Raw genomic sequence first — 61,904 nt, 5'->3', positions numbered from 1 at the left:
TGGTCTTGGTTTTTTTAAAGTGTCCTTCGCATATTGTGCGCAGGTATTGATCCCGTCGCCATAGAAATGCTTACGGTCGAAGCCATTGGGGCAGAAGCTGCGAAGGAGCGGACTCTTCTTGAGTCCCAGCTGTGGGGGCACCCATAACAACCGGGTTTTTGCATTTTTTGAGATCAAGGCTCCCCAGCGCGCGGCCGACGCTCGGCTTGCTGAGGCTGAGGAGAAGAAAAAGGCGAAGGTGGAGCCTTCAGGTGCTGCGGGGGGCAAACGCAAGAAGTCCAAGTGCGGCAGCAGCACTGGGGCCCTGGAGAATAAAAAACGCAAGAACGAAGGTGGGGGAACACTTGCTAAGAAGCATTCCCACCTCCTCGATACTGTCCTCGCGCCACCAACGACGCCGTCACCTCTTCGCAGCAAGGGGGGATCTGAGGACAAAGTGGAGCAATCAAGTGGAGACAGTGCGGCAGCGCCGCGAAGCCCCGCTGCTCCGATTGTAGCCGCCCCAGAGCGGGCGATGCCCGCCTTCTCCGTACAATCAGCGAGCCAGAGACGGAGAGTGACGACGACAATGCCCCGAAGACCCATGCTGCTTCCGGCTCGGCTACGGAGGCTGAGGAACGCACCGAGAAAACGGCGTCGTCATCTTCGGGTGGGGAAGAGAAGGAGGAGGTTGTTGATGCCGTGGAGTCCGATGCGGCTGCGAAGGGGAAGCAGATTGCATCTGAAGTCAACTTAGACGATTCGGACTCCTCGGACAACAGCACGTACTTGATCAGTCAGTCTGTCCCTTCAGAAATCGCGGAGGCCCTCGGGATGAAACACGCGAAATTGATTGGCGGTCAAGTTATTGGGAAAATTCGCTTCGAGAGCGGGCAGCACGAGCGGGACTATCTTTCCGAAGCTTATGGCTCGTTTTGCTTCCCGCTCATGGAGCGAAGGCTCATGCTGACTGGTGCCAAGAACATTCTGCAGTGTGCCGAGGACCTTGCCCTAAAATCCTATGTTGCGGCAAGATGCGCCAGCCGTTTGCTGGATGCGGAGCATGATCAACCTCTCCGCATTGCCAGTCTGGAACAGAAGGCCCGTGGCCTGGAGGAGGAGAAGGTTTTGCTGGAAGCTGAACTGGCGACTGCATGCGCCAATGAGGAGGCGGAGCTGCAGGCAGCCCGCCTCGAAGTCAAGAATGCCAAAGCTGAGGCAGCTGAGCTCCGCCGGTCGCAAGAAATGAAGGCTACCGAGCTGAAGGATGCGGAGTGTCGGGAGCAGGCCGCTACGCAGGCGGTCAATGCCTATCGCGAAGCCGTTCGTGCTGGTGCTAAGCCCCTTCAACGCGACATTGTCGCCTTCCTGGAGACCTGTTGGCGCTCCTTAAGTATCCATTTTATCCCCTGTTTAACTTTGATAATGGCATGAATTTAATATCAGAATCACTAACCATCTTAACCTCGGCCCAATTATTGGTCGTTTTCACGTTTGCACATATATTTTGGAGGTACTTCATTTTTGCAGGTTTTTGACCAATTTTGGAGCATGAAATGGCGAGGCCCACGATAACGCGATGACACGAAGAAAGACAAAGGCCAAAGTCCGAACAAAGGATCGAAGGCCATGATGATTAGAGGCCCGTTCATGGACATCCACCCTCCAATGAAGCCCAAAAGACAAAGCCCACAAGAAAAGATCAAGATACTTCAGGGCTAAGCAAAGCAAAGAGATATTTAAGGAAGGATTTTCCATCCTATCCTTCTCCTTGAAGAAATCTCGAAGATAACGACGTCTAATGGGGTGCAATCGTGAAAGACATAAACTCTAGAAGATTCCAGGAGACTTGGGGGAAAAATATGAACACGAGCCGGCGAAGGAAAGAGCCAGGCCGGCCGGCCTAGGCTCATTGGGCCGGCCGGCCCAACTTTTTTTTAGGTCGGTTAGACCTCCCCTTTGACCGAGGGTTCCCTGAGGCTATTTAAAGACCCATCCCCAAGGTTCACGCAGAGATCAATTCGGGAGACGACGCCAAGGAGCAGAGAAGATAGAGGGACGCCTCTCGGAGAGCCGAGGGTCGTGCTAGTTGTCTAGGGTTCGCCCTAGCCGACGTGGGAACCTTGCAAGGAAGACCACGTCGGAGTTCTGGAGCTAGGATCATCAAGATCAAGGTAGGGCCCCTGTTGTGATCTTGTGATGTACTATCATTCATGGTGAAGTTATTTGTGATTCCGAATGTTTAGCGACCATGTTCTCTCTTTCGATTTCGTTCTTTTCTTTGGGTTTGCTTCATCCTAGATCTATTATCGAGATAGATCGCTTAGCATGATCTTGTAGTCATGGTGGCTAGAGGTTCATGGCGGAACTACCAAAGGGGGTTCGACTTGCTTCAGGGTATTTCGTTCAAAAGGGGGGCGTCGTGACAGGCCGTCTCCACAGAGTAGGCGGAGTATCGAGGGATCGGATTGGAGATTTTGGGTTTAAAGAGGCATTTCATTAAGATTCACATCTATCTTACTTCACTACATCTAGCTAGAACTACAACATATGCATGATCTAGGTGATCTAGATTGGTTATCTCTAACTTTCTCTTGCTACCTTCATTGTTTGTCGTGTTTTTAGTAGATTAGATTTCGTTTTACACCACATCAACACAAAGGAATTTCTATGTTAGTAAATTGTTTCTTGTCTCTTTGGTTCCGTGGATTGATAAACCTTGGGGGAATACTCTGAGGGAAAAGCTATACGAAACCGTGCGCTTGCGGTATATAAATCGGGGGCGCTAAGCAGCGTCAACCAGACCCTGAGCCTTTCACCCCTGATCTTTCTCCGACAGCTAATTCCATTTCGATTTCTGAGCTGTTCCGATGGCTTCGCGCCTGTGTTTCCATGGCCACCTGCGGTAATCGCGCGATGGTGGACTTAGCGCCGCGGTGGTAGTACGGTCTCTTAGCGTTGCGGTCTGCAAAATGCTCCCTGAAGGCAGTGGCGCCAAAGCTTCTCGGACGAAGACCCAGCTGCGCACAATGAGGGATTCAAATTTTGTGTGGCCTTCGCCAGAGGAAGTTCATCCCGAGGCTTTGCCTGCCCTTCCCAAGAATATTGCGAAGAACTTCACCACAAGCTTTTTTAAGACTCACTGGAAGGATCTTGTCCGGGGCGAAGCCAAACGACTTCGGAGACTGGTAAGATTGCAACCTTTTCATGAAGTGCTGATTTGCTTTGATCTGGAGCTAACTTAGATTTTTCCTCAGCTTCAAGACAACGTAGAAGCCTTCGCGCGAGCCTTTTTGGGCCCTGCCAATGCTGGGAATCTTCGCGGGGCTTCGACAAGTGGCGCTGGGGCGGCTGTCGAGGGCGAAGATGAACGCGATGATCCCCCTAGAGATGATGTAAATGCCGCCGAAGATTAATTTGTGGATGTAGTTTTTATTAAGGAACAAATATTTTTGTAAGAAAATAATACCTTCGGTGTCTGTGCAGGACCCTGTGCTGGAACCTGCATGGGTCACCGAAGGTACTCTGCCTTTATGGATGCGGTTTGGTTCATTTCATGTTGCTGGTCAAGCATGGGCCAAGTATCATTATGAGCATCCCTGGGGTTCTTTTGCGAAGTGGTTGGAACGTTTGGAACGAAGATACAATAGGGATAATGCGGAGTCCAAAAAATTCTGGGCTGAGTTTTCGTGTGATCCGGAAAAACAGGTGAAGATTCTTGTCGATAGGACCCTTCGTCGAGAGACGAAGCGTATTTTAGATACGGATCGCCCCTACACGCCCGTGAGGGGTCTTCTTGAACCTAAGCCCGAGCCTGTCGACGAAGTTTCTGACGTTGGGAGCTTTGCATACCGTCTTTGAGGGGACATTGTGTCCGAGTGAGACTTACATGGAGCTTCGCTCGTTTTCAGGCCTTGGGTTCGAAGCATATTTGCGGAAGACGGCCGAAGAAATAATTGACTGTGCGGTCCACGTGGTCATCGAAGATGTAGAACGCTGTTTTTTTGAGGAGGAGACGTCGAATGTGACTATGTAAATGAATTTATGGGCGAAGCCCCTTTTGTAATCGTAACTATAAATGTAAAATTTTGTTGTTCGATTGGAAAGTGAGTCCCTTCGAGGACAATGTTGAGTTTATAAGCGAAGCGCCACCCCCACCCCCTTCGTTGTGCTTGGAGGGTGATACTTTCTAATGTGTATTTGGGGTCTTCGGCTGCGCGAAGATTCCACCCCTCCATTTCGAAGTGCCGCCCCCTCCTTTTTCTGTTGAGAAGGGCGTTTGGTTGTTCATACGTATATGTTTTTGCGGAGCTCCACCCCCCTTTGTTTATTTAGGCGGCACACGACTGCGAGGACGCAACTCGTTTGTTTTTGCGAAGTGCCGCCCCCCCCTTTTGCGTTATTGCAGGAGTGAAGTAAACTCTTGTTGTGGGTGCTTCGGGACTTATTTTCCGAAGGGTCTTTTATGAGGGTGACCTCCGGCAATTTTGCTCACTTAGGTGATCCTAGTCTTCGGCTTCTGCACGGTAGTGCTTTTCGTGCCCTCGGTGCTTTGGCGCAGAGGGACTCTGTTGGGGGCCTTCGGCTCTTTAGCACATGTAGGCTAGCCCAGTGCCTTCGGCTTTCGCGCAATAGGTCTTTTCCATGCCCTTGGCGCTTTGGCGCGGAGGGACTTTCCGATGCCTTCCGCACTTTGCGCGGGAGGTCTTTTCCATGCCCTCGGCGCTTCGGCGCGGAGGAGCTTTCCGTTGCCTTCGGCTCTCTGCACGGAAGGTCTTTTCCATGCCCTCGGCGCTTTGGCGCGGAGGGACTTTCAATGCCTTCGGCACTTCTGCGCGGAAGGTCTTTTCCTTGCCCTCGGTGCTTCGGCGCGGAGGGACTTTTGATGCCTTCGGCGCTCTACGCGGAAGGTCTTTTCCAACTGGAAAAAATAAGAACTGAGGACCAAGGGTGCTACGGGCCATTAAGATCCGCGAGGCCTGGGCTCATTTCTAGAAGTGTTTGCCATGCATAACGCACCGATGACTCCCCCCTTCGTCGCGACGAAGGGGGAAAGATGCTTCGGTGTCTCCTCACAAGCTAACTTTGGGGACCTTGTTTATATCTCACAAGGGGTTACACAGGGTTGCCGCCTCGTTAGAAACCTCACACCTTTGGCAATCATAGCGACTGCGCGAAGGCTTCCCCTGTGAGGAAAAGAGTACGGGCCCTCGAATACATTGTTCAAACTAAATGTAAGAATTTTACAATTTATTACAAAAATGAAAACAATGTGAAACTAGACATAGTAGCGCTGGAGCATGTCTTTGTTCCAGGAGTAAGGCTCTTCGACTCCTTCGAGTGTGCGAAGCCTGCAGGCCTCGGGTCTTGCCATCGAAGTGACCAGGAATGGTCCTTCCCACTTGATGTGCATTTTCTCTTGTTGCTTGCTCTTCGGGATGTGTCGAAGGATGAGATCGCCCTCTTTGATTTGCCGAGGTCTCACCTTCTTGTTGCGCCACCTTCGGATTTCCTCCTGGTATCTGCCAAGGTTGATTGCCGCTTGGGTCTTGATAGCTTCGAATGTGACGATTGTTGGCTTAATGTCTTCGTCGGATGATTCGGTCCTATATGACCCATGGCGAAGTTCTTCTGGAGTCATGGCCTCTTCGCCATAGAGGAGCTTGAAGGGTGTGAATTTTGTGGCCCTTGACTCCGTTGTGTTATGAGACCAGATTACTTTTGTCAGCTTATCAACCCACTTGCCCTTCGGATGCTCTGTGATGTTCTTTTTGATCCCTGTAAAGATAATTCCATTTGCCCTTTCAACTGCCCCATTTGACTGCGGGTGGTACACTGAGGCGAAGCACAGCTTGGTGCCCAAATGCTGACAGAACTCTCTGAATGTTGTGCAGTCAAATTGTTTGCCATTGTCTATAGTATCTTCTTTGGGTACGCCGAAGCGGCATACAATGTTCTGCCAGAAGAATTTCTGCAATGTGGCAGCCATGATGTCGCGAAGAGCCTTGGCTTCGATCCACTTTGAGAAGTATTCTACAGCGACTGCTGCATACTTGAAGTTGCCTGGAGCTATTGGCAAGGGTCCCACAATATCGATGCCCCATCATGCGAGGGGCCAGACTGGGGGTATGAGGTGGACTTCTTCGGGTGGGAATTTGCTGTAATGGGCATGCTTCTGGCAATTTGGGCAAGTGCGCACGATTTCATGGGCGTCTGCCACTACCGAAGGCCAATAGAACCCTTCGCGGAAAGCTTTTCCCACCAGAGCCCTCGTTCCGATGTGCGAAGAGCACATTCTTGTGTGAATTTCTTGCAGTAGATGTCTGCCTTCGACTTGTGAAATAAATTTTAGCAACGGAGCACAGACACCTCCTCGATACAGTGTGTCATTGACTAGTGAATAGCTTCGTGCCTGAAGGGCAAGTTGTTTTTCCTCTTTTTCGTCCTCAGGTACAAAATGTCCCCGAAGGTAAGCCATGATTTTGGACCTCCAGTCTTCGCTTGAAATAGCATTGACAAACTTTGCTGGTTCTTCAGCGCAATTTACGGAACCACTCTTGATTGTTTCAAATAATACATCCGGAGGTAACGGGTCATTCTCTGCTGCTGCCTTTGCCAAGACGTCTGCCTGCTTGTTCTGAATTCTGGGAAAGCTTCGCACGCTCAAACCCAAGAAATATTTCTCCATGCTGCGGACAGCTGCTAGATAATTTGCTAGTTCTGGTTTGAGTGCTCTGTAAGTCTTGCCGATATGGTTGGTGATGAGTTCGGAGTCAGACCTAATGGATAGCTTCCTCGCACCAAGAGCTCGTGCCTTGCGAAGGCCTAGAAGCAAGCCTTCATATTCTGCCACATTATTTGTGCATCCTGGAAAATCCAGCCTAGCTGCGTATTTAAGCTGTGTCCCCGAAGGTGTTGTTAGGATTGCCGAAGCGCCTGAGCCGTTCTTGCAATACGCCCCATCACATTCCAGTTGCCAGATTGCTTCGATGACTGGAGGGTTTTGTGAAGGCGCTGTTGCTGTCCAATCAGCGACGAAGTCTGCCAATACTTGGGACTTGATTGCGCTTCGTGGGACAAAATCGATGGTGTGCGATGCCAACAGCGTTGCCCATTTTCCGATTCTACCCGAAGCTTCTCTATTCTCGAACATGTCCCGAAGGGGGAAATATGTTGGGACTTTGATCTTGAAACTCTGGAAATAATGGTGAAGCTTCCTGGCTGCCATTACCACTGCATATGCCATCTTCTCCATTTCAAAATACAGCAACTTCGATCCATTCAAGGCTTTGGATACGAAGTAGATTGGTAGCTGCTTCAAGGTGCCTTCGACCGTTATCTCTTCGACTAATGCCGCGCTCACCGCAGAGCTTGAAGTTGCAATATATAGCAAGAGCTCTGCTCCAGGCGAAGGGCTTGTCATTACGGCCAAATTTTCCAAATACTTCTTCAGATCTTCGAAGGCTTTGTCTTGCTCACGACCCCAGTGAAAATTTTCTTAGCCCTTCAATACCTTGAAAAAAGGGAGTGGCTTCTCTGCGGACCGCGAAATGAATCTATTCAGCGAAGCCAGGCGGCCTGTTAACTTCTGTACTTCTTGGTCAAGGGCGGTCGCATTCTCCTGATGGCTTCGATCTTTATTGGATTTGCTTCAATTCCCCTCTCAGTAATAATGCATCCTAGGAGCTTTCCTCTTCTAACCCCGAAGACACGCTTTTCTGGGTTCAGTTTGAGCCCATGTTTGCGAAGGTTGGCGAAGGTTTCTCGAAGGTCCGCGATGTGATCTTCGCGTTTCTTACTTCGCACGACGACATCGTCGACGTACGCAGAGATATTCCTGTCCTGCTGTGTATCGAGTACAGCTGCGACAGTTCTGTTGAACGTGCATCCTGCGTTGCGAAGCCCCTCAGGCATTCTTGCATAGCAGTAAGTGCCGAAGGGAGTGGTAAAGCTGGTCTTCTCCTCATCTGATGTAACACCCGATTTATAAAAGAACATAAACCGAGCAATCATATACGTGCCAGCATCAAGTCACACGTATATACAACAGAATGAACAGTATATCATAGCACATATCACTTAAAAAGATATAATAAAGCGAGTACGAATGTTATTTATTACATGAATGACAAAATGTCTGATACAGCGGAAGCGTAAAAACATATACGAAAAACTCTCGGAAGCTGGGCGCCACAGGGACGTCGACTAGGAGACGAACGCCTAGAAGTCCTCGTACTCCTGGTAGCTCCGGGTGAACTCCTCCGCGTCGCCGGGAACTGAGCAGCAGTAGGGTGTCCCAAAAAGAACAAGAGGAAAAGAGTAGAGTAGGCAAGAGTGAGTACACAACTTGTATTCAACAAGTATAACACAAACTATGAGGCTCTAAGGTTGGCTGACTCACTGCATTAGCTTTTAATCTTGGCAAAATTTTATTAAAGCTATTTACTACAAGTTGATGAATTACCATACCCCAGTTACATAGTAAATTTCAAAATTATAAACTTACTACAATATTTTGGGATCCGAAACAGTTTTAATTCAGAAACTTTTCAACTATAAAGTTATAGATCGCATCGAGGGCTACAATTTTGATATAAAGTTTGTCTTCATTTGAGTTTATATCTAAGTTACGAATTATTTTTTGATATAGAGTTTTTAGATCGTATTGTTGTAACACCCCAGGTGTTAATCACCTGTCATTAAGTTTAATCATGGGATTAACATGATCGTTAGCATTAAACCTGCATGAATAAAACCACAGTATAAGTTTTTCTAGCGTTTTCGTGTTGGTGTTGAGAAAATTGTTTTAACATGTTTTCTGATAGGGGTTAGAGCCATTTAGGAAATCAAATAGAGTTTAAAATGCGTAAACATGGAGCGAATTTAAATTCAAAAAGATATAGTTGTAAATACCAAGTAACTCAATTTGGATAGTTGAATAAGAAATCGAATCAGATTCCAGGTAAACATCTAAACACATGAAATGATGAGCTTTAGAGTGGTTAAATTTTTTTGTTTCCGTTCCCAGATAATAAAAGTTTGAGTTCGCAAAAATTGGGACAAATATTACCAAAGTTTGAGTTTGCATCGGCCCGGACGGTCCGACCGGTCTAGCCGACCGGTCCGACCGGTTAAACCTATATGATTTGGTTGGTCCCACAATCATTAAAAACAAGAAGCATTATATATCTCTCTCTCCCCCTCACCGTCACTCTCTCTCCCTCACTCTCCCTCACGAGCTCTCACTCTCTCTCCCTCACTCTCCCTCACGAGCTCTCTCTCCCACCCAAACCCTAGACTTCAAATCCCTCATCCCAAATCAATCTCAAGGCCATGGGAGCTTCAAATCCGCGTGGAGGACCATCTTCTCCACGTATTCCTCCCTAGGGAGCCTTGCATTGGATTCCAAGTTCTTCGCGGGGAGAAGGCTCATCCAAGGTATATAAAGTTTGTTTCGGCCCGATCTCTTTTTCTAGGATGATTGGAGTGATTTCCTTTGGTCAATCATCTCCATAGGAGTTATTGAACTAGAGCCTAGAAGGGTTGTAGATTTGGTGGGTGATTTTCGCCGCACACACGCCGCCGTTCCCCTCAGGTTCGGATTATCCGGCCTAGTACCGGATCATCCGACCCAACCCTCTTTTTGTACACGAAAATCACTCCAGAAATGCTCAAGTCTGGATCATCCGGCCTAGGGTCGGATCATCCAAAACTTACCAGTGGCAAAAAGGACTGTTTGGCCGGATCATCCGGCATAGGGTCGGATCATCTGATCAGCACAGTCCTTCAGTGCTTGTAAAATACGCAGAAAATTACAAAAAAATAGGAAAAATGTAAAATTAGTTTTGTTAGCTTCGTATTTTCATGCTCTATAGGATAGAACTATAAAATGTGTTATTTGACAAATTTTACTATGTAGTTTTAATTATATTAGATAAAATGCCCTTATAGCTTGTTAAATACATAATTGGGGTTAGGAAAGTGCTAAAAATATAAAACCAGTTGGGTTAACTTTGTTAGACTCGTGTAAAGTTTAACTAACCTCTGCTTATGTAGTTGTTCATGTTTAGGTAATATCGACCTTGTGCTTGTGTTGCTCCACTTTTTACCGCATTGTCCATACATTCATACATATGCATCGTTGCACCTCATTTAGGTACGCTAGATGTACACGTGTGGACGTGAAGCACGCAGTGTTGGAGCCGGACCACAAGACGGTGTTCTGTGGGCATCTCCAAAAGGTGGGAGGACCCGCTGAAGCAACTGAAGACCCGGCCCAAGGTCGGAAGGGTCCAAGGCCTTGAAAATATTAACACTAACTTAGTGTTACTCCCAGACAAGCCCCGATGCATGACCTACTATTTTAAATTATGAATCATTATATATTTATTACTTGTTCATTACATTTTTAGGAATTGTCTGGAACAGTAGTTGCATGATCCCTAGGTTACCTGTGCCTTATACTAGTATGTGTAGGTTGGTAGCACTGCTATACTTAATAAGTCTCGGTAGAAGTCGAGTGATATCCTGTCACTCGCGAGATATAGGATGTTTTAGAAGTCGAGTAATTTCCGGTTACTCGCGAGATATAGGATGTCTTTCTACTTCATTATATGTGTTATTATATTCAAGATGGAAGAAATGGAAAATTGAGACCGGATGGGGAACGATGATGAGATGTAGGTATGGCAGCAGGACATGGTTCCTGGGTGTCTTAGCCCCGTCTGTGTCGATTAAGGACTGTTCCATTGTCGGCTGTGCTGATCGGGGATTGAACTGTACTAACCGCATGCTGGGAGTAGGAGGTAGTCCAAACCGGTAAGCCTAGTACTGCCTCGCTTCGAAAGTACAGAACTTCTACCCACCCCTTAGGGTAGTTGAGTGGCCGCGGAGAATTGGGATGCACATGTTTACTTTTGGTGGTCTCTCGTAGGGCTCGGCTGACTATATGCAGGTGGAGCGGTTCTGTAGTTCGAGGCGGGGAGGGGAATGGTTGGCATGTATAGTCCGACGGGGCAAATGCGTGCCGTGTTGGTTAGGTCCACCTTGAAAGATTAAATCGAATCGATTAGCCGTGTCTCGCGGATATGAGAGTCTTGATCTCTTGGTCACATCGTAGTAATGAGATGGAATATGAAAGATATATGATGATGATTACTTTGAATTGTTATTTAATGCTCCACCATGTTTGCTTTAGTTGTTATGCAAATGTTAGCTGATGGTTAGGTTAAAGATAATTTTAAGCTAAAATATTGAAAGTAAGGATTCACTGTTAGTCGTTTTTCCGCAAAATAAACTACCATCCAAAAAGCCTTGCATGTCTAGATACGTGGGCTAAGTATACCCAATAGTCGGGTAAATCTTGTTGAGTATTAGTATACTCAGGGTTTGTTGTTTACCCTGTTTCAGTTATAGAAGCTAACCAGGGTAAACATCGGTGGGCTCGATGTGAAGTCCTCACGTCTTCATAGTTATCGTTTCATTTCAAGTATGTTCTTTCAAAATTTTCTTCAGGCTAGATTCTCTTCCGCTGCTATCGTTTCTTATGTAAATTCTAAATTTGAAAGCTGTTTATAAATATTTATGTTGTACTCTATTTTTGTAAGATTGTATCATGCTGGTACGGTCTGCGCTCGCCGTCATGCGAGACTTCTGGTGTGTTTCGATCGGTCTGTGGATTGGAATCAGGCTGTCAGGTTACACTTAATTAAGCTAATGCACCTGATTCGTTCAAATGATGGCGGTTACACTTAATTAAGCATTTTAGCCTGGCGGTACTGTCACGATTGTTTTGATCTAGATGAGACTCAATTAAGTTTAGGTAATGAGGTGACACAACTGAACAAGTTTGAGGATCGAGATAACCTCGATGAATAAGTTTGAAGACCTAAATGGCCGATTTATAAATTTAAGAACTGGGATGACACAGTGGTACAACTTTAGATATAATATGAGATAGATTAAAATAAAGCCCTCATGAACATTGTTTTTCCTGAATTGGATTAGATTACATTAATACACGAGGAAACAGGAGCATTTCTTCCTCGTAAAAAGAATTTTGCTACAAAATGGTAAAACGCTGACTATGTTTGTATTAGAAGTTTAGAACACTACCAAAAATACAACGATAACGAACTGCAGGCTAGAAATACAATATCGAGAAATGTTTCATATATTTTATATGCTTTTCTGATATGAATCTCCTCTGTGCAAACTCATTTAGAAATCAATAACTAAGAAAACAGCCAGACATTAGATGCAACGATTCTAAAATACAAAGTGAGAACACCAAACACAAAAAATCACGCGAAAAGAACCCTAAAATAGCACTTCGTGACCAAAGTGACATACCAAATTATTACCATTTTCTAACGTTCTTATTAAAAAATTTTATTTAGTGTTACTTAAACTGAATACACTTTTTCTTCATTCTGAAAGCGAAAAAAAAGAAAAGAGATACTATGTGAGAGAGAAATACACTTTTGTATTTAATACATTGTTCGTCTGTGAATGATTAAAGTCGAAATTATTTCTTAATTTAAAAAACTGAAATACACTTTTCTAGTTTCCTTCATTCTGAAAAGTGAAAATAAAAGAAAGCGGAGGTGGAAGTGTGTGTTCCCAGCTCTCTGTGAGAGAAGAAGCATAGGGCCTCGCGCTACCATCTGCCATCCAGTCCAGACCCGCGGGCACTGGCACGGGCACCACCACTTTTACTAGCTCCCGACGCGTCGCCGCCGACCGCATCACCGCCGGCGAGGCCGCGCCCTCTCCCTCTCCGTCCCGGCCGGATCCTCCATCTGCCGTGCGCCCTCTGTGGGTCCAGTGGGGGGGCAGAGATCCGTTCGCGCGAGGCCTGGTCCCTTCTTGGGGTTGGTAAGCAACCCTGGCTCACCTTCTTGGATGGATTCCTCCCAATCAATCCCGGATTCCTCTTTCTGCCCATTCGGTGCTGGCTCGAGGTTTTCATGTTGTATGGTGTGCTGCTAGCTAACCCGATCCGTCCATCCATGGCTCGATTAGGGGGGGTCTTCTTCTCCAGCGAGCGAGATCGACACTGGCTGGCATTGACTGGAGCACTCCGTGGCGCCTAGTTTGGGTGTGCGGTTTCCACTCCAGTACACTTGGGGGTTTGGTTCGGCTGAACCCCCATGGCCCAGGCGAGGTCTGCTTCTGGGAAGAAGGAGGTGGGCCGGGGACGATCGCCGGAGCTGCTCGATTTCTTCATCTGGACTGTCGAGGTGCTCATATGTGTTTCCCCTCCTTAGTTTTGACTGCTAGGAATGCTAGTTTTTCATAATTTACCGGTTTTTAATTTCGTGCGTTGCTGCTATGTAGGCTTTAGTTTGGGAAAAATAGCTAGGAGATTCGGGAATGTGGAATCTGTCATGTTGCGTTCTCCCTTTGATGATCCTTGTCTTCAGATTTTGCTTCTGCTCTGGAGTAGAGAGATACCAACTCCTACGTTTTTACCAGGTTAACATTTTCAAGGGGATGTAGTGATTTGCTAGCTTTAAATTGCCATTCAGGTTAGGTATTTGGGAAATTTATGGCGTGGTTTCTTAAGAAAAGTCTTATGTGCTGCTGCTGCTGACTAGTGGGCATTGATGTTTCAGTTATTGAATTGCTGTTTTCCCCTGCAGTTCTTATTTGTTACATTTATGAATTTTGTTCGTATCTTCTGTAATCCTGGATTCTTTTCTGTCAGTGACTTTGGATTTTGGCCGTTAGAGCATCTGTGGTTTAATCCTGTAAGCCAACAGCTTGCTTATTATGAGCTTTTTCTGTACTTTTGTACCAGTGTGATGATGCTATTATGTGAAGTTCAGTTAACTGATACACCTTTCACCTTTGTTTCCTATGCTAATGTGCTTATCAATTCATTGCTAATCTGGGTTAAAATGCATTCTTGATTTTTTGTCATGATGTGGTGCAAACTCTGTTTTCTGAGCTATGCATTGTTGATGTTTGTTAAAAGTCTGCCTTTCTGCTGACTCTTTCTTCTGCGCCTTTAAGACACTCTATGTTGTGATCTGTTTTCAGCATACTGTCTTAAGTCGAATGATCTGAAGCCTGAAATTCCTTTCTCATTGACTTATTCTTTAGTTTTACGCCAAAGTGTCTTATGCCCAAGTACAAAAAACTCCAGATATTTAGCTAGGTCGTGTCCATGACATAAGTGTCATTTATTTTCCTATTTAGTTATCTGGTGCCCACATTTTCTCTGTTTTTTGAGTCCCTTTTTTCACCGGTATGCATCTTGTTTGTAGTTCTGCACATCTTGTTGCAATTTAGTTCAATCTCATTCTTGAATTTTCGTGCTTGTTTGTTCTAGAATCATGTATTAGGTTAGGCTCTATAATATAGAACCATATTTGGGCCGGCATAGTACTTTTAGTTTTTTATTTATGACTACAGCAGGTGCAAGAGTTCAAGGCAATCTTGTCACCTCAAGATGTTTGATTACTCACCTAATAAGCTTTTTATTTTCTTGCAGGATGATGGATTATGGCTGGAAGAAATAAACCTTGGTGGCTACAGACAAGTATTTGAAGAAAATGGTGTGAATGGGGAATATCTGGAAAGCTTGTCCATGTTTACTACTGAACAGATTCTGCGGTTTATCAGGCGGTGCCATATGAAATGGGGAGACTTTATCACACTGTGCAAGGAGTTGAGGCGCATTAAAGGTTTGCATAATTCTGTTACGGTGCTCCACTCATACACATTGCCTTTCAGTTCCACTTGACTTTATAACAACGTGTAAAGCAGTCACTAGAATTAATTTCTGGTTTGCTCTCACTGATTCCATCTTTTTAAGATCTACCAAAGTGACCAAAAAGACTTTATAACAACGTGTAAACTAGCCACAGCTATGAATTTTCGGTTTGCTCTCACTGATTCCATCTTTTTAGGATTTACTAAAGTGACCAAAAAAACCTGTCTTAGAAGTGGTAAACGCTCATTGCTTGATATTGGTTTATGTATGTAGATTGGCTTAGTTAAGGCCTTTGCTATAGTTTTGTGCGTAGAATCGATACCAACTTAACTGCAAAGGTTTGAGTTAATCATTACCAAAATATGCATAACTACCTCTTGTCTAGAATAGATATCCTCAGGGGCGGATCCAGGAAAGAAAAATAGGGGGGCTGAGGGCTGACGCAACCAACAATTATATTATCTCAATTCTCATAATAGAGCAGCATCATAGTTCAAAGTAGCATATATAAAAACAGAGAGGAATAATACAAATTACATGTTGAAAAAGTAGCCAAAGACAAATCGACAATTTCTCCACACCAAACACCTACTTGATACCCATTATTCTTCATGAGGAGCAATCTGCACATGATATAAGAGAAAATTAATTGGCGAGAAATGGCAGATAACAACTTGAAAATGATTTTGAATATTGGAAAAGAATGAACAATGGAGCATACCACTAAATTCTGTTTAGGCAACAACATACGGCATTTTTTCATCTCTTCAAAATGTTGCATGATTTTTTCATTACCAATGCTTCTAAATATCTGCTTCTAAATGTAGCATATCATCAAGTCATTGAGCCATTCATCCCCCATTTTGTTACGCAAGTCTGTCTTTATAAGGGACATAGCTGAAAACACCCTCTCAACTGAAGCCGTGGCCAGCGGAAGTATCAAAGTTAGCTCAATGAGCCGATAAACCAATGGGTAAGATGTGTGCATTGTCTTCGTAACCATAATTTCAGCAACTTTTGAAAGTTCTTTACATCCACTAAAATATTGAGTTCTCCTAGCACGGTTGATAAAGTCCTTAAGTTGGCCCGGTAACAATAAAAGATCCGCAACATTGAAATCTTCAGCATAAATTTCAGCAAGTCTCACGAGTTTATCCACATCAAAACTAGAGAAATTATTCCTTAGATTAAGAGAAGCCATGCATACTAATAGCTCTGAACTAACTTCATTGAACCGATGATTCATCTCTGACATAGTGGCATCAATGGCAGCAAGGAAAATCTCAACATTGTAATAATGCATATTTCTTACCTTTTTGCCTTCTACGTGCAGATATCCCTCTAGCATTTACTTCCTTGTCCATATTGGGCACTTTAATCTTATTTTTATGACATAATAACTTCACCTTTTTGAATAATGGCTCCCATCCATTATCCCTCATATCCTGCAAGCGATCTCTAATATTCATTATCAAATTCATTGCAACAATATCTTGATCTTTCCTTTGCAAAGCCTTTGACAAACTGTCTGTAGTGCTCAATAATTCTATCATCAAGTGCATGATGAACACAAAATCAAAGCTTTCCTTTTTACCAATTAAACCAAAAGCCCCACCATTACATGTTGGCTTAATAGAATCCTTCTTTACAATCTCTAGTACCTCCAAGATAGCCTCCCACATTACCAAAATTCGAAGCAATGCTTTAAGATGTGAGCCCCATCTAGTATCTCCAGGTCTAGCTAGACTACTTTCTTGGTTCATACCTCTTCCAGTTGTAATCTCACCATTCTCCAACTTTTGTAGCAACACATCATGATGTTTTGCAAGCAGTGCATCCTTTCTCATACAAGATGCACCCACAGTGTTGACTATCAAAGGAACATAGTTAAAGAAATCTGCAATGGCGGGGGTAGAAGTTGAAACAGCAACAACCACTAACTACAACTGGTGGGCAAAGTAATGCACATAGAAAGCATAAGGATTTATATCCCGAATCAATCTCTGAACACCATTAAATTCACCTCTCATATTAGAAGCACCGTCACAACCCTGCCCACGAAGCATAGAGATGGATAACTTGTGGCTGGAAAGCATATTGACCAAAGCTTCTTTCAATGCAGCTGATGTACATTTCTCAATATGTTTAAGTCCAAGAAACCTCTCCGCGATCTTTCCTTCATCATTCACAAACCTGCATAACACATTCCATTGTGTGTTACTAATAAATAAAATTTAAAATTGTGAAATTAAAATGACATAATCCATGAGACTACTAACCTCAAAATCATAGTCATTTGCTCCTTCATTGATACATCTCTAGACTCATCAATTAGCACTGAGAAATGACTACCCCGAATCTCATCCATAATCACTGCAGTGACCTCCTCTGCACAAGCTTTGGTAAGGTCCTTTTGTATATCAGGAGCCAACATTTGACAATGTTTAGAACCTTTTTCATATGCATCTTTCACCTTCTTTTTCTTGTTCTTGTACCAGTCAACCATCTCTCTAAATGTACCTTTGTTCAGAGAAGTAGAAGACTCATCATGTCCACGAAAAGCTTCTCCTTGTTCAATGAGAAATCTTACAATTTCTAAAGAAGAGGTCAAACGAATTTTGTATCGAGCTTCTTCCTCTTTAGTGTACTTAACAACTTTGTTAGTCACACTTGTCCTCTGGTTCATGAAGTCGTCACACTTCATAATTGCATTGTTGTGAGAGTGGGAGGCAGCATCCTTATCAAATCTTTCCAAAGCCTTCTTCCATTTCTCATAACCTTTTTTTTGCAAAGACATCACTCCCAAATTTTTCAGGCTTGCCGAGCTGAAAGAAAAGATAACAGTACAAGCAAAATGCAGCATCCTTTGATTCACTATACTCCAACCAATCATATTTTGCAAACCAACTTTGTTGGAAGGATCTCCATTCACCACTTTGCCATTTGCGAGGAAATGAAATACCAACTGGTTGAATAATAGTTGAACAATGTTCTTTTCGACATCTTGCAATCTAGGGATGAATTCAAGGTTCAATTGGCTACTCAGTATACTAAAAGTAACAATTTCACTATTAATTTTTAGTCAATTGCATTTCTATAGGACTATCAGGAGCATACCTTGTTGCACGGCGCCGACCACGGGGCGGGGCACTCCTCAGTCCTCACGCTGTGGGCTGCCGGCGCGCCGCTCCCCTAGCCGGCCAGGCGGCCAGCCCCCAGGTTGCATTGGCGGCTTGGCGCCTTGGCGGCTCGACGGACGGCCGGACGGCGAAGAAGGCGGTGGCAGCCGGCGAACGTCGGGCTCGGGGCCGGCGTGCCCCTCCCCCAGCTGGCCAGCCCCCAGGTTGCGTTGGGTGGCGGCCGGTCGGTAGCCAGGCTGCTGCCAGGGGGATCCCGGACTTGTGGTAGGGTTTTATATTTTTGTGGGGTTGCCGGGCCGGATGGGTCATTTTGTTTGGGATTGGGCCGACCTAATTCTTTGGGCTGTGGCATATGCGGGCTAGGACTGATGGGGAGTTGGGGACCAATAGCCAGACGCAGGCAAGCCGGACGGCGGACGCGACGGCAAAATCTCCTTCGTCAACCTTCAGCCAGGCTCCAGCCCCTCCTAAGCTCCTTCCCATGGCGCAAAAAATGGAGGGGGGGGAGGGGGGGAGGGGGGCTTCACTGCTGCATTGGGGGTAGGGGGGCTTTAGCCCCCCCTGCCCCCACGTTGGATCCGCCCTTGGATATCCTAACTCGTTGACGTTCAAGAATTTAGCCCACTATTATACATAAAAGCACATAGACTTGTCATGTGGAATGGCGAAAATGGTAGTATGGGATTTGCTGCTAAAATACTGTAGCATATAGTTGGAAATGAATTCTCTAACATGCACATTTTGTGGCTGTACCTAGTACCTACACCTTAAAAACAAGTAAGTCGGGCAGGGGGATATATTGTTCAAAGGTTAGGCAGGCCTCAGCATCATTCGCTCCAGGAATACAGCGTGCCTACCTTGTTATGGACTGATCTCTTAAGAATGTTGACTCATTGATAACATTGATCCATCAGCACTTCAAGAATAATAAGGGGGAGACTGAAAGGAAATAGGGTGCACGATACACTACTATTTTGGTTCATTCTGTTTTGGATGCTATCACTGTGAGTCCAATGTTGTTAGCATAGCGACTAGTAAGATGTGAGTTCTAATTTTCTAAATATACTGCTGAATATCGGGTATGTTTGCCATGAACTCTAGGCAGCCCTTTAGCAGCCCCCCTTTGGCAGGGCTCCAACAACAGCTCCATCAGAGGCTTATAAGATGGAGCTGTTCTTTTTTGTAGTATTGAGATGTCAAGCTTATATAATGTAATCTCTGAAACACCGTGCCTGAACTATGAATAATGCTTTATGTGAGTCCTGCTAACTGTTAAATCAACATCCAGTCGCCTGCCTAAGGGTGAGCAAGAAGTCCGGCGGCCATGGTGGGCACCATCATGCCTCTCCGTGGTGTTTGTGAGGGCGGCCAAGCAGAACAGGAAGTCTCGGGTTGTCTCCTTGAAGCTGGAACCCTGATGCTCGTGAAGCACCTTGAATCATTCCCTTCACTCTTCTCCTCGAGCTCCATTGGGGGGAGCCCGCGTGCGCAAGTTCTAAGTGGTCCAAGAGCTGTTTTGGTGTGAGAGCAATATGCTCTACAATGTAACAACTAGTCTCGTATCCTCTGCTGTTCTTCATATATAGGTTTGGAATAGTAACCTGATGTAGACAAAGAAAGAAACATATGTTGTGCAGATGGTCCCGGTAAGATCTGCTGCTTAAGTTTTTCCTGAGTTATGCGTTTGCAGCGCTAAGATTTGGCCTGGATCTTCGTTATTAGATTTGCAGCCCTGATATTGCCGAGGGTTTTACTATGTTATTTAGAAAATCATCATCGTGGGCAAAATGCATTGTACGTATGAGATGAAACAATTTAGTTATGAAAAAAATGTGCTTCTACAGTTCTATAAGGAAATTCAGGTAACAAGTGCCCCCACATGCCATGCCAATGAGGGAGGCCGGTGGTTTTATGGATGACTTGTATTTGGCGCCTTGGCGTACCTTATCCGTCACAGAAGATAATCCACACAGGCAGCCTTGTCCATTAGATTCTATACATAACTTAGATCTCCTGGACACTCATCTCCCACAAAAACTAAGAAATGGCAATGCCAATCAGCCTATGCCATGCCGGAGCAGCCCTGAGCTTAATCGGATCTTGGGAACAAAATGCGAAAAGCATCGCATTTTAAGAGATCTCCAAGAGTTTTCAATCTCTCCTCCCCATCCTTGATTTTTTGGAAAAGAAGGAAAAAATACTCTCCAATAATTTTCTATCCAACTTCTCCGTCTACTTAATAATTGGCAAATTGATCTACTTTGTGCCTATATATGCGCACGCTCCTCTGGCTCCCAATCCGAACTCCGACGGGTGTTTTTTTTTCCGTGGCGCATCTTCTTCCCGCGATTGTCCGGCGTCCTCTCCCTATCCTCGAGGTCGTGCAGCTTGCGGAGCTCCGGCAAGTCGTGGTCCCCGACGCCGGCCTCTGCGCCGCCGTCCTCCAACGGGTCACTGCGCGGCGGCTTGGCCGGGCGCCTCGGGACGCTGTTGAAGTAGACCCGCACATCGGCCTCCACGCGCGCCGCCTCCTCCTGCGGAAGGTGCGAGGCGCTGCACGCCGCCCGCGTCGTCGCCATGGCCAGCGGCTTTCTGGGTCCGCCTGCTCGAGGTCTCTCGGCTCTGGCTCGGATGTCCCTCACGCATGTCAGCAGGGGCAGACCAGTGAGACCTGCAAAAGTAGCGGCCTGCACGGCAAGGCGGCCGGTGGAGCAGCATGCGTGGGAAGCGGTGGCCCCTCGCAGGGCCTGCACCTGCACGGGGAGCAAAGGTGCGGCATGCGCGGAGAGGCAGCAACATGGCCTGCGTGCGCCGAGAACTAGCAGCCCCCTCCCCTCCCGCGTCGCTCTCCCAGGCGACTCGGGAGGCGCCCACGCGCCGCGGTCCGCCCGCCCTGTCGTTGCCGCAGCCAGTGGCCACCGCCGTCGCCGGTGACCGTCCGGGCGGCGGCGGCGGCCTGGCCGAGCCGAAGTCGGTTCCCCTTCCTCTCTTCCCTCTCCCTTCCTCCACTTCCCCTTCTGCCGGCCATCTTGCCTCGACTTGACGCCCCGCTGCCGGCCGTCGGAGCCGGAGCCGGCCTCTCCCTCGCCGGATCTGGCGTTCCCCGGGCCGGATCTGCTGCTTCCCCTTGCCGCCGCCCCTCGGGTGCGCCAGATCTGTGGGGGGCGCCGCCTCCTCACGTCTTCGCTTCCTCAGGTGGCGGGGGAAGGCTCTGGCCGCGCCGCCGCCTCTGGTGGGCCATGGGCGGCTGCCGCCGCTGCCGCCCTCCCGGGTCTTCGCTGGGCGGGGCCTTGTGGTGACCGGTGGGCCATGGTCGCGCCGCAGCTTGCGCCGCCCCTCCGGGGGCCTGGATGGCGGCTCCGGCCTCCGCTGCCCCATTGACCCTGGCATGGAGGTCTTTCCTCCAGGTGAAAACCATGTCCGTGCTGCGGACTGGCGACGATGGTGCCTGGTGCGTCATGTCTCTGTTGGGGGCGTCGGGACACCTCCATGCCTCCATTGCTGGTCTTGGTCTCCGTGTCTCTACCGTCGCCTTTGGCTTTGCCTCGGTCTATCTGCTTCAGTTCGTCGGCTGCTGTCGCGGCGATCCGCCCTGCTTCTCTGGTGAAAACCACGTCCGGTGCTGACTGGCGACGTTAGCACCTGGTGCGTCATGGTCCCTCTTGAGGGCGTCGTCTTGGGACTTCTTCACGCCTAGTGTGGTCGGCCTCTTGGGTGTTACCTACCTATGCTTCATTGACGCTTCATCACCATGGTCTGCTTGTGTTGTGACTGCTTTGACGGATGCTTTGCCGTCGTTGTGCTGGCGGATGCTTTGCCTCCCCTGGTGCGCTCGGTCAGGCGGATACTTTGCTGCCCTTACTACTACTCTGGCGGATGTTTTGCCGCCATGTTTGCGCTGCTTATTGGTCGTCTCTAGCGGATGCTTTGCCGCTATGGAGCTGCTTCTTATGGTGGATGCTTGGCCACCCTCTAGTCGTTTTTGTGGTCTCAGTCGGCGGCCTCGGTGATGTTGTTCTTCATGTAGGTTCATCTGTGTTAGGTCGTTGGTGGGTCTTGGCGGGTTGGTGAGGTCTTCAATTCTGCTCTATGGTCCTCGTTCTACTAGTTCAAGGGCCATTTGTTTTCACTGGCCTTTTTTTTCAGTTTTTTCTCTGTTGTTAGTCCTTTGTGTGCTTGTGCCGGTCAACTCCTGTTTGGCCAGCATCAAGTTATGTTTGTAACCTGCTTCCCTCTTAATGAAATACATGCTAAGGCACGTTCGCGAAAAAAGAACTAGCAGGGGCACAACGACACCATGCCTACGTCGCACTCGCCGCCAAGGTCTAGGAGACGGGCATGTGCTTCCTTGTCAGCGACGCCGGCGCCGGGAATAAGCGAGGCATTGTGGGTCCACAATTTTTGATTGTTGGGAAGAAAAAATGGGGAATTGTTGGAAATGGATATTTTTTTCTCTTCTCATATTAATTCGGGGAGTTGGTAAACAACAAATTTAGGAAAGAAAATATAAAAAATTCTTGGAGATGCTCTAACTCTTTTAAGTAGCGCATATTCCAATAACGGTTCAATATGCGATTTTTAGTCATTTTTAACCAATGCATCTACATTTTTCTTTTGTGTCGAAAGACTGTATGGAATATGGATAGGGATTTACCACTACTTTCTTTAGAGCAAGTATTATAGTGAGCTAAAAAAACTAAATCGTAAGTGGAGAAAAGAGGAGAAACAAGCGTTTTCCTCACCGCCGGCTAAAGAAAGCGTTTTGCTGTTTGATCGTGGGCCTGCATAAAGTGAAGCGGTAGCATGCAGCCGGCAGCAGGTTCAGCAACGGGCGCATGGCCGCGCACGCAGCCGGCCAGCGGGCTACGTTATTGCCCTTGCTCTGTATGATTCTTCGTGACCCAAGAGCAAATTAATTAGGCGAGGCGACATAAGAAAGCTTTGCATATCTGGATGTGATTTTTTTTTCCAAACACATGAGCAGCCTCCGCGGCCTCTCTAGCGCCGAGATTCCGAGAACCTTCTCCTGCGTCGTGAAAATATCGACCTACCAGCAGTATACTACGTACCACACTGCCGTAGCTCAGTGACAGGTGGGCGAACATACCACGTGGACCCACATGTCATGGAAGGAAACTTACCGGGAGCCCCTCCCCACGTCTGGAGCCTTCCGAACCGGCGACAGGGAGCAGCAGCAACACTAACCCTACTGACATGCGGGTCACATACCATTCCAGGCCTCGGCGGGGCCCACTTGTCATCGTCAAGTAATTGTCCTCGCAGCATTTGTCCCAACCCTCGCGCTCCAGAACCTTCTGCCGCTTCGGCCCCGCTAGTGGACCCACCAAGTCAGCGACCTGGCCCCTCTCTTCTTCTTGCCCTGCAAGGCGCACGCCATTTATACACCTTCTTCCCTGTTCCCCCAGCCTACCAAAACCCTACCCGCCTCCTAAACCCTCGCGGCGTCCCTCGTTTCCACTGCTCCGACTCGGCCACCCCGGCCTCCCTCGCCCTTGGCGTGCTTGGCAGGGGAAGCGGAAGATGCTCGGGGCCTCCAGGCGATCCCTCTGCGCCGCCGCCGCCGCCCGCAGCCGCGCGGCCGCCGGCGCCGCCCCCGCCGTCTCCGCCGCCTCGGCTCCGCCGACCCGCCCGGTACGTGCGGCATTCTGCTTTGCCCTGTTTGCTTGGTCGCCATCATCCGGAGCCATGTAGTGGCTCGCGATTAGCCGGGATAGGTCCGTACTCATTCGTCCGCCCGAATCGGCGAATTGGGCAGTTTGCTTTGGGTCGATCTGACGGGCATACTTGAATTGGCGCTTAGGTTTAAAGGAATGGTGTCGGTTTTATTCATTATGCTATTTACCATTCATTTTTAGTGATTGCCTTCTACTTTGTTGGTGAACCACCGTGCAAATGTACAGTTCAATAGTTGAGAATTGTTATTATTATCATCTAATTTAACGGTCCAAACTGACTTGACCCAGTTACCTGTTAAGTTATATCTGTTTTATTCTGTGATATCAGGCGAGCAATGGAGCGCAGGGAGCTCCTCAGCAACAGAAAAGGTTGCTCTCAGTGCTTGCGGCGCCCAAGGTTACTGGAACCAGCAATGTTGCATCCCTTAAGCTGATGGATGGTGCCCTTGTTGGGAGACGCTATGAGTCGAGTGCGGCTGCAGTTGACTCCACAGACATGCCGCCAGCTGAGAAGCATGAGTACCAGGCGGAGGTACTTATGTAGTGAATTTTGGCTAATTTTGTGCTAACTTCTGCTGATGTTTGGTTATAAGTGATGCAATGGTGTTTCCTCAATGTGATTCACAGGTCAACAGGCTCATGGATTTGATTGTGCACAGATTGTATAGTAACAAGGAAGTCTTCCTTCGAGAATTGGTCAGGTGGGTGGGTTGCATTTTTAAGAATAACTAGTTTCAGCTAGCTTAAGTGTTCCCTCAAGTACAACATCTTGTTCCTTGTCATGGTATTTGGTTGAATTGGGATTGTGACCTGTTGTCAATTGTTATGTAACGACTGTGTTATGGATTTCAATTCCTCGGACTTAGTTTGCCCTTTCATTTTCTTTTATTTGTGCTTGCAGCAATGCTAGTGATGCACTTGATAAGTTGCGTTATCTGAGTGTCACTGATCCTGAGCTTCTGAAGGATGGTCCTGAACTTGACATTCGCATCCAAACAGACAAGGATAATGGATTAGTAATGATTACGTAAGTATTAGTTACTTGCAGCAGATCATAGACGTACCACGCAATTTCTTTGTTGGGAAGTGATTTTCATTCTGGCCTGCATTTGCTCTTTATCTTCAGCGATTCTGGAATTGGCATGACGAAGCAAGAACTTGTTGATTCTCTTGGGACTATTGCAAGCAGTGGAACTGCCAAGTTCCTGAAGGCATTGAAGGTTTTATCTTGCTGAAGATGATGTTCTCTGTTTGTAATTTTTCCAAGTCTTAAATTCTGCAATATTTATGGTTTATACTGTCTACTGTACTCTGTACAACAGGAGAGTCAAGAAGCTGGCATGGACAGCAACTTGATTGGCCAATTTGGTGTTGGATTCTATTCTGCATTTCTTGTTGCGGATAAGGTATACTGTTACCATGATTTGTCTGTATATCTGTATAATTGGTTATTAACGAGCTAAAATTCCTCTGTTCATGTGCTCATACTCTTAGATTTTGACTTTCCTTTCCTGCTGTCCTTGTATCCTATGTCTGTCCATAATTTCTAAGTATTAAATTGGTATTTTCACTCTTATGCAATAGGTGGTTGTGTCAACAAAGAGCCCAAAATCTGACAAACAATATGTTTGGGAAGGAGAAGCAGATTCCAGTTCTTATACCATTAGAGAGGAAAAGGATCCGGAGAAGCTCATTCCTAGAGGAACTCGTCTTACTCTCTACCTCAAGGTCTGTCAGCTTATCCCAATGTGATGTAACTTCTATCTATTTGCCCTATTTTAATTATTATGCTTTCCATTTCAGCGTGACGACAAGGGTTTTGCTCACCCTGAAAGGATCCAGAAACTTGTAAAGAACTACTCTCAGTTTGTTTCCTTCCCAATTTACATGTGGCAAGAAAAGGGCTTCACAAAAGAGGTGAATATTCTCTCTTTCGTCTCTTTGCTATTTTGCACCAAGAAATTACTTACATTTGGCATGCATGTATCATCTAGGTTGAGGTTGATGAGGATCCAGCAGAAACCAAAAAAGAAGGCGACAGTGAAACCCAAGCAGAGGTAAATATATAAGCAGCTGGAACTCTTGATTTTGCGCTGCTTTAATGTGAACTAAATTGTGTTGTACTCTTGTTCACAGAAAAAGAAAAAGACCAAGACAGTTGTGGAGAAGTATTGGGATTGGGAGCTTACAAATGAAACACAACCTATCTGGGTAAGAATTATTTATGTTATCTTTGTTGATATAATCATGATTTTATACATGTACTTTCAAAATTGTAAATGTGCAAACGTTATGGTACCTGTTTGTGCTGTTGGCAGCTTCGAAACCCTAAAGAGGTTTCAACTGAGGAGTACAATGAATTTTTCAAGAAAACCTTCAATGAGTACTTGGATCCTTTGGCATCCTCCCACTTCACTACAGAGGTATGTTGTGTTTGCTTTTATATTGGTTGTTTGCCATTTCTTTGTTTTGGTCAGTAAACAGTTATGACTATCATGGTTGCTTTAGATCTCATAGTATACATGGCTATATGGTGATTTGTGCAGTGTGCCCTATATGTGCTTTGAGTCATGTTTTTTTTTTCCTTTCCATACTTCATGCTCTGTAACTGCTTTTATCAAAGTTTTTTTTGTGTGTGTTTGAGATAAAAATATCATAATAATAAAAATCTAAACAAACACTGCAGATTTGTGTAACATGACAACAAATGTATTAGATATATTTATTGTTGAAGAAGATATTGGCACTGTAGTTATGGCAGCTCTAATCTTCTTTCATAAGTTTGACCTCCTTTTTAAACACATTGTGGACAGTTGATCTTTCAATAGCTCCTACTTCTATGATCTACTTAGGTGGCTACTATGCTAAATTCGATTTTTATGATAACATTGTCACATGCAAGTGGTCCTGCCTGGTCTAATTGATGCAGGGTGAGGTAGAATTCAGATCAATTCTTTTTGTTCCGGCTACAAAGAAGGAAGACATAACTGACAGGAAGACCAAGAACATCAGGCTTTATGTTAAGCGTGTATTCATATCAGATGACTTTGATGGAGAATTGGTATGCTCAATACTTAGCACCTATTCTTCATTGTTTTGTAAAATTTTACTGCCAGGTAAATCTGATGTTGATCACTGTGTTTGGCCAGTTCCCAAGATATTTGAGCTTTGTGAAGGGTGTCGTTGACTCAAATGACCTTCCATTGAATGTCTCTCGTGAGATCCTTCAAGAAAGTCGAATTGTAAGCTGCTTGATGGGGGATTTCTTTTCATGTCTCTGTCCCTTCAACACTCCAAATACTAATCTTATTGTTCATTTTTAATAGGTGCGGATAATGAGAAAGAGGCTAGTGCGGAAGGCCTTTGATATGATTCTTGGTATTTCTTGCAGTGAAAACAGAGATGTAAGTTTTCAACTTTCCTCATGGGTCACGGTGCCATGCCTTTCAGCTTTCTCATCCGAAATTTATTGTAGGATTATGAAAGGTTTTGGGAGAATTATGGAAAATTTTTAAAGCTTGGTGCCATGGAAGACAAGGAAAACCATAAGAGAATTGCTCCTTTGTTGCGATTCTTCTCTTCTCAGAGCAATGATGAATTAATTAGCTTGGATGAATATGTGGAGAACATGAAACCTGAGCAGAAGGACATTTACTTCATTGCTGCAGACAGTCTGAACAGTGCCAAAAATGCTCCTTTCTTAGAGAAACTCACTGAGAAAGAGTATGAGGTAAGAACCAAAGATATCTTACTGTTATTACAAATAGAATATTGAACTTTTTGAGTATTTCTTGTTTAGCTGGTTATTTTTGGTTTTACTGTATTTTGTTATTGAGTCCATTCATCACAGCTGCCAAATTGTTCGTTGAATAATGGCTGGGGTAGTTTCAGGACCTGACCCGCATATAGTTCAATTACATGCAGTGTTTCAAAGGCGTCACATAGTCACCCCCTAGGCACCCGGGCGGACCCAGCTTGCCTTGGGGAACAGTTAGGCCTTGTTGTCTATGCGCCGCCTAGGCGATGAGGCGTACACAGTTTGCCTTGCGTGATGAGTACACAGTTTGCCTTGGGTCGCCTTGTCGCCTTTGAAACACTGCTTACATGAGTCTGTTCCCCTTGTTTTCGACCTTAGTTGGGCAAATGTGTGGAAAGAAGCCAGTAAAAACTATAATAATTGGTGAAATGGAGGGGCTCTACATGGATACAGAAGTTGAAATCATCTACCTTCACCATGAACTAGACTGAGAGTATGGAAACACGACCTAAAGAGATGTGGTAGTGACCAATCTAACCATTGAAATTAGGGCACCTAAGGAATAAGCAATTGCCATGCAGTGCTAAAGTGCTTTGTGGCCATTCTGGAAATGCTACGGCTGTGGCTGCACTGTGTTGTATGGGGGTATTGGGACACTGTTCGCTCAGTTGTTATTAGAACAACTGGGATTTATGCTACATCTAAGGATTTTTGGGTTTTCGCTATGTCCATGGTCTATTTAGGCTATGTCATTCAAATAGCCCTATACTACAACTGGGCTTTATACTTATACAACAACATAGCCTTTTGTCCCAAGCAAGTTGGGGTAGGCTAGAGATGAAACCCAAAAGAAACAAGGATAAGAGAAGCATAAAAAAGACACAAGACATAAGAGAAACACAAATAGCCCAATATTATGAACAAAAATAACCCTGCAAACATTCAGGCAAATGAGTGTATAGAATGTTAATTATTCCAGAAATGAGATTAGTTTGTGTGATGTTAGCTCTAACTTCAAATGGGTTACTTCTTTTTTTGTAGGTTCTACTTTTGGTTGACCCTATGGATGAAGTGGCTATCCAGAATCTGAGCTCCTACAAGGATAAGAAATTCGTGGACATTAGCAAGGAAGATTTGGACTTAGGTATGCACATAAAAGTGTTGCGAATCAATCTCCTATTACCTACTGGATGCTGAGAAATACCTGCCTTATTGTGGCAAGGTTTTGTCCTTTTTGTTACCTTCTGCAATAATCACCGTGTTATTAGTACATTAAATGTGAATCCATGATTTGTTTAATTTATGCAGTTCGCTAAACTTCTGCCTTGGACACACTTGTCTCTTTGTAGTTCATATTATTTATTTAAAATTGAGACAGCAAAATCTTTTATCTTAGTGATTCTTCTTGTTTCTTATTGTGATATGCAAATGTACCTTAGGCGATAAGAACGAGGAAAGAGAAAAGGAGATAAAGCAGGAGTTCAGCCAAACCTGTGACTGGATCAAGAAACGCTTAGGTGACAAGATTGCACGTGTTGACATATCTAATCGTCTCAGTTCATCACCATGTGTTCTCGTTGCAGCCAAGTTTGGCTGGTCTGCCAATATGGAGAGGTTAGTGTCTATTTTCACTTTGTAATGATTTCCTGATCTTTATAACTATAAAATCCAACAAATTTAATAATTCCTCACTGTTTGTTAACAGGTTGATGAGGGCACAGTCTATGGGTGACACATCTTCTTTGGATTTCATGCGATCGAGGAAAGTATTCGAGATAAACCCAGATCACGAGATAATTAAGGGCTTGAACGTAAGTTCTCAACATGCTATTGGCTATCTCACTTGTTGGTCGAATTTGGAAGTGCTAAAAGTTGCATATATCTTGATGATTCATTGTGATAATTCTGTTATTTTAGACCAAGTACCTCTTGGGTGTTCCATTCTAACAAATTTTAACTTGCAAATGCAGGTTGCTTGCAGAAACAACCCTGATGACTCTGAAGCTCTAAAGGTTCTGGATGTCCTATTTGAAACTGCTATGATTTCAAGTGGCTTTACGGTGAGTATGCTATTGTTTTCAATCTCATTAACATCATTGAATTTTTTATGTCCTAGAATCCTTGCTTTTGGTTTGCTGTCTGAACCTCTGTTTTATATCTGGAAACATGAGCATGGCAAGACCCTATCTCATTTCCTTTTCACAAAATAGGAAAAAAATTTAGCTTAAGCACTATTTGCAAGTGTTAGATAGGACAAGGCAAACTCAATGTGCTCGCCCAAATTCTGAACAGTTGTTTGGTTATTATCATTATCATTCAATCGTGGTGGTAGTGGCACTCTGAAGTCTCGTGTAATGTGTGTATGGATACGAGGATCTGTACTTTGATTTGACTATCTGCGCCACCTCTATCAGCACTGCCTTTTACCATCAGTTGCAATTCCATATCAACTCATACCTGCATAATGTTGCAGCCTGACAACCCGGCCGAGCTCAGCGGGAAGATCTACGAGATGATGAGCTCCGCCATTGCCAGCAAATGGTCCACACAGTCGCAGGTGCAGCCCGCCAGCCCGTCCCCACAGTATGATGCCCCGGTGGTCGAGCCCGAGTCCATTGAAGCTGAGGTGGTCGAGCCTGAGCCCGTCGAGTCTGGCAAGCAGAAATAAGAAGAGGTACCTGCGTACCTAGGTGTCACGAACGTCGGATGTCAAAGCCGAGAATTTTTGAGATCTTGCCCCAGCGGCCTGTACAACGAGCTGTGTGATTGCTAATGTAGTCGTGTTGGATAGGCTTTAGAAAACAGGAATAAGTAGTGTTTAGAAAACCAGAACAGAAATTTGAATTTTGATGGGTTTGGCCACTACGTAGATTGTTTTTAGAAATTGTAAGCCTACTTGTTTCTTTGATCTCCATGGAATTGCATAGGTAGGCCGTGTGTTACTGGTGAGTTTAGGTTGCAGCACAGCACTGGATTTGGCTGGATACACGACAGCCAGGCAGAAGATGCAGAAGATGATTTATTCTTCTCTATATATGAAACGCACGAAGGTCGGTGGCCGGTCAGGCCATCCACGTCGTTGTAAAAACATTTTACCGTTCGATTCAAAGATCTATGGTGCCTGTCTCCGCTGGTCGTCCTGCTGCCCCTCGTGCAAAGCCACACTTTTCACCGTGGTTTTGCACAGTACCTGTCACATCGAATCGACATATGTATGGAGTATTAAATGCAGTTGAAAAAAAACTAATTACACAGTCTAACTGTGTCACATCGAATCATTAGACACATGTATGGAGTATTAAATGCAGTTGAAAAAAACTAATTACACAGTCTAACTGATTAGGACGAGGTGAATCTTTTAAATCTAATTAATCTATAATTAGATGTTATTTGTCAAGTAACAACAAAATATGCTACAATACCAAAACTCAAACTTTTTCACCAAATAAACACACCCTAAGCGCGCCAGGCTCCGCAGCCAGGAGGACGAGTAGACTGGGGTTGCTCCTTGGTACTAGAGTCTTTCCCTACTAGTCTGTTTTGTGTCCGTGTTGCTACCGATGATACCTATTATGCACCTTTTTGTATCTGAGGTCCTGGTTTCGACTCTCCATGAGAGCGGATATTTTGGGATTTAACGGCATTGTGCATTCAGTGGTAGGCGACGTTCTCGTCGACAGCGAGGCGCCTATGGTGACTTCGTCAATCTCGAGAATTTGTGTGATATTCCGGCCCAGGACTTAATAGGATTAATAGGATACTCATACCAACAAGTTGCAACTTCTTTTCCGGAAGTCGATCTCCAAAGAACTCCGAGGTTAAACGTGCCAGATATACACGGGCCCGGCCTCAGAGAGGCAGAATGTTACAATTTGCCGGCTCGGTCTTCGAAGATACTCATAGAAGTAGAGTTTGCTTACGTGTGTTCATAGGGGCGTGAGTGTACTTTTGTGAGTATGCCTATCTTTTTTGATGTAGCAAATTCTGCCGTTACTGTATGCCTATCCGAATTCTCTGCATTGCTTGGTTTAAATTGGTGTTGCTCGCCGTTCTGGCCTGCTGCTGTTGTGGATGGGCCGATGTGCTCTTACTTTCGCGCTTTTTTCATTTTTATATTAAAAAAAACAAATTTCAAAAATATATGCCGAATATGGAAATTTTCAAAAATAGGTGCATGTCGCCCCCTAATGGGCGACAGAGTGCCTGTCGCCCATCCAGTTGGCGACAGGACCTAAATATAAAAAAAAATTACATTTACGTCCTGACGCCTAGGGTGCATTAAATAGTGAACTTTTAAAATTGATATAAAATCGTAGAAAACTCATAAAAATACAAACTCAACTGTTATGGATTCTATGAAACAAGATCTACAACTTTTGTTACATAAAGTTTTTCATTTGATCAATGTATCTTGCTCTATTTTAAATACTAGTTTAATGCACTTTTATTTAAATCTCAAGATCCATCCTTTGGATGCATGTCATGTTTGACTAGAGTGTTGAATATGGTAAGCATAGGCTTGTACAAAATTGGTAGGCCCAGAAAACATTTATACTGTAAGTTTTTAAATTAGATCTTGCAATATGTCTAGTTTAAATGGGTTATTTATCCATGCTGCTATACTGAGTATTAGAAGCCATAACTTTTACAGTATCATTATTTTATTTCTTAAGTGCTATAAAAAAGTTTGGTAAATTTTAGATAAGCACAACTAGACCAAATGAATTATTTCAGATTTTTCTAGGTACAAGAACTATTTTTCTTGATTTAGATACATTGATCAAATGAAAAACTTTATGTAACAAAAGTTGTAGATATTGTTTCATAGAATCCATAACAGTTGTGTTTGTATTTTTATGATTTTTCTACGATTTTATATCGATTTTACAAGTTCACTGTTTAATGCGCTCTGGGCGCCAGGACCTAAATATAATTTTTTTATATTTAGGTCCTGTCGCCCATTAGGGGGCGACAGGCACCCATTTTTGAAAATTTTCCTATCTGGCATATATTTTTTAAATTTTATTTTTTTAAATATAAAAATAAAAAAAGCCCTTGCTTTCCTTTTGGGCATTTTGTGGTGCAGCTCTGGAAGAATGTGGAACCCCGATTTCTGCACCTCCATGGCTCCATATTTTTACCATGCTTTTCGGGGCACTTTCTGAATTGTACATATGGAAGTTAAGATTTTGCAACAATTAGAAAAGAGGATTTGACGACGTAGATTTCCTATCCTATTTTCAAAAAAAATGCAAAAAATCACACTGAATCATGAATGTGATGTGCTATTTTAATTTTCAGGTGCCGGGATTTGTTTGATGTGCTATTCATCTTTCTCCACGTGCTCGCTATCCTATAATACACAAAGATTTTGTTGTATTTCACCAAAAGAAAAGCAGTACGTTTGTTGTACAAAGAATGGTTGGAAATTGCATAAACTCGGTTGTAAGTCATTTTCTATTGCTTGAGAAAAGTATTCTGATAATCGACCTGTTCGGCTGGAAGGATCAGCCGCAGCCGGTGGATTATTTTGCAATTGTTGCTACATTGTTTTGTCTTGAACTCAGTGCCCAAATTCTCGTAGTAGGTAGGGATAATAAAGTTTTGTTTAGTTTCCAAAAAAATTTCTACAGTATTCATCACATCGAATATTCGGACACATGCATGGAGTATTAAGTGCAGTTGAAAAAACTAACTAATTACACAATTCAACTGTAAATGATGAGATGAATCTTTTAAGTCTAATTAGTTTATAATTGGACATTAATTGTTAAATAACAACGAAAGTGTTACAGTACACAAAACCAAAAATTTTCATGAACTAAACACAGCCTAACACTTCCAATTCCAATCCACCGGATGCAGATATGCAGTTGCTGTGGATATATACATATACTCCATCGTTGGTAGTGTGGTTACATTTTTGCAGTAAAACCAATTTTCAATGGCGAATGGACCGGCTAAGTTGGCTGTGTCTCAAGTTCCAACGACCTCACAAAATCGTGAAACGGTGCGCATATTTTTTTCTTTCAAAATTATCGTGATGAATTTGAACCTGGACCATCCAAAAATGAAATGTATCGCTCCCACTTATTTATATTATATAAAAAATTTCATTATTTTGTTCATATCCCAATGGTTGCAACGAAATTTAACTGACATCACTTTTATTTTGCAGCATGCCAATCGTATGACAAAATCTGGTTCATCATTTTTCACTCAAATCCCTTCACGTGCATGCATCTATGACAGTTTTTTCCTTTCTAATTGAATTGAAATCGGGTGTTGGCTGTCAAATATGCGAACTTTTTTGACGGCGGGGATCAGCGCCCAGATATTCTGGACGGCGACGGCCTGCGCATGCAGATAGGCGATCGCGGCGGCCTCATGAAGGAGAAGGGCCTGATGGAGCTCAAGCTGAACGGCGCCGACATCGAAGAGGCGTCCTCAGCATCGGCGGCGGCGGCGAAGTCATCGTCGCCATCGGGCGCGCTGTCAGCGTCGGCGCGCGCCTGTTTGGCACGAGCCAGGGCGTGCTGAACGCATGCTGCTGCGGCATCGCGCTCCTGACGGCGGCTTGGGCTTCTTTCTTAGCGGCCGCAGCGTGTGCCCGGGCGTCAGCACGCGCGACCTTCCGAATGGCCGCGCACTTGTGCGCAGCGGCGCCGGCGGCATCAACGGTGGACTGCATGTTGGAGGAGGGGACGGCTGCTGCTTTAATCTTGGCGGTGGCCGAGCCTGCTCCTTAGATTTGGGATCGACGGGAGCAGGGGCCCGTGGAGAAGGGGAGGAGTCCCCGTCATCGCGGCACAGCTGAGAGCCGGCGCGAGAGCAGGGGAGGGCGCGCTCGGTGAGGCGCGCGGCGCAGCCAAGGAGGCGCGCTTGGCCAGCGGAAGGGGAGCCGGGAGAGGAACTGTTGGCATTTCTTATGCTCGATGAGAATAGATATTCTGCAAGCACACAGAATCACCGCTATAGCACTTCACCTTGGAGTATTCCAGGGTATCGTATTTTTCCTCAGGGAAGCACTATGATAAAGAGTATCGTAAATCGAATGATAACCGTACTAGCTTTATCGACCGACTGACTAGATGGGGGTGAGCCAGATAGATAAGTAAGATAAGTGGCCAGGCAATGACCGAGTGACACACGGAGATTCTAATCCTTAGAGAGGTAGCGGCTGGGAGGACAACGAGCAAGATAAGACACCTGATACACTTCTGAACTATCGAGCTAGCCTCTCTAGATCAGACTAAACACCTAATTAGTTCTCGGGAAAGCAGAGCTTACTTCGGCGGCTGGAAGAGGAAGGACTTCAGAAAGGGATGAGAGGGGAGTCCAACGGCAACCTGCACTACTGCTATGAAAACACCCGAACGTGGTTGACTACAAAGGACGGATAGAGCTGTCACCACCTACCGACTACCACAACGGTTCCGTGGGGTGGAACACACTTTCTAGCTAACACTAAGGTCAGACACCACGTCTGCACTCGGTGTTAGGATTTCTCTCGAGGCCTTCGAGAGAAATCCCCCTCAACCTAGAGCACTAACTTGAGATACTCTAGTCCGAACGAGAAAATCCGTAAGATAGGTTCCCGATCACTAAGAGAGATAACTTAGCCTACGCTAAAGGACAACTTCCATGCTCAAGCTGAACCTCAGGCTTGAGTAAATGAAAGACTACGGAAAGTAAAGCTGACTTAGAAAAGTAAAGAAGATAACTTATGTTAATAATATCAAAAGAAAGATACAAGAGCTATACCAGACTTCCGACGACTCCGGAATCCCGAGCAAGCTCGACTCGACTCTAACTCCCAAGCTACTAACCTACTCTAGAAAGCATGAGTGAAAGAGAAGAGCTCCAATGGTGTGTGTCTTGAGTGATGGATGGTGCTTCTATTTATAGCCCTCCCAAGGTCGGTTCCGGCGGTTACTACAGATAGCGTCGGTTGAAAGCAGGTGCTACCGTTGTGCTTAACTTCCACGCCAAACCCCAGCTTGAGGGGCTTCCATGTGGGGCCGGCCGGCCTCCCCTAGGTCGGCCGGCCTGGGGATGCCACCACGTGTCCACCGCCTTTCGGACAATGGTTCTAATCTTCTCCTGGAGTCGGTTGGCAGTTGGTTTCGGTTGACGGTTGCAATTGCCTAGGGGAGGCCGGCCGGTCTCCCTCTGGTCCATCTCGGCCTCTGGTTTTGCTGATGCTTCACTTTGCCTTTGTGCATCCTCCAGGGAAGTGGGTTGCTGGATTACTTTGGATTTTGGGCTGCCATGCGAGTCTTTGGACCAAAGTTGATGCCTTTCGGTGTATCCAATTGAACCAGAGCCCAACCCTCGACTCAGAGCCTCATGAGTGTGTCTCATGGCCACTGGATCGAAGCCGGGGCCGTGATCTTGAAGGTGCCAGGCCGCCCGGCCTAGGAGAGGCCGCCCGGCCTGGGATTTTGCCCAATTCTAGGGTTTGTAGAAAATAGCACCCAATCAAGGAGATCCTTGCCTGATACAGCTATCATCTACCATAAACCTGTTGACACAAAACGATCACACACCAAAGCCCGAGAGCCCCGTATGCCAAGCTCGGACTGCACTTGATTCAAACCAAGGCGTGCCAGTCAATTTGACCTGTAAATTGACAAGGAAACAACAATCCGTCAAATACAATAGCGTATCGGCTGGATTTCCGAATCACTCTTACGCAGCGTATAGGCAAGGCTCTGCCGATACAGAAAACGATAGCAGATCAAGTATAAAGAGCATATATTAAAAGCGATCTACAAGGAATCGGTAAAAAGCTGCCGATACCGGTATGCAACTAGACGGCTAGATCTAAAACTGACACGTGCCAAATAACAATGTGCAAACCCATGAATGTATGGATCTGAACAAAGCTAAGCTTATAACTGATCTAATCAGCTTTATAAGATTTATCGTGGTAAATAGAGAGCTTACAGTCGATTAAACAAGTTACTAAGCCGGGTAAATTGTGAATAGATCTAAACGAGTAAACAGCGATGCGCCCGAGATCAAAGCTTAGATAAATTCGATAACTTTTGAATAGACGTGAACGAAGCCACAACGATGCGCCCAGAAGCTAAAGTTCAAATTTACTCGGTAAATGAAAACTTACCAGTAAACAAAGTCGCTCGAATGTCAGGCGTCCTTGATCAGCTCGAAAGAACTCGCGAAAAAAGAAAAAAGGGTAGCGAAGCCGCCGACGAAAAAGTAAATTGCGAAAAGAGTAAAGTTGTGTTTGTTGGATGTGTATCAATCTTCTACAATGGCCGGGGGCTCATATTTATACCCCACGCTAACACAATCCTAGCCAATCACGATTCAAATCTAGAAAATAAAACTAATTCTAAAACAAGATATCTCCTGCCAAACCGAAGGCTAAATATCTGGTCAACTTTCCCTTCCTCCGGTCAATAGGATTTCCATTGGCGATGTACGATCACCCTTCAAAATCCACTGTTCGTGCTTGTGTTGTCGGTCGAAACCCACCGGCGAGCAGCGACAGGCAACACGAAGAGCCGGGAGGTTGCCGGGGCGCTGGCAGGCACTGCTCCCTCGTCGACGGCCCGCAATTCCAGCACGCACCCGGAGGATGTGTGAAAACCGGGCGTGCCACCTGACCTATACCTGATCAGGAAGGTGCGGACGTGCTTGCAATGATTCACCTGCATATACAAACACGTGGAAACATAAGTCCGAGCCGTGATCGGCTCCCCGGGACGACTCCTGCATCGGCTTTAAAGAGCCGATCGAGTCCCGGTGTCAGATGAGATCTGTTTGCATCCGGATATTGATGATTAAAGTGAATAACTGTAAATCTGCTTCAATTAAATCTAAAGAGATCTAATCCACGACGGTAAAGGCTTCACTGCTAGATCGGAACATCCTACACGTGATTGGGCCTAATAAACGTAATAGATAACTAAACTATAACCAAAACAGAGGCCTAAGAACTAGCAAGAGCCAATTCCCGGATCAATTCCCTGTTAAGACTAAAGCAAAGCATCTAACACGCCACCGGATCATCCAACCCGTTTGCAAGGCCTAACCTAGCAGATATTACGCCAACTCTCAAGAATAAAAGCAAACCGTGATAGATCAGATCCACTAAACATAAAGGAAGCAGGGTGTTGTCTTTACGCAGCTAACTCTATGCAACAAGAGCTAATGTAAGATGATAACATGATCGCGTAAAGACAACATGATGTTCGTAGACAATAAGCAACAAAGCACGACAGATCTACTAAGGACCATGCTACAAACATCAGGATAACTAGTACTACTCGCCATCAAAAATGCTTTAGTATGAGTAATACCAAGGTAAAAGCAAGAACAACGCTGCCCTGATCGCGAGAGGCGATCAGGGCAGCATGACGCTTACTTGGATGAAACCCTAAGATTAGGGGTGGCGATGCGCCGAGATTGTTGATTGCGAGACGTGATGATGTCCTCCTCTTATGAATAACATAGGGTACATATTTATAGTCCGGAGACTTGGGAAACAATCTAAACTAATCTTGTCCCGATCGGACTCTATCTCTAATCTTAAACTAAATCTAAAAATACATGGCCCATGTAGCCCAAATGCTCACGTAGGAGCCGATTTACAAGCTTTCTAATTCTCCTGCTTCAAACCCATCTTGCTTTCGGCCCATAAATTAATTATGTTAATTTATGGTGATAACACATGCCCCCTGGTTTTGGCAATGATAATTCCAAAACCACTCCGTCGCTTCATCTTCCAGTTAATGCTCATTAAACATACTGCAACCACCAAGGAAGATGCAACGTCTCTGGAACTGGCTCCTCGTAGAACGTGAAATGCCGATTCGTCTTCCATCTTTTCACTATTTAATCTTACCCTGAATCGGCTCTTCTTCACAGCGAACTCCTTCTTCCTCCCAAAGCTAGTAGCGCAGAAAACCCCAACCCTCCAGCATCAGTAATGGCGATTTCTTCCTCCTCCGACTCCAACTCCTTCGGAGACTCTTCCTCCTCCTCTTCTCCTTCTTCTTCCCCCCTCCCTGCTTCTTCCATCGACTCCATTCCGGAGAGTCGGGAGCCGACGCCGGAGTGGGATCCAACCGCAGAGCACGAAGCACTGGCTCCTCTGCACTGGGATGCAGAGGAGTTCGACTTCGGGGTCGTCTCCGAGGAGGACGAGCCCGAAACTGAAGGAGAAGACCTCCGGCTCCTGCTCTAGGAGGAGTCGAAGAATGGCGAGGAAGAAGACCCCTCTTCGGACGGAGTCGACTCCTCCTCGGAAGAGGAAATCGACTCCCCCTCCGAAGACGACGAGCCGATGGGCGGAAAGCCCTTTCGGTTCCTCGGGTCCTCCGAGGAGGAAGCGAGGAAGAGAACAGCGGCGACCACTAGAGCGACTCCGGGTCTGGAGGCGGCAGCAGCGCCTTCGGCAGAGACAACGACGAGGACGATGACAGCGACGATGACGGCAGCGGGGATGCGCCGGCCCGAAGCCCCAAACGTCGTAGGTACTAGGTACCTACGAGGAGTAGAAGTAGTATTGTAGCATCGTAGAGGTAGGATCACAAAGCCGAAGGATTAATTCCTTTGTAAAAATCGGCTTTGCTTGTAATGAACTTTCCTTTAATGAAATCGAATTTCCTTCAATTCCGTGCATCTGTTTGCTTTCCAAAAAGCCGATGGCAACGCTTCCACCTTGAACCGAACTCCTGAAGCCGAGCACAATTCGAAAACCAAGATCTACAAATTCGAGCAAGAACTCTTCAAGCACCCGGAATTCGAATCAGAACCCACAGCAAACAAACCCTAAGTCAACGGATCTGGACCATGGCAGATTCTGCAGCTCAGACGACAAACTCTGCAATTGATAATGCGGCAATCTGCAGCCTGAAGGTAATATTCGGCCTAATCCTTTAGTTTTCTTCAGCTTAGTAAGCCTCTGAAACACTAAACTCTGAAACATGACACCATATGCATACTTCTGAATTTCTGAACTTCAGGTGTCAGACATTCTTCTGCCGCATCCTTCCAATCCAAAAGCTTTCTGTCTTGGCCCACGAACCCAGGAAAACCCCATAGATCTGATCTCTTGTGAAGCAAATAGGATCCCTTTTGTGAGTCAAAACATCGATCTGAACCTCTGGGCCGACTGCTTAAGAGCCTGGCCTAATCCCCCTGAGAGCTGGATTACATGGTACAGCAGAGTAGCAAAAACCTATATGCCCTTGTGGCAGGATTTAAACATAGCCGATGCACTTAGCTTATCATTGTCTCCACTTGACAAAGATGAAAATCTTCTGAAAACCATCGGCTATTTTTGGTCTGATGCTTTGAACTGTTTTTGTCTTTGGTCATGGACCCATGACTCCCACTCTGCTAGATGTCACCATGATCACTGGCCTAGACATTGGATCTCCTAATCTAGCTGCCCATAAAATGGCAGAAGTCCCCTTCAAACTTTCTTCCAAGGTTAACTGCACAAACTGGGGTACTTACATGAATCAGCACATGAAAACAAAAGGTCCAGTGACTGAGAAGGAACACACAGCCTTCTTAAATCTTTGGCTAGAGCATTTCATCTTCTATGGCCCTTCTTTAGCTCCAACTAAGAACTATCTTCCCTTAGCCTACCTCCTGGCCCATGGCAATCACATCGGCCTAGGCAAACTTTTTCTTGGAGAAACCTACAGATATCTCCATTTGTTGACATCTAACTTGCTTAACCAGAAGAAGCTGAGAACTGGAGGCCCTTGGTGGTTTATTCAGTTGTGGGCACAACTATACTTTCAACATCATATCCCCAACTTCCAAGGCCTAACCAAGAACTCTTTTCCTGATGAGAGTGGCAAACCAATTAGATGTACTAGCTATGGTCAAGCTTTATTTAGTCTTCCTGGCAGTAAACTGAATTCAGCAGATGCAGCAAACTGGTTCAGAATCTTCTATAAAGGCTTAGAGAATCCCCTTTACTTTCCATTTACAGAATCTGAATCTTTCGAGAACCCAGCTGCCTTCAGACTAGATAATTTTGCCGATGACGACAGCACTCGGCATCTATATTCCTTGATGATTCGACCCGGCTTCCTTCCTATTGGCATCAGCACCTCTAATAGAATCATCAAGCCAGGTTATGAATCTTATCAACCAGTCATAGCAGCTCGGCAACTTGGCCTAGGACAGGTCCCTCCCCACTTCCATATTCACCACTTGGTGGAGAGCAGAGCCGATCTGCCTGATGGCCTCACCAGTTCAAGATGCTACAACATGCTCAATGATCTCCACATTCCAATACCAGCCGATCTATCCTTTGATCCTTCATCGATCGATTTTAGCATAAGGTGGGGAATGTGGAAAACCCATGTTTTCAGAAAAGCTCTCGTTCCTCGACTGCAGCAAATTGATCCTGAATATGTAATCACTGAGGAAGAGGTACTGAATTTATGCATTTTGCTCTTTCTAGATCATCCATTCCTTTACTTGACTAATCCTTGCTCACCCTGTTGGCAGCAACAAGATGGTCCAGAACCTATGACCAGCAACGGGGAGCCATTCCACTTTCTTCCAACTGCTCCGGATGTACTTTTCTGCAAAGGATCACCATCAATGAAGAAAGTGATAATGACTATTCAGCCAGACTTACTTCAGCCGGCTTCCAAACGAAGACAAACTTCTGCAAGCGTTGCCCCCCGAGTCTTGACCAAGAAAAGAAAGATGATCACTAGACGAGTCATCAAGAAACCAGCACCAGCTTCCCCAAGTCTATCAGAGTCCAACACTAACCAGGTAACTCATCTTCTAAAACTTCTTCATTGCACACACATGTACTCTGGTTGACTGTAATTCTATTTTCAGGACATGGCTGAAGACATCTCCAACGCAGAAAGCCCAGTACAACATGAGATGACTGCAAATCCCGACATACTGATAGAGGCAAACGAAGGGCAAGCTGATGCAGTCAATGTTCCTGACGACGACACAAACTCTATTAGGACGATTGCTCTTGAACCGCCCAACGCTTCTTCTTCAGAACAGGTATCATTACAAGAACCAATCCTAAACCAGGCGATAGGTTTATAAATGCATCTTGCTCTAACCCCAGATATATCCACAGGGCTTTGACATTTCAAGCTTGCTCTCCTTTGACCCGGTATCAATGGGTCTGACCGCCCCTGGAGCAAAAACACCATCTTTGCAGCAATCGGCTAATTTGGCACATCAGCTTCATCTCATCAAGGATTTGCTATCTGCTCCACTCACTGCTCTAGTTGGTGATTCCAGTGAAATAAAGAACATCTTCGAGCAAATAGAATCCCAACTCTCGGAGCCACTGCAAATCAAGCTTTGGCCAGCTAGCAATCTTCCATTCTTCCGGGTAGAAGTTGCCTTTTTTCCGGCCAACTCAACGTGTTGGCCTTTTCTCCCTTTTTTTTACCGGCCAACTCAACGTGTTGGCCTTTTCTCCCTTTTTTTTACCGGCCAACTCAACGTGTTGGCCTTTTCTCCCTTTTTTTTTACCGGCCAACTCAACGTGTTGGCCTTTTCTTAGTACAACCGGATGGATCTCATCGGCTCTTGTCACTCGCCTTCCCACATGCTCGGGAAATACTTCTTGAGGTGTTGACCATTGACAGCAACAGGAAACTTGACACCATCTAGCTCCTCAAGCATGTATGCATTCCCAGGCAAGACTTGATCAATCTTGTACGGTCCGTGCCAAGTCGGAGACCACTTGCCATATTTTTTATCTTTAGTTCCCAATGGCAATACTGCCTCCCAAACCAAGTCTCCAACCTGAAAATTCTTTGGCCTGACCTTCTTGTTGTACACACGAGCAACTTTAGCCTTATTCTCCTTGATCTTCTCCAGCGACCAAAGCCTTAGCTCTGTCAGATCCTCCACATTATCGTTCATCAGGGCCGCATACTGTTCAGCAGATAGATCATTCTGAAACTCAACACGCCTTGATCCGGCCGTGATTTCCCAAGGTAACACAGCGTCTTGGCCGTAGACTAAATGGTACGGCGATGTCTTGGTGGACCCGTGACATGAAATACGATATGCCCACAAAGCTTTTGACAACACCTCATACCAGCGCCTAGGATATTCATCGATCCTTCTCTTTATGAGCTTGATGAGGCTCTGGTTGGACGCTTCAGCTTGTCCATTGGCTTGGGCATAATACGGAGATGATCTGATCAGCTTAATCCCCATGTCATCGGCAAACTTCCTGAATTCCTCTGATATAAAGACCGATCCTCCATCGGTCGTAATGGTCTGAGGGATCCCAAATCTGTGAATGATGTGTTCTTTGACAAAGCCGATCACATCTCTTGACGCTACTGATCTCATGGGCACTGCTTCTACCCACTTTGTAAAATAATCTGTAGCAGCTAAGACCCATTGGTGACCCTTGCTAGACGACGGGTTGATCTGTCCAATCATGTCCATGGCCCAACCTCTGAATGGCCACGGCTTGATGATAGGATTCATTACTGATGTTGGCACTATCTGAATTTTGCCAAACCTCTGACATGCCTGACATCCTTTGTAATACTTGAAGCAATCTTCAAGCATAGTGGGCCAGTAATAACCCGATCGCCTAATCAGCCACTTCATCTTATGAGCCGATTGATGAGTACCACAGGCTCCTTCATGAACCTCATGCAAGAGCCGATTTGACTCTGAAGGTCCCAGACATTTAAGCAGTAGTCCTTCCAAGGTCCTATAGAACATATCATCCCCTATCAGAACATACTTCATGGCCTTGAGTCTTATCCTTCTGGGTGCCCCCCGAGCCGAATCCTTCAAATAATTGAAGATATCGGCTCTCCAGTCTCCAGGTTCTAGAAACAGAACCTCTACATCAACCCCATCGGTTGTTTCTTTGTACCCTGAAGCCATCTGTGCTAAATCATTAGCTTCATTGTTCAGAGTTCTTTGTATCCAGTGGAAATTGATGTACCTGAATCGTGACATCAACTCACGGCACTGCATCCATATCGGAAAAAGAGCCTCGCTCTCACATCTATATTCTTCCGTGAGCTGAGAAATCACCAGCTTGGAATCTCCGAATATTTCCACCGCTTCTGCACCAGCTTCGAGGAGCAGTTCCATTCCTTTGCGAACGGCTTCATATTCCACCAAATTATTGGTGCATGGGGCAGTCATCCTGATGGAAAAAGAGTAAGTTACCCCTCTAGGCGATACCAAAAGAATTCCCACACCGCACCCATCATCACAAGCCGATCCGTCAAAAAACATAACCCAAGCACGAATAAATAATGCAGCAATATCAGTGCTGATCCTGCCTGCAACAAGATCCGCCAGTGCCTGTCCTTTGACTGCCTTTGCAGGCTGATATCGGATATCGAACTCTGACAATGCAAACATCCACTTTCCGAGCCGGCCTTTCAAGACAGGAGCCGACAGCATATGCTTTATGACATCCGATTTGCATATGACAATTGTTTCCGCCGAGAGCAAAATATGACGAAGCTTTGTACATGTAAAGAATAAGCAAAGGCAAAGCTTCTCGATTTTAGGGTACTTGGTCTCGGCGTCTAACATGCACTTGCTGAGGTAGAAAACCACCCTTTCCTGGCCGTTGTGCTTCTGGATTAACACCGAAGCAATGGAAGTGTCACCCACAGATAGGTACACATAGAACGGCCTATCATGCTGAGGAGGAACCAACACCGGAGGCTTTGATAAATACTCTTTAATTTCATCGAAAGCTTGCTGCTGTTCTGCCCCCCAGCGAAATTCATCATCGGATTTGATCTTCACTAAACCCATGAACGGTTCGATGCGCCCAGACAGATTAGAAATGAATCGTCTGACAAAGTTAATTTTACCGATGAGCTTCTGTAACTCTTTCTTTGTAGTAGGTGGCTTTATCGTTCACAGCTTCTTGACTCTTCAGGCCGATCTCGATTCCCCGTTCATGCACCAGGAATCCCAAAAATTGACCAGCCGACACGCCAAAGGCGCACTTCTTTGGGTTCATTTTGAGCCCAAACCTTCGAGTCCGCTCCAAAACTTGACGTAGATCTTCTAGGTGCCCCCAGTTGATTTGGATTTGACCACGACATCATCAATATAAATTTCTACCAGTTTGCCGATGAGATCATGAAAAATGTAATTCATGGCACGGTACGTTGCACCGGCATTTTTCAGTCCAAAGGTCATAACCAAATATTCGAACAAGCCGACTGCGCCTGGTACTCTGAACGCGGTCTTGTTCACGTCTTCTGGGGCCATGAAGATCTGGTTGTAGCCGGCGTTACCATCCATAAAACTCATCATTTTGTGGCCGGCAGCTGCGTTGATCAATGTCTCTGCAACAGGCATCGGGTATTCGTCCTTCGGCGTTGCTCTGTTGAGATCTCTAAAATCGACGCAGACACGCCATCGGCCATCCTTCTTTTGTACCGGTACCACGCTAGAGATCAATTCTGCATACCGGCACGGCCTGATGAACCCAGCATCCAACATCTTCTCCACCTCTTTCTTGACTTCTTCTAAGACTTCGGCCTTCATCTGACGTGCTCGTTGCTGAAACGGCCGAAACCCTTTCTTGAGCGGGAGCCGATGCTCAACGATGCTTCTGTCTAGACCGGGCATCTCGGTGTAGTCCCATGCAAAACAATCCCGGTACTCTTTCAGCAGTGCAATCATCTCCGCACGCAAGACCGGATCCAACTTCTTGCTGATAAATGTCGGCCGTGGCTTATCCCCAGGACCGATGTCAATCTCTTCCAAATCATCAGCTGACGTGAACCCGTATCCCAGCTTGCCGTTGTCTGAAAAACCAGCTGCGAAAGCATGCGGGTCCTCATTATCCACAAGATCAGCGGCAAACACAGGGAGATGACAAGAAAAATTATTTGGCCAACCGCATGGGCTGGCCGTTTCTACTCTTCCATTATCATTCAAAACCAAACAATCAATGAGTGGCCAACTGCTGGAGTAGGCCATCGTATGTACATGATGTAACAATTCCGACCCTAAATAGGATTTTTCTATTTTTCGGGGCCGGTCGCTGGGACCGGCCTCTCTATCTCTATTACACCCCGTAGCATGCCAGGATGTACTTACTCTGTGAGGCCAGTGGATAAGACCAGCCTCAGTCCGTTTTTTGTCGCTTCGATCTGATCACAATCTTACAGGGCGATCCCTGAGATCGGCTCTTGTCCTTCTACGTCCCAGGCATTCATATCTGCAAGCGAGACTTCGCTGGAATCGTCTGCAGGGACCACTTCCACTTCATTGCCATCCCATTGGACGAGATACTGATGCATTGTAGAAGGGATACAATAGTTGGCGTGAATCCAATCCCTCCCAAGCAGTACCGTGTATGTACTCTTGCTGTTGACGATGAAGAACGAAGTCGGGATCATCTTGCGACCCACTGTCAGCTCCACATTAAGAACCCCATTGTCTCTGATGGTTGCCCGTTGAAGTCATTGAGCATCACATTGGTCTTAATTAGGTCGGCAGAAGAACGTCCCAACCGGCGCAGCACTGAATATGGCATCAGGTTGACCGCAGCACCGGTGTCAACCAGCATCCTGTTGACGGGTTTACCGTTGATGAAACCTTTGAGATACAGCCCCTTCAGATGTTTGTAGCTTTTTTCCTTTGGCTTCTCAAAGATGATCGGCTGGGGGCCAAGATCCAGCTGTGCAATAGGCAAGTCCTCCGGTTAGGGCGCCCGGAACTCCGACGGGAGCACGAACACCATGTTCACATCAGCCGATGGCTTCTCATCGGCTTTTGTCTGCTTGGGGCACCACTCTTTCCTTGAAGGGCGCCTTTCCACCCTTCGCGGATGCTTGACTTGTTCCGCGAGGTCCGGACGCGCCTTCCTCAGCACGTCAAGGTACTTTGCTTCTGCCTCTTCTAGATTACGCAAGCGCTGCACCCTGCGCTTCTGTGAGCGATTAAGCCCGTCAGGACACCACCGTGGGCGATGGTACCTGTCCTCTTCTTCTGGCTCAGAATTACCCTTGGCTGGCCGCTCAACACGATCATCCTGATGCACTTTGGGACCCAAGCGTCGAAACACTGAAGTATCAGCTGACTTGCGTGTCCGAGGCCTACACTCTAGACAATCATCTATAGTAGGCAATCGGCTCATGCCGGAGTTCCAACAGTACCTGAAGAACAGACAATGCCAGTGGTCACGTATAGCCTGACGCCTTCCCAGCATCCTCCCTGTGCGGTACTCGTACTCCTCTTCTTCCGATTGATATCGGCGACGCAGCTTGTGCTGATATTCATACTTCTCCAGAAGCCGATCAGAAGCAGGAAGCTGATTACGGATGTGGCGCACTTCTTCTTCAGTAATATGTTGTCGCCCTGGCTCGTTTTGATCTTGGGGCCGTTTGCCAGAAATGGCCTCTCTTCTTTGCTCGTCACGACGACGTACAGGCCCCGCCATGTTGATCTAGAACGAAAAATTCTGGCTCGTAGGAGTGAAATCTGACAGCTCTACCACGTTGGCTTGTGGGAAGGGCTTCGTGTCGACCTTCATCGTGTGTTGAGCCAGAATTAATCGGCCTTGCTCGATAGCCGATTGGATCTGACGACGGAGCTCCTTGCATTCACCCGTGGCATGAGTGAACGAATGGTGCCATTTGCAGTATAGTCTTCCCTGCAGCTCTTGTGCCGTCGGTAGCTTGTGATTTTCTGGGAGCTTCAGCTATTTTTCTTTAAGCAGCAGATCAAATATCTGCTCCGCTTTGGTCACGTCGAAGTCGAAGCCCTTCACAAGCCCTTGCTGTTTGATCCACTTGCACGGGACAGGGTTTGCCCCCCGAGTCCACTCTGCCACGGCCACTTCTTGCTCCTCGCCAGAGTCATCAGATTCATCCACCTGGGCCATGTTTACATGGCACTTGAACTTGTCCTGGTACAGCTCAGGATGGTAAAGCTCATATGCCGTAAGCTTCTGCACCATGTGTGCCAAAGAGGTGAATTCTAACTGAAAAGCCAGATCTTGATCGGCTTAGCGAGTCCCAAAACAGCCAGATCGACTGCCTCCTTCTCTGTGATGCGTGATGAGTAGCATCGGTTCTTGACTTCTCTGAAGCGCTGTATGTACTTCGACACGGTCTCTCCTCGCTTTTGCCTGACTTGGGCGAGGTCGGCAATCCCAGCTTCAGTAGCCTCTGAGTGATACTGGGTATGGAACTGGTCTTCCAGCTGCCTCCAAGTTCGAATCGAATCTGGAGCTAATGATGCGTACCATCCAAAAGCTGGGCCTGTATGAGATTGACCGAAGAACCGGACCCTCAGTGGATCCGATACTGAGATCATCCCAAGCTGCGTTAAGTATCGGCTCACATGCTCGATGGAGCTGGCTCCTTCCGACCCGTTGAACTTGGTGAACTCAGGGAGCCGATACTTGGGTGGCTACGGGATCAAGTCATAGTCACTCGGATACGGCTTGGAATAGCCGATCGCTTTTCTTTTGGGCAGGATGCCGAACTGGTCTCTCAGTATTGCACTGACCTGCTCCACACTAAGAACTCCTGGGGCCGATGGCTCAGCAGTCGGCCCAGTAGCGTACTTTGCCAGCCACGCTTGCTTCTCTGCGTCAGCTCCAGAAGCTCCTGGGTTTACCAACTGCACCGAGCGTGTTGGATTGACGCTGTCAGGGATGTAGGCGCACGTGTAGCCGTGCGGGATCTCCTTGGGTGGCTCGGTCAGGAACTGGCCTTCTCCAGGATTACCGCCGATCTTGTGGACGATGTAGATCGGCGCACTCTGTGATTTTGGAGCCGCAAACGAGAATGGCAATTGCGGTCTAGAATGCAGTGCAGCTTCCTCTGCGTGACTCCCCAGGGTTGGTCCCGATGGAGAGTATTGATTCTTGATTATCTCCTGGATGACGCGATGTGCCACGCGCTCGAGCTCATTCATCAGGCTCTGAGAGTGCCGATGAAGCGTGTGGGCCACCATGTAATTCATCTCCTGACGCAGAGCCCTGATGCGCTCCTCTGATGGTACAGACAAATCTACGTTGTCGAGAGTGCCTTCAGGTGAGAACCCCTTCCACTTAATGTCGTGGTTGCAGGTCCTTTCAAAAGAGCCGATGAGATCGGCTTCCAACAGAGCTTTGATCTCATCATACTTCTTCTTGTGTTCAGGAGGGAGCTCTTCATACGTGATGGGCTTGGGAGCGGGTTCTTGATCTTGAGCTCCTGCCATCTCTGCGGTGGGCGTTGTTGTTGATGAAGGTCCCACCAGGCGTGCCAGAATGTGTTGTCGGTCGAAACCCACCGGCGAGCAGCGACAGGCAACACGAAGAGCCGGGAGGTTGCCGGGGCGCTGGCAGGCACTGCTCCCTCGTCGACGGCCCGCAATTCCAGCACACGCCGCGGCTTGTGAAGACGCAGGGCGTGCCACCTGACCTATACCTGATCAGGAAGGTGCGGACGTGCTTGCAATGATTCGCCTGCATACACAAACACGTGATCGGCTCCCCGGGACGACTCCTGCATCGGCTTTAAAGAGCCGATCGAGTCCCGGTGTCAGATGGGATCTGTTTGCATCCGGATATTGATGATTAAAGCGAATAACTGTAAAGCTGCTTCAATTAAATCTAAAGAGAATCCACGACGGTAAAGACTTCACTGCTAGATCGGAACATCCTACACGTGATTGGGCCTAATAAACGTAACAGATAACTAAACTATAACCAAAACAGAGGCCTAAGAACTAGCAAGAGCCGATTCCCGGATCAATTCCCTGTTAAGACTAAAGTAGAGCATCTAACATGCCACTGGATCATTCAACCCGTTTGCAAGGCCTAACCTAGCAGATATTACGCCAACTCTCAAGAATAAAAGCAAACCGTGATAGATCAGATCCACTAAACATAAAGGAAGCAGGGTGTTGCCTTTACGCAGCTAACTCTATGCAACAAGAGCTAATGTAAGATGATAACATGATCGCGTAAAGACAACATGATGTTCGTAGACAATAAGCAACAAAGCACGACAGATCTACTAAGGGCCATGCTACAAACATTAGGATAACTAGTACTACTCGCCATCAAAAACGCTTCAGTACGAGTAATACCAAGGTAAAAGCAAGAACAACGCTACCCTGATCGCGAGAGGCGATCAGGGCAGCATGGCGCTTACTTGGATGAAACCCTAAGATTAGGGGTGGCGATGCGCCGAGATTGTTGATTGCGAGACGTGATGATGTCCTCCTCTTATGAATAACATAGGGTACATATTTATAGTCCGGAGACTTGGGAAACAATCTAAACTAATCTTGTCCCGATCGGACTCTATCTCTAATCTTAAACTAAATCTAAAAATACATGGCCCATGTAGCCCAAATGCTCACGCAGGAGCTGATTTACAAGCTTTCTAATTCTCCTGCTTCAAGCCCATCTTGCTTTCGGCCCATAAATTAATTCTGTTAATTTATGGCGATAACAGCTTGACAGAACTTTTTTCTCCTCTGTAACACTCTCCCTTGACACGTGTTAAAATCTGGTGTCAACACATGCCCCCAATTTCGGGGTAAAATGTCCTTTTTATTTTAAAATTAATCCTTGTCATGATTATGCTGGGTCTTCTCATCACTGTTGTCTCGCTTCCCTTGCGGGTGGCGAACCAAAATCGCTTCTTTGCCCTTCATCTTTCACATTCTTGTCCACATAACGGGAATCTGCTGATTCACTTCCCGTATTTATACCCACATGCTCCTCTCAATTAAATCCAGGGGTAAAAGTCGCACTAATACACCGCGGCCGATTCATCTCCCCCACTTTCGGCTATAAATAACCCCATCGGCACTATGGTTTCTCCATCGGCCATAGCTTTCCTTGCCCTCTTCTTCCTCTAGCTCCAAAAACCCCAGTCTTCTTCTCCACCACCCAGCTAATGGCGAACAACAAGCTCGCCAGTGAGGGCTCTTCCGGCGCTCCGCCGCCGCTCCGTCCTCGTCATGGGTAATGTACTTCCCTTCCTCTACCAATGCCATACCTCAGATCGGATCTAAATAATTCTTGATCTCTGCAAGGACGTTGATGCCGAGCTCCCGGCGAACTTCCAGGCCCTGGACGAGGGCACCCAAGGGCTCATCCGTGATCTCCTCCGCCAGCGGGACGAGACCCGCCGCCAACTTGACGCGGCACAAACGGATCAGGTCGTCATCCGCGGCCAGCTCTCCAACGCCAACACCAAGGTCGCCAGTAAGTTTCTTTGGCCATGTCCTTTTCTATGATCACCCCCAGCTTCTTGTTCTAACTCCTTCTTCTTCCAGACATGGAGGCGCAGGTCCAGACCCTCCTCGACGCTTCCCAAGTCGCCATAGACTCGGTGAACGCTCGGGGGAGCACCGTCGCCGCACGCCTACGGAACATCCCCGCCCGCGTCAAGGAGGTTGCCGGCCACGGAGTTCACACGGGCGCCGCCAGGGCCATCGCCGTGGTGTTCACCATGTCCGGGGCAGACTTCCGGCAGTGGGAGCCGGTCTTCCCCGAGTGGGGCGTGGCGCGGGAGGACTTAGATGAGCTGGTTGACGATCTCCTCTTCGTCACCGACGCCATTGTCGACGATGTGAGCCTGGATGGGGTCGTCAGCAACCTCTTCGGCGAGGAGTCAGATTAGGTTGTAGTATGTAACAGCCTATCCGGCTTCTTGTAAATATAATCAATGGATGGGCCTCCTCCCCCTTTCGCCTTTGCTCCTGTGTTGTTCCGATTTTCCTTTAATTTTCTTCATATTGATCCTCAATTGCCACAACAAATGAACCCATGCGTCTCAACTGATTAAGATAAACTCAACCGCAAAGAAACTCACTAATTCCAAGAAAACACCATGCAATCTTGATTCAAATCCAAACTCATGTGTATGGAGTGTATTTCTGACCTAAGGGCGACATACATCACATCGGCCACGAAAGAATTTGAACGTTCTCATATTACGATCAAATCTTTCTTTATTTTGCGCTAAGGGCGATACTTCCTTGTATCGGCTATATTCAAAACCAACCGATCTTTGGTACAATCGGCTATGCATCTACCCATACACTTGGGTAATATTTCTTCAGATATTTTCCATTAAGCGCACTGAAAAACTCTTCCCCTTCCAACGTTTCCAAAATGTATGCACTTCCAAGAACACATCTGCTAATCTTATACGGCCCTTCCCACGTTGGGGACCATTTGCCGAATTTAGGATTCTTAGTTCCTATCGGCAGAACCAACTTCCACAACAAGTCTCCCTGGTCAAAAGTCTTAGGTTTGACCTTCTTATCATACCATCGGCCCACTCTAGCCATATTAGCTTCAATATTTATGAGAGCATTCAGCCGATGACCAGCCAAATCTTCTAGCTCATCTTTCATTAACGCAACATAGTCATCGACTGTCAACTGATCCTGAAACGTGATGCGCCTAGAACCAAGCCTCGTCTCCCGCGGTAGAACAACTTCATGCCCGTGCACTAACTGATACGGAGACACTTTGGTGGCCTCATGACAAGCCATCCTATAGGCCCACAGAGCTTCATTAAGAGTAGTATGCCACTTCTTTGGCTGCTCATCAATCTTCCTCTTAATCAACTTAATAATCCCTTTATTCGAAGCTTCTGCCTGACCATTGCCTTGGGCATAATATGGAGAAGAATTCAATAATTTAATTCCCATACTCGCGGCAAACTCCCCAAACTCCTCAGAAATAAACATACTGCCCTGATCGGTTGTAATAGTTTGCGGGGTGCCAAACCGATAGATAATATGCTCTTTTACAAACTCGATCATCTCCTTGGATGTTACGGTTTTCAGAGGAATTGCTTCCACCCACTTGGTTAAAAATCTGTTGCCACTAGGATGAACTTATGATTTTTGCTGGATGGTGGATAAATCTGTCCGATCAAATCAATTCCCCATCCTCTCAATGGCCATGGCTTAATAATGGGATTCATAGCCGATGCCGGTGTTCTCTGCACGTTACCAAACTTCTGGCATTCTTGACACCCTTTATAATAAGTAAAGCAGTCTTCCAGCATGGTTGGCCAAAAGTATCCATTCCTCCTAATCATCCACTTCATCTTATATCCCGATTGATGTGATCCACAGACACCCTCATGTATTTCTCCCATCAAGACTTTAGCTTCCTCCTTGTCAAGGCATCTAAGCAAAACACCATCAATCGGCCGGTAATACAATTCTCCCTCAAGCAACACATATTTAGTCGCCTGAAATCTGATCCTTCGGCTTACTTTTCTGGAGGGATCTTCCAAATAATCAACGATCTCTTTCCTCTAGTCATCAGCAAGCAACTCTAGAGCCATCACACCTTCTATCGGCCGATAACCAGAGGCATATTGCGCCAACCAATTGGCATCACCATTGTAAAACTTGGGGACATGCTCTATAGTTACCTTCTTAAACGCTTTCAGCAATCGGCAACACTCTTCATGATAAACTTGTAGAATATCATCTTTACATTCATATATACCGATTAACTGATTGACCACTAGCATGGAATTCTCAAATATCTCTACTGCATCGGCCCTAATTTCTTGCAATAGCCGAATTCCATTGAGCAAAGCTTGGTACTCAGCCTGATTGTTGGTAGCAGTTGCTTCTATCGGAAAAGACAGTTCAAATGTTGCCCCCCGAGGCGATACCAAAACAATGCCAATACTAGATCCAGCTCCACAGGATGAACCATCAAAGAATAATGTCCATGGAACTAGATCAACAATCCCCAATTCTGGCCCATAATGCTGAACAACAAAATCGGCCATGACTTACCCCTTAACTGCTTTAGCTGACTCATATTTCAGATCAAACTCAGATAAGGCCAAAATCCACTTTCCAATTCTTCCATTCAAAATTGGCAGTGAGAGCATGTATTTAATCACATCATCTTTGCTCACCACAACACACTCAGCCGATAATAAATAATGTCTAAGCTTGGTACAAGAAAAGTATAAGTAAAGACATAACCTTTCGACAGGAGAATACCTGGTTTCAGCATCTAAGAGTCTTCTGCTGACAAAGTATATCACACATTCTTTTCCCTCGAACTCTTGAATAAGGGCCGATCCGATAGCACGCTCGTTAGCCGATAAATATAATTTAAACGGCTTGTACTTTTGCGGTGGAACCAACACAGGAGGCGACATTAAATATTGTTTGATTTCATCCAATGCCTTTTGTTGTGCTTCTCCCCATACAAACTTCTGATCGGCCTTCAACTTCAACAATGAAGTGAACAACTGAATTTTATCGGATAAGTTAGCAATAAATCTCCGGATAAAATTAATCTTGCCGATTAATGATTGAAGTTTAACCTTTGTTTCTGGTGCCACTACCTTGTTAATGGCTGTAATGGTTTTCTGACTAATTTCAATTCCTCTTTCATGAACCATAAACCCAAGGAATTGATCAGCCGACACACCAAATGCACACTTGTTAGGATTCATCTTCAAACCATGTTTTCTGGTGCATTCTAAAGCTTTGCGCAAGTCAGCTAAATATTCTTGATGCCCTTTGGACTTCACCACAATATCATCAATGTAAATTTCCACAATCTTGCTTATGATCTCATGGAAAATATATTCATGGCCCTCTGGTATGTAGCTCCGGCATTCTTCAACCCAAAGGTCATGACAATCCACTCGAACAAACCAACATGCCCTGGACATCTAAATGTAGTTTTGTGGACATCTTCCTCAGCCATGAATATCTGATTGTATCCAGCATTTCCATCCATAAAACTGATAACTTTGTGTCCTGCAGCAGCATCCACCAGCATATCGGTAACTGGCATCGGGTAACCATCCATCAGCGTAGCTTTGTTGAGATCCCTGAAGTCAATGCACGCACGTAGCTTTCCATTCTTCTTGTATACAGGAACCACATTAGATATCCATTGAGCATATCTATATTGCCTGATGATCTTTGCCTCTATTAACCATGTGATCTCAGCCTTTATATCTGGCAAAACTTTAGGATTGCATCGTCTTGCACCCTGCTGAAACGGCCAATACCCAGGTTTAATAGGCAACCGATGCTCAACAATATATCGATCCAAGCCAGGTATCTCATAATGCTCCCAAGCAAAACAATCTTTATATTCCTTTAACAACTTCACTAGCTCTTGCTTATACTCAGGATCTAATTTGGCGCTTATGAACGCCAGCCTTGGTCTATCTCCATCTCCAATATCCACTTCTTCTAAAGCATCGGCCGACGTGAACCCGTGCCCCCAACTTCCCTTCATCATCAAGGAACTCATCCATTAGGAACGGTTTGGGAAATCGACTGCTTGGATCGATGGAAGCATGATAACCATGTTAACAGGCACAACCGATGACCCTGGAACTTGCTAATCATCAGCCTTTGGCTTGACACGCCAAACCTCTGACCCGACTCCTTTCTTCTTGGGAGCTTCCTTTCTTTCCTCTTCCAACAGCTCTGTCTGACATAGCCTCTGAACTCGCCTCTTCTGCGACCTGGTCAAATCCACTGGACACCATCGAGGCCGATCAATATTATCATGAACAGGATCTCTTTTTGGATCTCTACGATGTGGGTACTCATGTGAAACTAGAGCATTAGCAGTCTGCTCGACCCGCTCATCAACAGAAATCCTTCCTCCTGCAGGATCACAAAGCACGGTCCTAACCCCTAGCCGATCATGTACTGAAACCCTGCCCCCTAGCCGATCATGTACAGGAACGCATCTATCATCACTCCTCTCTATCTCTGATGATCGGTCCACGAGGTCTCTAGTCGAATCGTGGCTTCTTGTGCGATCGGTCTTCTCGTTTGAAACCGTTGCACTCTGGACAGTTATCCACCGATGGTAGAGTCAAACCTTCCTGCCAACAGTACACGAAGAAAGGACATCTCCAATGCCCTTCATGATGCCGTGCAGCTTCCTCCCTATACTGTCGCTTCTTCTGATCACGTTGGAACTTGTTCAGCAACATCTGGGACTTGACCTTCTTCTTGGGTGCCGTGGATTCTTCGGCTTTCTCTTGCAGCCCCTTGCCCTTGGCTTCATCAGCTGTTATCTGAGCTTTGGGATCAACAGCTCCAGACTCCTTGGCCGATTGTGATGTGAGCACCTTGGTTTGCAATGCATTCCTCTTTCCTCCAACATCTACCATGTTAGTAGGGAACGGGTGCCCATCTATCTTCATCGGCTTCTTGGGTGCTTCAAATTTAAGCCTACCCTGCTCTATAGCCGATTGTATCTATTGACGGAACACTTTGCACTCGTTTGTGTCATGAGATGTTGTATTGTACCACTTGCAGTACTTGATGTTCTTTAGCTCTTGATCTATCGGGATCTTGTGATATGGCTTCAGCTTAATCTGACCCTCTAACAGCAATAGATCGAAGATCTTGTCAGCTTTTATGATGTCGAACCCATACTTCTCGGGTTCCTTGTTGCCAAATGGGCACGAGATCGGCTTCTTATTGTTCTGAACCCACTCAGCCGATCCCACCATCAGGTCATCATCGAAGTCGAAGGAATATGGGTAATCAGCAAAATTAACTTTCTTTTGAAAGTTACTTCTCTTCTGCTCATAAGGTTTGATCTCCCCTGTCATCCTATGAGCCATCTGACTGATGCTGTAGAACTCTTGGGAAGCATATTTCTCCTTGATATGTGGCAAGAGTCCTGGGAAAGCAACTTCTACAAGCTATTGATCAGAAAGAACCAAACTGAAGCAACGGTTCTTGACATCTCTGAACCTCTGAATAAAAATAGCGACCGATTCATCGTTCCTTTGTCTCAAGTTGGTCAAATCGGTCAGCTTCATCTCATGTACGCCAGAGTAGAAGAACTGGTGGAACTGCTTCTCCAAATCAGCCCAAAATATTATGAATTGGCTAGTAACATTGTGAACCATGTAAAGGCCGATCCTGAGAGAGAAATGGAGAACAGACGCACTTTCAACGCATCATTCTGTGCTGTTTCTCCACACTGCATGATGAATCTGTTAATGTGCTCTACTGTGGAGACTTCCCCCTGTCCAGAAAACTTGGTGAAATCTGGTAACTTGTATTTATGGGGCAGAGGGAGTTGATCATACACAGCTGGATATGATGTCTTGTACATCAGATTCTGCTGTTTTGGCCTTACGCCAAACTGATCTCTCATCACCTCAGCAATCTTGGATATCTAATCAATCTGCTGTCCAGCGGATGATGTTGACTGTGCTGCTGGTGAAGCTATTGGCAAGGCTGTCGATGCTGGTTGTGGACTGGGTGTAGCCATCGGCTGAGCAGCCGATGCTATCAGTGCGATGTGCTAAGTGACCTAATTGGATGATGGATGATAGAGGACCATCTCATTGCCATGACTGGCCTATGCTGACCCTTGATTAGCTTGCTGTTGTGCCACAGGATGTATGTTGGGCACATTCACATGACGAACATAGCTGGTTGCAGGGTCATGGAATATCCAAGTAACTCCATTGGCGTGAGGAAGTCTGGACACAAGGACCTCTGTAGGAGACTTGGGCTGTATCATCATTGCCAGATTCTGCTATTGAAGTGTCAACCCAGAGGCCGACATGTTGGTTGGACTTGCTGGCGATGGTGCTAACGCAGTTGGAACCGACGGCTGTGGAGCCAGTGCGGCATCTTGAGACTGGGTCAGCTGTGGTGCCGACGCATTAGCTTGTTGTTTCATCGGTTGTGAAGCCGATGAGCTTTGCTGCCCTGCTGCAGATGACATCATGTACTCTGGGGGCATACCATAACCAGTAGCAGGATTCCATCCAACCAGGAACCCTGTCATGAATCCTCCCTGTGCATTTGTGGCCATTGGCGTGGAGTTTGTATACACAGGAGCAAACTGAGACGACGCTGTCGTACCAATCGGCTGAGTGGCTCCAATATCCCCCTCTGCCTGAGCCTGAGGGTTAATAGGAGGTGTTGCAGTAGCCAATCTGGTAGGGGCGAAAACCATCTGACTAGCCTACCGATAGGCTGGTCCCATGAAACCAAGTGACCCCCCTTCTTGCAGCGTTTTGAGCACAACATTGTGAACAGAATTGGCCATGATCGAGGCATGGTTTATGAAAGCCTTCCTGACCGCTTGATTCACCATATGCACCATCCTGTCCTCTTTCTGCGCTTCATCATAGGGTGGAAGAGTAGGAAAATCGTACTTCTTGATCACCTCTCAACTCCTATTTGTACTGAAGGATAGAAGGCACCGCTGCTCGTACGCTTCAGTAGTTGCCTTGAGTTCTGCTTTCTGCTCTTCCTTCAGCTGGCCCTTGTCGATCGGGATCTGGTTGCTTGTTGAAACCATGTCCTTCTCGTCAGACATCTTGATTCTTCTGGTCCCACCGGGCGTGCCAAAAGATGTGTTGACGCAAAACAATCACACACCAAAGCCCGAGAGCCCCATACGCCAAGCTCGGACTGCATTTGATTCAAACCAAGGTGTGCTAGTCAATTTGACCTGTAAATTGACAAGAAAACAGCAAACCATCAAATACAAGAACATATCGATTGGATTTCCAAATCACTCTTATGCAGCGTATCGGCAAGGCTCTGTCGATACAGAAAACGACAGCAGATTGAGTATAAAGAGCATATATAAAAAGCGATCTACAAGGAATCGGCAAAAAGCTGCCGATACCGGTATGCAACTAGATGGCTAGATCTAAAACCGACACGTGCCAGATAACAATGTGCAAACCCACAAATATATGGATCTGAACAAAGCTAAGCTTATAACCGATCCAATCAGCTTTATAAGGTTTATCGTGGTAAACAGAGAGCTTACAGCCGAATAAACAAGTTACTAAGCCGGGTAAATTGTGAATAGATCTAAATGAGAAAACAGCAATGCGCCCGAGATCAAAGCTTAGATAAATTCGATAACTTTTGAATAGATCTAAACGAAGCCACAGTGATGCACCTGGAAGCTAAAGCTCAGATTTACTCGGTAAATGAAAACTTACCAGCAAACCAAGTCGCTCGAATGTGAGGCGTCCTTGAGCAGCTCAAAAGAACTCGCGAAAAAAGAAAAAGGGTGAGCAGCAAACCAAGTTGTGTTTTTTTGGATGTGTATCAATCTTCTACAATGGCCGGGGCTCATATTTATACCACATGCTAACACAATCCTAGCCGATCACGGCAAAGCACGATTCTAATTTAGAAAATAAAACTAATTCTAAAACAAGATATCTCCTGCCAAATCGAAGCCAAAATATCTGGTCAACTTTGTCTTCCTCCAGTCAACAGGATTTCCATTGGCGATGTACGATCACCCTTCCAAATCCACCATTCGTGCTAGACAGAACTTTTTTCTCCTCTGCAACACTCTCCCTTGACACGTGTTAAAATCTGGTGTCAATAAAACCCAAGAGGCTGCTGGGATGCTAAGCCCTTGTGCCTGGTCCAACTAAGCCGGTTGCAAATACAATCTTACAGTAGGGACCAACCTACACCAGGTGCACCAAGAAGGGCATGACACCAAGTCACTAGAGCTGATAGTTTTGGTTGTTTGCTACTTGGTTAGTGATTACGTTCAGTTAGAATAGGATTTGGTTTGTTGCATTTTTTTTTGAACTAGTGTGTGCAATAAATTAAGCAAGGAAGAATTGTTTTAGTAGATAATATTTATTTATTTCTCACCTGAAACTTAGTAGTTTTCAAGAAGTGATTGTTATTTGTCTTGTAGGTTTTTGTTTGTGCTTATGGGCATGAAATATCTCTGTCTCCCAACCTAAACACAACAACAGTTTTTGAGCTTGTTCAAGCTACTCATAGGAAAAGGAAAATCATCCTTCAAGATTTGTATTTCACTGTTAATGGCAGATCTTTAAGTGGAGAGCAAATATTGAATGATATAACGCTTGGCCAGGGTTGACGTATACATGTAAAGCCAATGACAAGAGGTGGAACTCTTGTCATTTGATTGAGTCACTTTTTGTGTGCAAAGTTGTAACAATATGATATGTTGCAGGCCATTCCCACTCTATAACTTTTCCCCAATGATGTGTGATCAGTTGGGCAATATTCTCATCATCAATGCGGACAAAATATTTCAGTTAGTTTGGCTCCCTCCAGAGCTGAGATCCCTTGGCCAAGGGGGGCCATCGGTCCATTTCCTTGGATCCTTCACGCAATATATCTTGCACAACCTTTTCATTTTTATGTTCTGGGATGGCCTTCACCGACAGCAAAGGTGTTCGCAAGGAGGTTTCAACATTGGGGATATCTATACTCAACAGGAGGTGATCTTTTCATTGATCCTAGAGTACCTTGGGTGGACTAGTATCCCCAAGAAGGTGTTGCTGATCGTAGACAAATGTACCACATCATTGATACATACCTTCGCCCCTGGGATGCAACTCCACATGCAGTACACATTGATTTTCTACTGAATCTGTTGCAAAGTGATCAGTGTCGACCTTAGGATTTTGAAGGCCCTCTGGCGAACTCATCGTGATGCCCCCCTCTAGAGTCTAGACCTTATACAAAATCTTATTATATATATATGCTATTTTCTTGTAAAGCAAAAATAAATATACTTATATCTTTTTAATATAATATTAGGAATTGAGGTGGCCCTAATACCCACTAAACTTAGGACCTACACCTAAAACACACCAACTCACTCTAAAGTCGGTTAGTCTTTTCGACGGCAGATGGGGTAGAGTCTACCAACAGATGAAGCTGGCTTCCGGAAGGCAGAGCATTCATACGATGAAGCCTAGACCCTTTGTGATCCCGGGTGACAGATCCAGGCTACGATAGATCACAACTTATACACTAAGTACTTAGAAAATAGGAGACTAACACTTACAAAACACTTGCTTTATTACAACACAATAGTATTACACAAGAGTACACAACACACCCTCTCTTTGTGGCTATCCTTGCACTCACCCTTCTCATCTACCATGCTCTTAGATAGATGCATGGCAAGGAGGGGCTCCTCTATTTATAGGCAAGCCGGATCATAGGGTGGTGACATGTGTCCCCCCCCCCTTCTATATAATTCCTAAATATTACAAGGTTTTTTAATTTATTTATTACTAATTCTAGAGTACTCCACGAAAATATCTTCTCATTGCCTTGTAGAGAATATTCTAGAAGGTTGCTTGCATTCTTCCAACATTTAACATGTTTGATAGTTATCGGAGAACATTATATACTAAAACAATAGTTATCGGGGAACATTATATACTAAAACAATAGTTTATTTGTACTTCTAGAATCAATTTGATTACCATATATTTGCACTCCATAATATTCAATGACTCACAAAAAGATACTTCTTCTGGCGTTTCTTGATGCAAAATCATCTAGACGGTAATGAGATCAATAGTGTCCAATATAGCCTTCTCGATGTTGCACATTACAAAGTCATCTAATCTTTCTTGTGACATAGTTTATCTCAAATAGTTGTTTAACAACTTTAGTTTTGAGAAACTTTTTTAAGCTGAAGCTACAGTCACAGGTACAGTTAAGAGGATTCGTTAAGTAACCAAAATATTTGGATAGTAATATGCAGCCATAACAAATTTTAGAATCTCAAGTGCTAACATCAAAGAATCTGGCTAAGTTACTTGCAGCACCTTTAATGCATAGCTCTTGTCCTCTTAGACTGCGATCACATACACTGGTCAGTAGCCGTATTGTACGTACATAATACATACATGAGCTTGGGCCCCCTCTTGGCTTGGGTCCTCGGCCGTCGCACATGACGGCCTACCCCTGGGCCGGCACTGAAAGTGATGATGAAAATCTATGGACAAACAAGGAGTTCCTTATATTTGTGATCAATCACCCATCTCTTCTGTCCTTTGCTGATAAGCAGAAATGGTATGATTTGATTGACCAGCTGATAAGCCAACTAAGACTTGATCAATTGACAGACTTGAGGAATCTCTTCCATGATCCTATCTGGGATAGGTGGGCTGACTATGTAATGAATGTTCCAGGAATGAATCATACATACATGCATAATGCCTTCTTTGATATAGAGCGCCAAACTTTTGTGTCCCTATGCACGAGGGATGTCGATCAGGCTTTTCTCCTCAGCCAAAATTTTCTAAAACACCCGCCTTATGGGGTTCGTTTTCCATGCTTCTATTTTAGTATCTTTTTCTTTTTTTTTGGTATGGTTATTTGAATATGCATGTTTGAACTGATTTTGATTCTTGTGTAGGTGTCACTACAAGTATCTGAAGCTGCTCTGTCTCATTTGTTGGACAACTTGTTGGCTCTGTTTGTCTTGGTTCTACTTATAGATTTTCAAGCCCCTCCAGGTTGGAATATGATTGCTATGTAAGTTACAATATTTCTTGTTTCATGTCAGCTTATTCTTTAGCAAGTGATGTGTAACAACATGAGTAATAATATCTCTTCGCTTTTGTATTTGCAGAATATCCAACTCAAATTCAGACAAAAGTGCCTTATGGTAGGTCAGCTGATGCATGACGCCGCAGCGAGTAAGCCATGAAGCTGATAGGCTATCTTGTTTGATTCACCATGCGTTCCTTTTTTGTCCTTGGAACACCATCACGGTATGTTTATGTATCATTCAGTCTGGTTACCAGTAGCTGTGTGGGAATGTTTTTCGTACTTTGTCAATT

General features: G+C 45.7%; 1 protein-coding gene and 1 pseudogene across 1 annotated transcript; both read left to right on the top strand.

Annotated features, from left to right (window-relative positions):
• Positions 1-12,633: 12,633 nt before the first annotated feature.
• Positions 12,634-19,681, top strand: LOC120666334 (annotated as a pseudogene).
• Positions 19,682-23,140: 3,459 nt separating this feature from the next.
• LOC120666333 (heat shock protein 90-6, mitochondrial-like) lies at positions 23,141-30,417 on the top strand. Its single transcript, XM_039946163.1, has 20 exons — positions 23,141-23,490; positions 23,863-24,066; positions 24,162-24,235; positions 24,436-24,561; positions 24,661-24,754; positions 24,857-24,940; positions 25,119-25,262; positions 25,338-25,451; positions 25,529-25,591; positions 25,671-25,745; positions 25,853-25,957; positions 26,464-26,595; positions 26,684-26,776; positions 26,861-26,938; positions 27,010-27,264; positions 28,333-28,435; positions 28,731-28,905; positions 28,997-29,102; positions 29,262-29,351; positions 29,765-30,417. The coding sequence occupies exons 1-20, from the start codon at positions 23,380-23,382 to the stop codon at positions 29,957-29,959; spliced, it is 2,421 nt and encodes an 806-aa protein (XP_039802097.1). The 5' UTR covers positions 23,141-23,379; the 3' UTR covers positions 29,960-30,417.
• Positions 30,418-61,904: the final 31,487 nt, after the last annotated feature.

This window comes from Panicum virgatum, chromosome 3N, assembly GCF_016808335.1.
Source record: "Panicum virgatum strain AP13 chromosome 3N, P.virgatum_v5, whole genome shotgun sequence".
Lineage (NCBI taxonomy): Eukaryota > Viridiplantae > Streptophyta > Magnoliopsida > Poales > Poaceae > Panicum > Panicum virgatum.
Note: the sequence above shows the minus strand (reverse complement) of the source record. Positions and strands in the feature narration are given on the sequence as shown.

Bases quoted from the DNA above. Each gene is read 5' to 3' on its own strand.
- LOC120666333 (XM_039946163.1), top strand. From the start codon at position 23,380: ATGCTCGGGGCCTCCAGGCGATCCCTCTGCGCCGCCGCCGCCGCCCGC. The intron at 24,067-24,161 runs GTACTTATGTAG...TGTGATTCACAG, and splicing joins AGCATGAGTACCAGGCGGAG to GTCAACAGGCTCATGGATTT. The intron at 26,596-26,683 runs GTATGCTCAATA...GTGTTTGGCCAG, and splicing joins ATGACTTTGATGGAGAATTG to TTCCCAAGATATTTGAGCTT.